This window comes from Lathyrus oleraceus, chromosome 4 (assembly GCF_024323335.1).
Source record: "Lathyrus oleraceus cultivar Zhongwan6 chromosome 4, CAAS_Psat_ZW6_1.0, whole genome shotgun sequence".
Taxonomy (NCBI): domain Eukaryota; kingdom Viridiplantae; phylum Streptophyta; class Magnoliopsida; order Fabales; family Fabaceae; genus Lathyrus; species Lathyrus oleraceus.
In genome coordinates, this window is record NC_066582.1 from 136,029,522 (window position 1) to 136,101,610 (window position 72,089).

General features: G+C 36.4%; 3 protein-coding genes across 3 annotated transcripts; 2 read left to right on the forward strand and 1 right to left on the reverse strand.

Annotated features, from left to right (window-relative positions):
- The first annotated feature begins 11,801 nt into the window (after positions 1 to 11,801).
- Positions 11,802 to 15,700, forward strand: LOC127074083 (lysophospholipid acyltransferase 1). Its single transcript, XM_051015364.1, has 8 exons — positions 11,802 to 12,428; positions 12,520 to 12,575; positions 12,663 to 12,883; positions 13,733 to 14,144; positions 14,325 to 14,410; positions 14,921 to 14,984; positions 15,063 to 15,172; positions 15,317 to 15,700. Exons 1-8 carry the CDS (start codon positions 12,121 to 12,123, stop codon positions 15,455 to 15,457), a joined length of 1,398 nt encoding a protein of 465 aa, XP_050871321.1. The 5' UTR covers positions 11,802 to 12,120; the 3' UTR covers positions 15,458 to 15,700.
- A 778-nt stretch (positions 15,701 to 16,478) lies between these two features.
- Positions 16,479 to 18,338, forward strand: LOC127074084 (BAG family molecular chaperone regulator 2). The gene is made up of 4 exons (XM_051015365.1): positions 16,479 to 17,257; positions 17,346 to 17,602; positions 17,687 to 17,833; positions 17,923 to 18,338. Exons 1-4 carry the CDS (start codon positions 17,047 to 17,049, stop codon positions 18,076 to 18,078), a joined length of 771 nt encoding a protein of 256 aa, XP_050871322.1. The 5' UTR covers positions 16,479 to 17,046; the 3' UTR covers positions 18,079 to 18,338.
- A 5,238-nt stretch (positions 18,339 to 23,576) lies between these two features.
- LOC127074085 (ethylene-responsive transcription factor ERF026) lies at positions 23,577 to 24,431 on the reverse strand. The gene has a single exon (XM_051015366.1). It carries the CDS (start codon positions 24,291 to 24,293, stop codon positions 23,793 to 23,795), a length of 501 nt encoding a protein of 166 aa, XP_050871323.1. The 5' UTR covers positions 24,294 to 24,431; the 3' UTR covers positions 23,577 to 23,792.
- Positions 24,432 to 72,089: the final 47,658 nt, after the last annotated feature.

Below are 72,089 nucleotides of genomic sequence, written 5' to 3' on the forward strand. Positions count from 1 at the left end.
TAATGATTTTGAGTATGAAAGAGATTTCAGAATTCAAACACGGCAAATCATTATGCAGATGAAAAGATTGATTTTATTCTCTTTTTTAGGGTTTTATGGTGATCACCAATTTCATGCGAAAAGCAAAAAATGAAAAATAATTTGGAAAACAAACATTTAACATGCGATTATTGAATGAATATCATTGTATTAACAAATTATGCCAACAATGTCTTCACTTCTCCTTTTGGAATGGGAGAAGGGTTTTTAAACAGGAATGAACATATTACGTCGACTTATGGATAACTGTTGGAACATCAACAACGGCCCAATTGTTCCAGATCCCGCCAAGTATGACAAAGTTGCAGAGGTCTTCCTCTTCATCTTCTTCGATGATGCCAGCAACTTCTTGATCTCCATTGGTGTGGATGAAACCTCCACTATGAAACAACCCAAGATCATTAGAAGCACCAGAAGAATACCCTATACTAGCCCGAGATTTATTATCTTCCATCTTTATCATTTTCCCTAAACCATTAGTTGCGCCATGCTCGATGGCCAACTTCGCGTCATTGTAGGAGACAAATGAAGAAAGTTCTTTCATAGAAGGCTCAGCAATAGATAAGGCTTGGAATGGAGTTCCAACCTCATCCTTAGCATTGATGTAGGAAAATAAAGATAAATGGCTGACCAAGAGAGCCTTCTCTCCCCCTATCACCACCAACTTCTTGTTCTTGACGAACTTCAACTTTTGGTGCAGGGTGGATGTCACGGTGTCTACCTCGTGAATCCATGGTCTACCAAGTAAACAGTTGTATGACGGATGTATGTCCATAACTTGGAAAGTGATCTGGAAATCACTAGGTTCAATCTTGATCGGGAGGTCTAATTCACCGATCACAGTCTTGTGCGATCCATCAAAATCTTTTACTACCACTTCACTCTGCCTCATGGGAGGCCCCTGATATGAAAATTTGGCAAGAGTGGACTTTGGCAATACATTAAGTGATGATCCTATGTCCACCAGCACATTGGACAGGGCATCATCTTTACAGTTCATAGAGATATGTAAGGCCAAATTGTGGTCTTTTCCCTCCTCGGGAAGATCATCATCGCAGAAGCTCAAATTTTTGCAGGCAGTTATATTTGCAATAATGCTATCAAACTGTTCAATTTTGACATCGTGATCCACATATGCCACGTACAGCACTCTTTGCAACGCTTCACGGTGTGGCTCTGAATTCATCAACAAAGATAAGACAGATATCTTTGATGGAGTTTGAAGCAACTGCTCCATAATATTGTACTCGCTCCTCTTGATGAGCCTCAGCATCTCATCACCATCCTCTCTTAATATGCCAGACTGGCCAACTAGGATAGGAGCTTTATCAACTTTGACAATAATAGGGTCAACACCCTTCACAGCAGGAATGGAATGATTTGAAGAAGAAGTCCCCACGGGACCGGCAGAACTAACAATATCTCTCTTCATGACGTTTTCATGGGATTTCGGCTGAGCCGAGAAAACACGACCACTACGGGTCACTCCACTAACATCAGATATGCTTACAACATAGGTTGAGGGCAACGACACCTCCTTCCCATCTTCGAGCATAACAACATTGTAGCAGTATGTGACCGTTTTATCTGACGCATACGGGACAGGGTCCGCTGGCTTTATCACAAGAGTTGGCACCACCCTCCTTTTGCTGCCGTCATACTTGATGACGACAGGATCATGAATATTGAACACATGAGTGATAACATCAACTTCATCCTCATTACGATTTTGAAGTATCTCAATCATCCCTTGGTCTAACATCTCTTGGATGTCCCTTCTTATCTTGCGTCATCCTCTTTCATTGACAGTGCACTCATGGCACCTATCGTGATCGTGCTCATAGTGACTGTGCTCGCACAACAGACTATGCATTTCCACCAGGGACTGCCTTATATCATTCACATAAAGGACCTTATACTTGCCAGGGGCAACCATGAACCATGTTGACAACTTCCTTCCCATGCTCGAGCAATGGGTTCTTCTTAACATTAGGGCCTACATCCTCAAAGAATAATATCCCACTCCTCACAAGGTCTTGCACCTTCGTCTTCAACGGAAAGCAATTCTCCACATCATGTTCGGGCGCGTCGGAATGATACACACAATGAAGTTCAGGCTTGTACCACCATTGAGGATTGGCTGGCACAGCAGGAGGATCACGTGGAGTTATCAACTTCCTATCAATCAAGGAAGGATACAGTTCAGCATAAGTCATAGGAATCGGGTCGAAAGTCACCCTCTTCCTCTCATAATTGCTGGTGTTATTGTTATTATTGTTTCCACGAGGCTGGTAAGCCTGTTGTTGTTGACGAGATTGTTGTTGTGGTTGTTGAGTTTCTCTAAAAGCATGTGCTATATGAGCCACCTGGTGTTGGTTGACGACTGGTCGAACTTCCTTCCTCCTCACAGAGGGCCTTCTTTTACTATGAGAAGAAACAGCATGAGTCTCCCCTTCCTTCTTTCTGGCAAATCCTCCATACTTCTTTGCCGAAGAAATATCATCATGGGACAGACGTCCTTCACGGACTCCCTCTTCTAGCCTCATCCCCATATTTACCATTTCGGTAAAGTCCGAGGGAGCACTAGCAATCATACGCTCAGAATAGAAAGATCTCAAAGTCTTCAGAAAGATCTTTGTCATCTCCTTCTCCTCCAATGGTGGCACTATCTAAGCTGCCAATTCCCTCCACCTCTGGGCCTACTCCTTGAAGGTTTCCTTATCTTTTTGGGACATCGCCCTCAACTGATCTCTGTCTGGACACATGTCCATGTTGTACTTGTACTGTTTCACAAAAGCCTCTTCTAGATCATTGAAAGTGCGGATGCTTGCACTATCTATCCCCATATACCAATGGAGCGCAACACCTGTCAGGCTATTCTATAAATAGTGAATCAGTAGTTGATCATTATCTGTCTGGGTCGACATCTTGCGGGCATACATCACAAGATGACTGGGTGGACACGAGTTTCCCTTATACTTCTCAAAGTCAGGCACTTTGAATTTGACTGGGATTTTCATATTGGGCAATAAGCACAGTTCAACAGCACTATTCCCAAACAGATCTTTGCCTCTCAGTGTTTTCAGTTCCTTGCACAGTTCAAGGAATTAGTCCTTCATCTCATCCATCTTCTCATAAACGTCTGGGCCTTCAGATGCCTCAGAGTGATAGATGGTGTCTTCTACACGCGGCAAAGTATGCATAACGGGAGGTGGCACAAACATGACCGGGCTAGATGCCGGCATAGAAGAAAAAGTGGGAGTGAAACCCTCTGGCATAAAATTAGGTGGCATTCCCCAAGGGAATCCAGCAGGCAGATTCGAAGTGAAGTGGGCGGTGGCAGCAGGCACTGTAGAGGTAACCACTTCAGAAATGACAGTCCTCGCGGGAGGAGTTACGGGAGTTGGAGAAGCTTGGCTCTGAGCAGCAAGAACTAACTCCATCATGGAAGTCAGTCGAGCAATCTCCTCTTTCAAATCTCGGTTCTCTTGCTCAAGGTGTTCCATGATCTTTGAATGATTGGCTCGAGTGTTGTACCGATGAGTCAGCTTGTCTTCAAAATAAAGGAAGAGCAAAGAGTTAGACCACTGTATCAAGAGCTCGGAACCAAAACCTGCTTATGCATATGATGCATGCAATGCTCGTGCATATGATTTGTTTTTTATCGGAGGAACTTTATAAAGATCCATTTGTAAATGTTTTGAAAATATTGAACTTTTTAAAACATATGTGGAATACTCATAGAAATATAATATTTGGAAACTTTTTACACCAAAGAAGTAGTATAGTTTCGATAACCAAATACAATACAAGAGAAAAGGAGAATAAACATCTTATGGAGCCCTAGAAGCAGTCGTCTAAAGCCTTCGAGATCAGAAGATACGTCGCACGAAGCCTCTTCACCTCTCTCTCATAATCTGCTTCCATGTCGGCCTTCTCCTTGGCGAGCTGATCATATCTCTTCTTCCAAAACCTAGATGAGTGAGGTAGGAGAGAAGTAACCACATCATAGGGTTCATCAATAGCCTGATGCTCTAGAAACTCGATCATTGCATCCTTATCCTTGAGCTGCTGAAGAAGCTCCTCACGCTCACGAACCCAAGCACGCGAACAATCTTCGTCTCTCAACTCCTCTACTCCTTGATTAGGGAGGGTTGAAGGCCCAAACATAACCATAGGGGTAGATCTTGGATACTCATACGGCATGCGGTACTCGAGGGCTCTCTTTCTTACCTAAGAGGTGTAAGGCTCCAAAGCAACACAATTCCTTGGACCAAGCTCGTTCCTCCCTTTCCTATGAACCTTGCGCCAGGCACGAACCATCCTATCCTTCAGGTTTTAGGGATCTTTACCCTCTTAAAAGAATAAGCCTTCCAATGAAATGTTGTTAGGTTTATCCTTTAAGGGGAACCTAAGCTGATGGCGAGCCAAAGTAGGGTTATAGTTAATTCCACCACATGTACCAAGAAGAGGTACATTGGAGAACTCACCACAAGAATCAATAATCTTAATGCCATCATAAACACGATTATACCAAAAGATATCATCATTAGTGAGAGACATAACTCTCGTGGACCACCGTAGACATCCCTTGTTCTCCTTGAAGGCAAGCGTCTGAGGCAAGTGCAAAATAAACCACTTGTACAATAGAGGCAGACAACATATAATGGAACCACCGCCCTTTGCATTCCTCATATGCAAAGAGAAATAAGTGTCACCCAATAGAGTCGGAATGAGATTGAGAGAAGAGAAAATCCTAATAGCGTTCACATCCACGAAGTTGTCGATGTTGGGAAATAACACTAGCCCATAGATGAGGAGTACAAATATGACTTCAAAAGCTTCCTTACTCATGGCCTTCCCAAACAAAGTAGCTTTGGCAATCAGAAAATCAGACGGGAGACCTTGAATTCCACCATTGGTAGTCATATTGGCAACAATGGCAGATACCTCCACGTGAAGCATATCAGCAATCTCTTGAGAAGACGGAATCCTCTCCAAACCACTGAATGGCAATCGGTCAAGAATAGGTATACCCACATGATAAGCGTACTCCTCCAATGTAGGCAAAAGCTGGAAATCCGGAAAAGTGAAGCACCGATATAGAGGATCGTGGAACTGCACCAACACACTCATCAGACCCTCATCCATCTTGGTAGAGAGAATAACTAGAAGCTTCCCATGGCGAGCTTTAAACTCCAAGGGCTCTAATACATAAGATGTCATACGCCTTAACTCTATCAAGTCGGGTTGTCTGAAACTGTACTTCTTCGTATTCCTTCTTTGCTTATCCATGTCTGAAAATTTGCAAATAGACCTTTTAAGTTCCTTGTAAAATCTTATTGTCGATGACATGAATGCGGATGAATGCATGGATGCATGGATGCAACAAACACACTCAAGGATCAAGCAAGTTACATCATACAAAGGTCACGGGATGGCTCAAGTCATCGTCAATATCAATCATCCATTTTGGTGGATTATGGTTTACACCTTACCAACACCCAAGTTCCATTGATTTTGAGGATATACGAGAATGGATCGACCGCGAATCACAGGTTTGTTGTGAGTCACGAGCATGGAGTCTTGGTTAAGAACCACCCAACAGGAGTGTACTAAGGTTAAACCTGACAATCATGTTCTAAAAGGTTCCCATAGTCATCATCCCATCTTTTGGATATTATCGGATAAAACGACTACTCGTCTTCCAAAACTATTCTCAAGAGAGACTCTTATGAGTGTAGTATCGCGTAACAATCACATCAAGTATTACACTTGAACGACCTTCGCACTACGTCCTAAAATAGGCCAAGATGGGCTAGGTATCTAAGGTCCTTGGTTTCTAGGGTTCGTATTGGAAAGAGTAATTCCTAACCACGACTACTCGTGTGACATTAGTGATCCCAATAAGACCTCCACCAAGTGAATGGACTTTCAAGTTAACTTGTTAAGGACTAACTCCATACAAGTCAACGAGACTATGCCATTCTCCTATCATAAGTGCACTCGAGTTCAGGTATAGAACTCATCTCACAAGAAACCACCAAGCATACAAGCAATTGATATATCAAGCAATTCATACATTACAAACAATACATTCATCCCAAATTTGCACAAAAAATATGTCACAAATAAATATAAACATACAACACATACAAGCAAAAAGTAGGCTAAACCCACTGGAGATCTTCCCCAGCAGAGTCGCCACTTTTCTGTAGCGGGGTTTTCGTTACCTTTAGGTTTATGGACTAAACCAAAAGTCAACATACAATCTGAGTCGCCACCACACTTTTGTTTGTCCAAAGGAAAGGCTAAAAAGCGAACAAAAGCCAAGTAAGAAGTTTTTCAAATCAAAAACTAATAAAAATGTCAGAGATCTAGGTAAAGGGGGTTGGTTATGAAATGGGAAGGTTTTATGCACCCAAAATATCCTTAGTACTCTAAGGGAACCCTTTTTGCAAATATATGTTGTAGGTTGGTATTTGTGAAAAGATTTGAGCAGAAGATTGGAGGGATGAGAAGAGAATAGATTATATTTATAAATTTTGTTGTTTGAATGGATGAACCCATTGCCTGCGTACCATCACAAAGGAGGATTAAAACCTCGTAGTTCGCCTTTTGTTATCAAAGGGAGAAAACTCAACCTAAACCAACAATCCACCATGTAAGGAAGGCTTCAACATGCTAGTGAGGGGTTAACCCTATAATAAGCATGGAAGGCTTATAATCCAACACTAAGGATGAGGTGAGATTTACATTAACCACTATGATAACTCAAACCTATGACTAATGTTTTTGAAAAGGTTTTAACAAGTGGCCATTGGAACCACAAAAACAACTTGAAATGGGTTATATTTACAAGTTAAATTTATTTACAAAATGAGGTCAAAGTTGGATTAAAGTTTATTTACAATGAGTATTTATGAAAATGGTTTTGAAAAGTCAAAGGCTTAAGGCCTAGGTTTCTAATTTGAAACAAAGTCAAAGTTTTGAAAATGATTTTTGGCTTGGTTAGATGGGGGAGAAGAGAGAAGGGCTATTCCTAAAGCATACAAAGATAAAAGGGGAGAGATAACCCTTGGAGTTCCTTTTTCTTGGAGTCGTAGAAATGACTCGAGATGCTCTTTTCCTTTGGTTTCAGCATACAAAACAAACAATCAATAATTTGAATTCAAGCTCCTAGGATCTCCATTTGGCATGGCTCTTAACTTGGCTACTCATGACAATGGTCCTCTTTTCACAATCTTAAGATGAGGTTCCTATCACACAAAAGCACACATCAAAAAGCTCACAACATAATAAAGGGAATGGACAAAGAATAAGTTTGAGGAGAAGTCCTTTAAGGTCAACTTTGAATTTTATCATTCTAAAGGCATGAGGCCTAGTTGCTCTTCAACATATTTTGCATTCTAAAGGCATGAGGCCTAGTTTCTCTTGAACTCCTTTAAGCATGGGTAAATCCTAATTCTAAGTCCTTTCTCCTTTTGCATTTTGGTTCACATCAAAACAAACACAAAACAACACAAAATAACAATATATTTATATACAATAATGGGCTCAAATGAGCAAAAGCAAAAATGACATAAACATAAAATATGTGCTCAAGTGAGCAAAGATGAAAATCAAGATGAATAATGAGCAAGAAATAAATGACATTAAAAGTAAATGACAATAATTTAAAAGCTCAAATTAAAATTCGTAGTTAGTAGAGTTATGTTAGCTTGTCATAAGACAATGTAGCGCTATGTTAAGCAGTCATAAGTGGACTAATATAGTAGCCACACCTATCTGAGTCCGGTAAATAAGAATATAGGCAAAGAACACAAGTTAGAGGTCATGACTAGTAAGCCAAACTCCATAAACTTGACATGCCAAACAAAAGGGGAAGAGCCTTGTATTGACTTTTGTTTATTTGCTTGACCAATAAGTAACCTATCTTTGACACAAAATAACTCACTTGATCATGGATCAAGTTGAATTTGGTTTGGGATCAAAGAAGATTAAACTTCTATTTGTCAAGACCAACCTCAAGACTTTAACTCATTGACCATTGAGGGAAAGAAAGGGATGAAGATGAAAGGGAGGGGGTAAGAAGACAACAACCAATCCCAATTGATCAAGGGATAACTCATCCTTGATCAAATTCATTCATCTTTCTAGGCGATGATCCTTAAGGATTCTCAAACCACAAGATCCAATGAATTTGATCAAAGTTGAACCAAATCAACTTTAATCAACACCAAACAGAAGAGGAATGAATATAACAAGTCAAGAAGTCAACAATATTTTTTTGGTATTTTTTGAATTAAAAGAAAATACAAATAAAAAATAAACAAACAAAATTGAACCTCAAATTCAATTCAAAGTAACTTCAAAAATTTCAATTAAATTTTCATAGGTTCAACATAGTTAAACAAACTTTGACTAATTTTCTCACAAATTTTTAAAGTCAGAAAATAATTAAAATCAATTAAAAACAACCAAAAATAGCATAATATGAATTAAAATCTTAAATAATCTCAAAAGAAACAAGAAATTATTGAGACTATTTTACATTGACTTATCATGATCCATAGATGCTATGAAAATATTTTTGTATTTTTTAAAAGTCAAAAAGCATTTTAAAATTAATTAAAATCATTAAAAACCAAATAATTCATAAAAAAATATCAAATGAAGTCACAAAAATAATTAAAAATCATAATATGAAACTAGATTTTTCAAGAAAAATTTCAAAGTTGGTCTCATATTTTTCTGACTTCATATGAATTTTTAATGAATTATTGAAAATATAATGAATTAAAAGAAAATAAAAATAAAATGAAATAAACGAAAAATGCTGAGCCATCAGATCCAATTCATTAATTGACGTGGCACACTGCATAATTTGGATCTGATGATGCACGGTGGGCTCAAGTCAACAGCGAAACACAATGCATTAAAACAAGTAATTAAAACGGACGCATGAGATTAGATCGCGAGGGAGAGATCCAAGGGCCATAAGCATGCACACGTGGTGGTGGCGGTGGAAACCACCGTCTTCTTCGGCCAACCAACAGATTTCGGCCAGAATTGCAGGAAAATAAATCTCAACGAAAATGAAAAACAAGGACATGGAAATGAAGCTCATGTGATGTAGATCACCACTGTACCATTGGATCCCTCATTCTTCCTATATTGAGAGAAAGATGAAGGAGAAAATCATGGTGTCCTCACGGATTGTTCATGAAATGGCAAATTGAATTCACTAAAAGCTTGCCTTAAGTATGAGAACTTCAGAGGACCACAAAAACACAAGAAAACTACATTGAATTATGAGTTTCAGATTCAAACTGTTTGAGTTTATACCTTCAAATTGGTGAGCCTAACTCCTATTTAAATACCAATCGTCTCAGGAGGAAGATGACTTCCAATATTTCTTTTAACAAGAGGACCTTTTTAAACAGACCTTCATTATTTAATGGTGATAGGTTTGAATTGTGAAAAGTTAAATTTAAGATATTCATTCAAAATTTTAATTTAGAATCGTGAGAAACTATAATCAATGGTTTGTTTATCCTACTCATTGTGTTAATGGTGAAGTAATAGATAAACCTTTTTTTTTGGACAGTAGAAGACAAGAGGAAGTTAGAAATTGATTTTAAAGATAAAAATTTTTAGTCACGTGTTTAAATGAAAATCAATTTCTCTATGTCTTTAATTATAATTTTTCCAAAAAAATGTGGGACACTCTTAAAATGATGTATGAAGTATCAAATAAGAGAGAATGAACACACGAGACAAATAAGATGAATGTAAATGTTTTTTTCAAAAATATTTTTCAACCTTTAAAAATCTTGGAAGTCATGTTAAAACTTTTTTCGCTAATAATTATCTAAGAACAAATAAGGAATCACAAACTTGATCTAATCCATGAATCGAGAGATGAGAATGTTTACGATTTTTAGGAAAAATCCAAGGAAGAAATCATTTAGAAATTAAATGAGTTGATTCAACTATTAAAAGATGAAGGGGGTAAGCTTAAACCTATAAGAATCTCTAGCAAAATCAGCAAAGAACTCTTTTGAATAATAATAAGAAAGATTAACTTTATTAATTTTCTTTGAAAGAAAAATCTCGGTGATTAAACAATCATCGGAAGATTCAACACCTAGTATAGAAACTTCATCAAGAAGAGAATATGAAGAAGAACAAATTTTATCCAGTAGAATCTTCTAAAGAATAAATGATACAAAAGTCTCACGAGCAGTATATCCCAAGATTCAACATCGAGGAAAAACCTCGAAGAATCTTCTTCCAGCGAAGGATTTGAACAAGTTTGCTTAAAATCTCTCACGAAGAAGATAACTGTGAGGTAACAACTCTTTCATACACGTAATTCTTTAAATTAAATACTAAGTTAATCGAGGAACATGATAAAATTTTAAAGTGCAACGTAGATCTTAAAGACTACTAACATTGAGTTTTTAGAAAATAATAATGAAACATTAAGATATATGAAATGACTAATCTTAAAAATCAAGAAAGTAAACGTGAGACTCGTGTCTCGGTGAAAAAGAAAGTGAAAGACCTTAAAGAAATCATAAGTAAATTAATTGAGGGAAAAGAAAATCTAGACTTATCCTCGTTTTTCATCTTCTCACTCTTTCATTATGGTATAAATCAAGATTGCTAGTTGTAATTTAAAGTTAATATCTAAGAACAATATATATGACTTAAAAATTCTTAAATCTTTTTGACGTCTCTTTCCATCCTTCTAAGGCCCTTAGAATTTCAAAGGTGCTTTGAAAGTCTCTTTGAAACTCATGGATCAAAGCCAATTATGATGGGATTTTCTTGCACCACAATTCAACTACTTGTGGGGCAATTTTTAGGAACAATATTTCTCTAGTGTGGTAAGATTTATTAAGATTGCTATGCAATATAATTAGACTAGGATTTGGATTAAATCTTACTCCAATGTTTATTTAATTATGAGTTATATTTTCATGTTTTATTAAGTTTCACATTTTACTCCCTCCAAATCTTCAACTATTTACTTGTAAAAATTAGGAGTGATTTCTAGAGAATATGTTAGCTTTGTTTATTTATTTATTCTTAAATTTTTGTTTTGCTTTTTGAGTGGTTTTGGCTTAGTTCCTCATTTATTTTGTGTAGTTGAACCTTGAGGCTAAAAAATACAAATATTTTTATAAATAAAATAATAATTTTGTGTTGATATGTAAAACAATAATAATTTAAATTTATTATTATTTTTATATAAAGAAAATGCCAAAGATAAAAAGAAATATCCTAATTAAGTTAGCACACTTGTTCATAACCACCTAAAACACCACTTTAAAGTAAAATTTAATTTAAAAGTTGTTTCCAAAATAAGTCTAATTCTACCATTTAAATATAATACAATATATATAGTCATTATTAGTTTATTTAAATTATATAATAGAAGACTATTCAAATATTATTTTTTAGTCAAATAAACATCAAACACATAATAAAATAAAAATTTATCACATATGTATCTCATCTTAATTTTATCCTATTAACTATTTATTTGATTTGTCTTGATCTTATCATGATTATCAAATCAAAAGGAATTTAAATGCTTTAGTGGATAAGAATGTTCAGTTAGACTTAACTATGATTTGAATTTCAATACCAAAAAAAAAAAACTATGGTTTGAATTTCATTCAACTTTTTGATAAAAAATTTAAAATTTAATTTGTTTCGCATTCAAACCTTTTAACATAAAAAAAATTTAAAGAATTTTTTTTAAAGTTTTTAGAAAAAAAGAACAGAAAAACCAAGTTTGACGGAGTTTCCGAAGAACACAAAGGATGTGATCATGTGATTGGAGTATCAGTCTGTTAAGGGAGTTGCCCATATGATAGAGAAATATAAACAAACCCAAAGGTTGAAAGAAGGTGTGTGGTTACAGATAAGGGTATTTACGTCATTTCATAAGCAACCATCCTTGAATCTTGAACATTTAAGAGGCTTTGAAACACGTAGGTATAACTCAAAATCTCAAACCACACCACACAACACAACACAACGATTCATTCCAATTCCAATCTCAACATGGCCATGGAGCTTCAACTAGATTCCATGGCCGATTCCATTGGTGTTTCCGTCGCCGTTCTCCGTTTTCTCCTCTGCTTCGTCGCCACCATTCCCTTTAGCTTCTTCTGGCGCTTCGTTCCCGGTCGTTTACCAAAACACTTCTACTCCGCCGCCGTTGGTGTTTTTCTATCTTATCTCTCTTTTGGATTCTCTTCCAATCTCCATTTTCTTGTCCCTATGTTTCTCGGTTACGCTTCCATGGTTGTTTATCGTCCTCGATGTGGTATCATCACTTTCTTTTTCGGATTCGGTTACCTCATTGGCTGGTAAACACAATTGGTGCCTTTCTCTTTCAATCTCATATTATCAATTCAATTGTTATGTTATTTTTGTGACGGTTCTATTTTTTTTTTGTAGCCATGTGTATTACATGAGTGGTGATGCATGGAAGGAAGGTGGCATCGATGCCACTGGTAAGCACTGATTGTTTAATTCTGTTTTTTAATTTGTTTTTGTTGGTTGATTATTGATTAGGGTGTGTTTTGTTGAATTGGTGTTAGGGGCTTTAATGGTTTTGACACTGAAGGTTATTTCATGTTCCATTAATTATAATGATGGAATGTTGAAAGAAGAAGGTTTGCGTGATGCTCAGAAGAAAAACCGTTTGATCGAATTGCCTTCTGTTGTTGAGTATATTGGTTTCTGTCTATGTTGTGGAAGTCACTTTGCTGGTCCTGTTTTTGAAATGAAGGATTATCTTGATTGGACTGAAGGAAAAGGGGTATGTATGTTAATGTTAATCTAGTTTGTTTATTGATTTCGCGTTGCAATGGTGTAGCCGTGTGTTTAGAGACTGTTTTAAGCTGTTTTAAGGTGAAAATGAGAAGCTAGTAATATACTAGCTGCAGGTAAAATGCACTTTTAGTGTGTTTCAAACTTGGAAACAAACATATACTCAGAATTAATCTCCAGTTCAATTTTCGACATGGGTTTGTATAAGGGTTATTGATTGCTGATAGCGGAAAACATGTCTTGTTTAAAGTTTTCTATGCAATGGTGCTATAGTGTTATAGCTGCTTTTGACAATATTTTGTACTGAAAAACGTATCTAGTAACAATAGAGATTTGTTTAGATTCCTATGTGTTGTCACACCATTTTTTCTCTATAGCTGCTATTTAACAATACTGATAGAGAAGTTGGTGGATAGAGTTATTCTTTGATCTTGGAGATGATATCTTGTAAGACTTCCCTTGGTGTGTTGCCTGGCTGACGGGCCCTTATGCATGAACCATTGACTGTTTTGAGAAATTGATTTCCCAAAATTGGGTTTGCGCTTTTGTTGTGGGGTATTTGGTGTTTTTTTTTCCTGTTTCTTTTGCTCCCCGTTGTTTTTCTTTTGGTGGCAATGTTTTTTCAGTTGTTTTTATCCATCTTCTAGTTTCTGGTTGTTCTCTTGTCTATATTTGGCTTTTGTTGCTCTTTGTTTTTTCTCGTTTTTTCTTTACCTTTTAGACTTGTTGAGCACTTCTTCATTCCCATGTATTCTTATCTATTATATTATATATATTTTTCCATTCAGAAAGAAAACACAATTTTTTTATTATTTTTATTTTTTGCTGTTATTTTTAGATTTGGAAATTTGAAGCAAAAGGACCAAAACCACCATCACCTTATGGGGCGACAATTCGAGCTCTGCTTCAAGCTGGTTTTTGCATGGGATTGTACCTAAACCTTGTGCCTTACTTTCCTCTGTCTAAGTTTACCGATCCTTCATATCATGAATGGGGTTTCTGGAAAAAGTTGGGTTACCAGTATATGTCTGGCCAAACAGCACGCTGGAAATATTATTTCATTTGGTCGATTTCAGAAGCTTCTATTATCATTTCCGGCCTTGGTTTCAGTGGCTGGACTGATTCCTCTCCACCAAAGCCGCGCTGGGACAGAGCTAAAAATGTTGATATTTTAGGTGTTGAGCTTGCAAAGAGTGCAGTTGTAATTCCAGCTGTGTGGAATATTCAAGTCAGCACCTGGCTTCGCCATTGTGAGTTTCGATTCTTTCCTTGCAAGGGTTTATTTAGCTAACAAATATCTTTCAACTTTATATTTTGAAGTTTATACCTGTTCGGTTCCTTAGCTATTTGCATGTCTAGGATCTGTTGAATCTAATTAAAATAATCTTCCGTCTTAAGTAACAATGATGCTATTGTTTATGTTATGGCAGATGTTTATGAAAGGCTTATCCAGAGTGGGAAGAAGCCGGGTTTTCTTCAATTACTTGCCACACAGACCGTTAGTGCTATTTGGCACGTAAGTAAAATTTATATGCATTTTAAGTTGGTCCCTTCTTTCTATTGCTATTGTCTTTGGTTTATGCATTGTTATTGCTTTAAGCTTACTTGCTATCTTTGCAAAAATGCTTATGTAGTTTCTTAAGAATAACTAAATGAGACAAATTCAATCATCACTCTTGTGATAAGAGTTAAGACTAAAATGTACATATCTGTTAACTTCTTCCACTGCATGTTTTTCAACAAAAAATGTTATCAAAATTTAGTAAGCTGATGAAGAAAGTTTGCCATGAAACAGTTTTCCGTGCTGCTATTTTGTACAGTTAAATTGAATCCATGCTTTACACCGATGTTAAATAGACGCTATAGTGTTGCAGAATTCAGACCACTATTTTTCCGTGATATGCTACTTAGTATATAATGTTGACAAATAGCCACTATAGTGACACTAGCATTATTGCATAACGGGATTTTAACAATCTGCGATTTTCTGCTATCCGCAATTAACATTTTGACGTTATTATTTCAGGGGCTGTATCCTGGATACATTATATTCTTTGTTCAGTCAGCATTGATGATTGCCGGTTCCAGAGGTATAAATATTTACTTATGCTTATTTGCAGTTCTTTCTTCAGTTAATTAACTTGCGTTGCGGTTTTCTTTTCGAACAGTCATTTATAGATGGCAGCAAGCCGCGCCTCCAACAATTAAGAATGTCTTGGTGTTCAGTAATTTTGCTTTCACGATTTTGGTTCTAAGTTATTCATGCGTTGGTTTCATGGTTTGTTCCCTCTCTCTTTCTCTCTCTCTACCTGCCAAACACAAACACAGTAATATTCATATGTTCAATTTGAATGCTCATATTTACAAGAATTCAGAGATTTGTTTACAAGTTTTCTATCTGTTTTGTTCTGTGTTTGAATAGGTATTAAGTCTGCATGAAACTCTTGCCTCATACGGAAGTGTGTATTTTATCGGAACCGTTCTTCCGGTTGTTATCATCCTTCTCAGTAAAGTAATCAAACCTGGAAAGCCCGCCAGATCGAAACCTCGAAAAGAAGAGTGAGGTAAACAGCACACTTATTCTCTTCGGCGTTTTTGAAATCAAATTAGGATTGTGGGAGAGATGCTGGATCTTCAGTTTCCACGGGTTCAGCTCTGGTTTTCAATGTATTGTTACAGCTCCATTAGTCTTGAAAATGCTTGACCGTTTTATATTTTTGACATTAGCATTAAATTGTATTTTTGTTGTTAGAAACATCGTGTTGAAAGGTTGATAAAAGTAATTATGAAAGAAATGTTGCGAACATGGTGAATCTCTGTGATCTCTGATCTGTTATCTCTATTCAAATTCATAACAATTATTGCAAACAAGTTTAGTTTTCAAATTCCAGCCATAGGCAAAGACTCATTATTCATAATTTCATATAACTTCAAACAAAATTTATTATTCTTAAGATGTTGATGATGCCAAAAACTGAACCGAAACAGTGCTGGACATATTTTTATGATTCTAATAAAACTAAACTCTGAAGTTCCAATATAAAATTAACCGACAAAACAGTGTACTCCTATGTACTGTCTCTTCCAAGTTCCAAAGCCTCTCTTTGATTTTACATTTAACTTTGTTTGTACCTATTGGTAAGTTTCAAAATATACAAAACTGGTCGAATCATAACAGGCTTGGAAATGCAATCTCACTACTAATAAACACCTCTTTTCACTTTTGTTGTTGTCTTGTTTATCATTTGACAAGACACTAATTGAAGATTCTTGTTGCATAGTAAAAATACTTGGAACCCAAAAGAGACATTGCCCTTGCAACAAGACAAGCAAGGAATATAATCTTTCTTTTCTTGGTGTGGACCTGCTACTTTCTCAGATTAATCCTTGGAGTCGGATAACACACAAAAATCTTTTAAGTCGATAAGACTTCAATAAAACAACAAAACTTATGACACATGAATTTGACAACTACATGCTAGTTCTAGGTTTTGATGCAGTTTTTTTTTTTTTTTTTTTGCTGAAACTTATCTCTTAGCCACACTTTTATTTGTCTTCTTTCCCTATATGTTACTTATGTCATAAAAACTGTTTAACTTAATCTCTTTAATATTTTCATTGATATTTTTGCAGTTCTAGAACACATACTAAAAATAACAGAAAAACAAAATAGCACAATTAAGAGTACTTTCTCTTGACATTAACTTCTTCATCCTCTTAATAATTTTGAAAACAATAGGACACAATAAATTTGACAGAGACTTTCTAGCAATCCAAGTGAAAACAAAACCTCCCTCATATGATTTTACTACCTTTTTCTTTCTTCTCTTCATCTTCTGACTCTTACCTTTTTTCTTTCTTCTCTTCATCTTCTGACTCTTGTACACCGTCCCTTCCTATTCTCCCTTTTCTCTTTTTCATATTCTATTAGTATACTTCTATTTTTCACCCTTATGTTTTTTCATTTTCACCGACAGCTGGTTTTCGCCAACTTCTAAATTATACTAATTTTACTCCTTTGCTCTTTCCATTAAACTTTCTCAAGAAAGAATAAGCTTGTTCTTTCTTCTTCCCTGGTTTTCCTCCTTTTGAAGGAACCAATCACGTCTCCGAAACAAAACTTGTAATGCAATCAAGGTTACAACAAGGTAAATGATGATCAACATGTTTTCAAGAGACAAAAAAAGTGATATGAGTGGTCATAGCAATCCAAATGTAGCTGAATGGGAATTAAGACCGGGAGGAATGTTGGTACAGAAGCGAAATTCGGATGCGAATAAAAGCTCTTCATCTATCATCAATGTCAAAGTGAAATATGGTTCTTCCTCTCACCAAATTCATATCAGTTCTCATGCAAGTTTTGGTACTTCATTTTTAATTGATTAGTATATATAACTTGATTGATTGTTATTATTGTTATTGGATTATTATGGTTTTTTTATGTGGTGCAGGGCAATTGAAGAAAACGTTGACAGAATATACAGGATTGCATGTTGAGGATCAGAAGTTGATTTTCAAGAAAAAAGTGATAGATTCAAAGTCATATCTTGATGTTGAAAGAGTCAAAGATGGATCAAAGTTGGTTTTAATTGAGGACATTGAGAGTAGAGAAAGAAGAGTATTAGAGAAATTAAAAATTGCAAACAAGGAAAAAACTTCAAAATCCTTAATTAAAATTAACTTGGAGGTTGAAAATTTAGCCAAAAAGGTAAATTTTTTATTTGTTACATTTATTTATTTTATTGCATCATTGTAAAAATGATGACTTTAGTAATTCAATGAAATTGGGTAGGTTTCAGATTTGGAGGAAATTGCTTCTATAGGTGGAGTTATAGAAGAGATGGATGTAGAGACTTTAACAGAAAATTTGATGAGAATATTAATTACATTGGATGAAATTTATGGTGAAGGTGAGCTGAAATTGCAGAGAAAAGAACAGGTAACTACTACTCTTAATTTTCATAACTGCAATTTTTATTAATTTATTGATATTATTTATGTTATGAAAAAAATAAAATTAATGTGAAGGTTAAGAGAGTTCAGAAGCACATTGAGACTCTTGATATGCTAAAGATTGCAAAGACAAAGGAAGGTGACAATGTGGATTGTGGCAAGAAACAGAAACAACCTTTGAAACATTGTGATTCAGTTGTAGTAACAACAAAATGGGAAACATTTGATTAAGAATGGATTAAACCGTGTTCTATATGTGTAAGTGGTTTTGTTTTCTGTCGGTGTGATTTTTTTGCTTTGAGAATTTGGGTTTTGAGTAGGGACCATGCAATAATCAATTTAGATGTGTATGGCAGAGGGTAGTATTAATTTTGAGATAAATGATATGTGATGTTAGTTTCGACTATTTCTTGTCTTTTTCATTTGAATCCGAGCATGATATCCGATGTAACAATATTTGTCGTATGAGTTAGGTATTACGAATTTGAATACTTTCTTTCTATTTGAGTTGAGTCGAGTCGAGTCGGGTCAAATATTGAATTTTTTTTTTGAGTCGGGTTAAATATTGAATATATTTTTTGAGTCGAAATTTGAATCTTGATTCAAATAAATTTGAAGTTTGGGTGTTTTTTTTGCTAGACACAAACTCGTTTGTCACCTGTTTGCTCACTTTAACTAGTTCTGTTGTTTTCTCCCCACTTCTGCCAAAAGCCAAACTGATGAAAATGAGATATACTGATAGTGATATTCACTATTTAATGTTAGGATATATTATTGTTAGACAGTTGTGTCCTTTGGGATGTTAAATGTTTTCGAAATTAAGTACTTTATTTTTTTAATATTTTAAAAATAGTATCATTTGAGATGCTGACTCAATGAAACCTCTTCTAATAGAACTAGCTTTATTCACATGCATAAAGAATCAAATTTTGAATTTCTTACTTGAAAAATCTTCTTTCACTTGAGCTGCCAACTCATGTAGGTGGTCCAATAGATTGTGATTGGACTAGAATAACTTTGGTTGAGTTTCTCAGAGTCCGACCGACTAATTTTGTATTCAGTCAATAACACGAAACAAACTTGGATGCAAAAGGATAGGGTCAAGTGGCATGTAGTCTATCAATAACACGAAACAAACTTGGATGCAGAAGGGCGGGTCAACTGGCAAGCACGTGATTTGACCCTATCTAATACTCCTCAGTGTGACTCTTGGAAGAACGTGACGAGCCATGTGTTATAGGAGTAATTGAAGTCATCTCAAGTCTCATAGGTAAACTACACTCCTTATCATATAGGATGACTCACTCCATTCACCTTACTTACCAGGTCAAAACTAGGAGGCGAATGACCAAATTTGTAGGCACTATAACCAATCTTGTCAGTAACCTCTGGGCCAAGTAACCAAGACTATAAATACCCTAGTTAGACAGTTGGGTAATGCATTATCTTTTAAATATTTGAGCGAAGCCATCTTGCACATCTCATCCCAAGCAGGATGCCCCTTATTGTATTCATTTCAAATATCGTTGGTGTCTACCATATGGTCCAATAAAACTAACTCTGACCACACTCTCATTTGAAACACTCGTTTCCCTAATCACTGTTCCACAATGGTGCGATATGGCGACCAAGGAGCCATAGCGGAGATACATACTACTATGGAAGATTTATGTCACAACAACGAAGTGCTGCAAGAAAATATTTTGCATTTCTAGTAATAACGACACGAGGAAGACCCACCATAAGGTGTGGAGATCTTAGATCCCTAGCCTCTCTTTTATGAAAGATGGGTATCATGCACACCAGAGAACTTTAAGTTGTCATCGCTGGTAACCTTTGATGGGAAAAGCAACCCACTAAAGCACATAATTGTTATTAACACTCAGATGGCGATAATATGTGCCACTGACTCCCTAAATTGTATGATCCTGTTTAGTACGTTCAAGGAGGCAACATTAAGGTGGTATATAAACCTACCTAGGTTTTCGATAAACAACTACCAATACCTCTTGAGGAAGTTGGTTCATCAATTCTCAGCGAGAAAATATCGAAGGGTCTCAACAACAAGGAGAAAATATGAGAAAATTTATCAAGGAAATCTATTAATAATGATGAGGTAGGTCTCTTCCTTTAAGATGTGACCAGCCTAGAAGACCTCAGCCTAAAAAGAATAAAGATTCAAAAGAAAAAAGAGATGATAATATAGTTCACCACACACTTAACACCATCGTCAAAGGATTCTCCGAGGGAGGAGAATCCAGCTCCTTTTGAAGAAGATACCTCTTCCAAGTGATGCATATGGTGGATTCACCTCGAAAACTAAAACCAACCTCGATCTCGAAAACACCTTCTCCCAGAAAGATGTAGTAGGAGTTATGTCCCATGAAGATGACCCTAGGGTCATTAACATACATACGTCATATTGGGACGTAAACTGTGTCCTGGTAAACCCTAGAAGCTCGACCAATATTTGGCATTTGGACGCTTTCGAGAGGCTGCAATTGGATCCAAACGATATGCAAACATTTAGAGAATTCCTACTTGGCCTCTTGGGTAAGCAGGTCCAAGTCAAGGGTTGCATCTCCCTCAACAATGTGTTTGGGATGCGGAAAATATCCAAGATGATCAACGTGAGACCTATGTACATGTTCAAAATGTTAGAAACTTCCATATTAATGCATTTTAAAGAAATTTTATGCCCCAAGACAATCCTTCGGTTATCATAAAATGAAAATTTTCCTAATTTGAAATTAGTTGTCTCGATGCATCTTTTCAATACAACATTCAAAAATTTCAAACAAGAATAAAAAGTATTACCGAAAACAAAAAAAGTCATCCATAAATATCCCTAGTGAGTTTTAAATCATATTAGCAACATGTAAAACATGCATCTTAGAATTAATAAAATCTTTAAGATCTAACTTACTATTTTCAATCTTGTCATGTTCTTTGATTAACTTAACATTTAATTTAAACAATTTCTTGTCTAAAAGACTTGTTACCTCAAAACCTTCTTCTTCATAAGCTCTTAAGAAAATATGTTCATCTTCATTGGATGAAGAATCTTCAAAGATTCTTTCAGAGGTTGATTCTTCAAGACTTATTCTCGACATTGAGTCTCTAAGGAGATTGCTTATTGATGACTTCTTGGCAAGTGTACCGATAATGTCGAAGTAATAAAAAGATCGAATCCACAAGGACTTTCTCCAAGCAAGACAAAATGTATGTAATGTGTAAAAAACTAGTAAAAAAGGAGATTTTCTAGTTTCAGTGCGAAAAGTAAATAAACGAGTAAATAATATCACGAAAGCGGTCAGGTTGTGTTATAGAATCCCATATTCCTCTATTTTTGATGTTTGATGCCTTGTATGAATGGTCTTATCACTATAATGCCATGAAGAATTAACAAAACTGTTATAATCGTTCCCTCACGAAATAACTCACTAACCGTTACTTGAAGATTTTTATCCCTATTCCGCCAGCGTAAACAGGGTTGGACGATGTATAGAACATTAATTCTCTATGACACTACTCATGGTCTCCTATTCCTATTCAACCAACGTAAGTACAAAAATTACCCTAGGAATAACACATAGATTAATGATCAGTATTCCCTATGTGCCCAAAATCAGATTGAAAGAGTATCTCACATAAAAAGCATTAAAAGCTATGGTACAACGACAGAATAAATGCAACAAAGAGTTATGGAACAAATCCCTGAGTCTCACAATAGCATCAATGCATGTCTTTGTCGAGTTCTGATTTCCCTATGGTTTTAGTTCTTTATCCCTAAAGTAGATCGCAAATAATTTTATATACTTTTTTTATCCACATTTGTCATGATTTTTATTAATCAAAGGATTTCTCAACATTAATAATTTTTTTTCTATTCCTAAGATGATTATCCAAATAAATAAACATGTATTATTAAAACAAATGAAAAGGTACTTTAATTAAACTGCACATTGCTTTACATAAATAGTTTTAGTTCACGGAGTAGAAAAAATACATCAAAATAAGATCTCACGCTTCACGGAGTGACACTTCTAGTTCTTGCGGTCTTCAACTAGCAAGAGACGAATTATGTCATGCTTAAATGAGTGATATTATTCTGAAATGATCGTGCGAGAGGTGCGTCAGAATTAGGTTCAACATTCTTTCCTTCTTGGTGCAATATTTTTATTTAATTGTTTTCAATGTATGAACCCCTTTTCAATTCGCAACGCTAATCCTTTTATATCCTTCTTCATTATAGAGTTGTTCCACACTTTGGATCTTCGGCTTGACGATCTTCGGCATTCACAAAACACATGAAAACAACCAAAGAGAGCACCTAATGTCCTATATACTAGTTAAACTAAAGTCAAACAAACATTAATTAAATAAAATTAATAATGTTTAAGTGTACCATAAAGTTCAAGTTTAAGGAACTTAAATATCTCACAAATAATGAGTTATCACTTAACTACTCCAAAGATCCTTAATGTAATTTATGGGCTATAATGCTTTTACAATAGTTAAGTATCAATATAAGGAGTTGAAATATTAACCTAAGAAATGCAAAAAATTGAAAAAAGTAAAAAAAGAATAGAGTAAAATAATTTCATTTCTTGATTGAATGTTGCAAATAATTTATATAGCATGGTATTTGTAGAGTCAGATTTATATAATGGTTCTAGAATCATGTACTCTAGAAAATGTTGCATTATTAAGTTATTTATATAAATATTATGGAATGTTCCCTCTTTTTAGGATAGGTGGATCCCCATATTTTTCTTGTTTCCTTCCTCATTTCGGCGTCTCTCATTGATTTTATCTTTGTGTTTGTAGCTCTTTTAACTCGTGATTCTAAAATCTTTGGCCTCTTCGATTAATTGAGTTATTAACGCTGATTATACCTATAAAAACTTAATTATTCGATCTTATTGTATTTTGACTAAGTCTAGAGTCGTGAAAACCACAATAGACCCCAATAGATTTGAGAAATATTCAATTAAATCAACTTCAACGATGACCTTTATGAATCTTGTCAATTTAAGTATCCTAATGATAATATCCTTCCATATCATTGATTTGTGACCCTCATGCCTCATTAGCTTATCTTATAAAAACATATGCAACATATATTTTTACCTTTTCCTTCTAATCATATTTTTTGAATAATTTTTTATAGTTTTTTTTAAAGAAAATATGACCTCTTCCCAAAATGTAAGTTATTAGTTTCTAATAAACATCACAGGTATTTCTCATGAAATATTATATTTTCTGTCAATATATGCAAATGTAATTTTAGTTTTTAAATAAAAATAAACCTTTCAAAATTCTTCCAATTTAAATCTTTCTAACATTTTCATTCAGTTCTTTTTTCAAAATCCTCATCACCTTTCCTCCTCAAACTCCCAAACAAAACTGCAGTGAAAGAACTAACTAGTACATTATTATGATGTTGTAATATGTTTATGGGTAGTTAATCTTTGAACATGTTGAGATTGGGACGGGTGTGATTATTTTTAATAACTTTACTTTGCCTTTGCAAATAAAAAAGTATATATTACTATCATTCAACTTCCACGCAAAGCAACCAAACATGCCTTTTCTAACTTTTGCATCGCCATTGGTTTTGTCCTTGTGTTGATGGTTTCAACTTTTTTTCTCAAGCTTCTACTTTTTGTCATCCACTTTTGTGACGGCTATTATTACTCTTTGAAAATCATTAATCATCCTATATATAGTAAGAAAAGAAAAACTCATGACTCATATCTATAATAAAAACGTGAAACAAAATTCTGATACAAATGCAACCAAGCCTAAACGAATTGATCCCGAAAGCATCGAAACACACACACACTCTGTAGCTTGTCACGACCACTGCCATGCATGCTATCGCCAGATACATTTTCCTATTCCATATGTATATTATATATAGAGAGGGAGAGTGTGGTAGATCAAAAATGGTTCCACAAACTTTGTCCCATAGTGTAATATTGATCATGTGAGTAATCAGAGGGTGGTGGGTTTATTCTGGGAGGTGAAAGCATCATTCCCTCCGCCATTGCTACCATCAAACTTGGCATGGAGAATATAGCTTCTTCATCAAGAAACTGATCCGTTTGATACGAAGGATTAACTTCAAAACCAGCACCATTGCTGAATTCAGTGTTCATGAGTTCGGCTGCAGCAGTGGCAGCATTGCGTATGTCATCGGAAGAATTGGACGCCGGCACTGGATACATGCTAGACCTGTCAGGAAAGTTTAGCACTGCGTCCCGACCTTTGAGAGCCAAAGCCGCAACGTCATACGCTGCGGCTGCCATCTCAGGGGTGGGGAATGTGCCCAGCCATATGCGGTTGGTTTTGCGAGGCTCGCGGATTTCAGTCACCCATTTTCCTCCACGGCTTCGAATTCCGTGGTAAGTTGGATGTCTTTTGGAAGAAGAAGGAGACATGGTTGTTTGAAATAATGAAACTTGTAGAGAAAAGGGTCAAGTGTATTAATTAATATAAGAATGATGGAAATGATTGAATGATTTAAGAAGAGGAGAATGGTTTGAATAAAGATAGTGAAGATAGTAGGAGTAGATATATGCATGAGGTTGAGTAGTAGAATGCGCGCAATAAAGGAGAAACCGTGGCAAGTTCGTGGAGCAACTGAGTGGTGCTTTTTTGTTTGTACAGCAAAATGGTGGCGATCGGTTGGGTATAATTGCAAATGGGAACTGTTTCGGGTATGATATATTTTCAACGACCAACAGACAACTCATTCAAAGAAAACGTACAATTTCTGTGATGGTTAACGTATTTGATTCATGTAGATGATAGCCACAGCTAGTAACTCTTTGATATCACTTTCATCATTAATAATTAGTTTAATATATATATTTTTAAAATTTAATTACATGAGGCAATTTTGATCTTTGTCAATTATATATATATATATATATAACTAAAGATCTAAACACCTTCACTAAAATTCACTAAAAGAGAAACTCAAATTAGTTTGATAATTTAGCCGAGTGAAATTCATGGCAAAAAATGAGTGTTTTTAAGTATCAATTATTTCGCAAATTATTTATCCAATAAAAATATTTTTTTCTTTTGTAAATATATCACCTCATAACTCATCTCGCAATATTGTTTTCAAAATTCAAAATTTAAACGTTATCACCAATCATTTCAATGCAGTTTTTGACAAAGTAATGTCAGAATGATTGCAAAGTAAAAAACACTCAGCAACAACACATAGGTTGTAGAATGAAAAACACTCGGCAATAACATGAGTTGCGACATGCTATGCATGCAACAATATTCAAACTGATTGCGAACTGAATAACATTCAGGAACGTCACATGCACAAATAGTCAAGCACACGAAACAGTCATAAAGGAGACAATTTATTTATTATGCTTTATTTCTCAGTTTTCTCTCACCAAACATTTTAGTAAGCTCTCTAAATACACAATATTTTTCCTTTCATCCTTCTTCTTCTTTGTTAATATTTACAAAAGTTTCATGTAACATTTTTATAGAAGCTCACGAAGTTAAGGTACTCACTTCATTTATATATATATATATATATATATATATATATATATATATATATATATATATATATATATATATATATATATATATATATTATTAATATTATTTTTTCATTTTTTAATAAAATAGAATAGAAAAGTTATATTTAAAACAAAATAAAATTAGTATATATGTTTTTTTTATCGTTTTTTAATTAATTTTTTATAGTAAAAAAATATAATTCTTTTTTTGTTTTTTAATTTATTTTTTACATTAATTAACATAGAATAAAAAATTAAAATAAAATTATTCATTATTTTATTATATTCTTACATAAAGTATATTAGTTTTTTATATTTTTATAATAAATAGTATGAAACAAAATAAAAAGATAATTTATTTTTTCTTTTTTAATAAAAAAGAATAAAAAATTATTATTATTTACTTTTTTTAGTAAATAGAATAAAAGTTTAGTTAATTTTAAATTTATAATAATTAATATCTAAAATTAAATTATTTTGTTGTACATATATATATATATATATATATATATATATATATATATATATATATATATATATATATATATATATATATTATATATATATATATATATATATATATTATATATTTATGGATATAACTTAATTGATTTATTAATTAATATTAGTGTTAGTTATTTTCATTATTTGTTAGTTAGTGTTTTATTAATGTTTGCAACACATATTAATATTTGTAAAAATATATATATGTATGTTAGTGTTCAAATAATCATGAGTAGTTCATATAAATCATGCAAACAAAAATTGTAATATTCTGTATAATATTAACATATAAATTTATATTATATTATATTCTTATAAATTTATTATACTATATATAAATTTAATTATATTATATATAAATTCTATTATATAAATTGTAATATTCTTTATAATATAAATATAAAATAGTTTTTCTAAATACATAAAGAATGTTGGCAAATGAAATATACTCCGCAAAGTTGCCAACTCAAATACACTCAGCAAAGTGCATGAGTTGCGAGGTGTATTACACTCAAGTAAATGTTGCATTGTACATTGTTGCTATGTCATCTGTTCTATATTGCACACTGAGTTTTGAACCATTTTTTAAAAAGTGAGTTGCAAAGTGATATTCACTCAGAAACTTGCAAGATGATTTTCATTCAGCAAAAAAGTTGCGACTAACGTTTTAGCGAAGTGATTGGAACTCGTTGAAAATGGACGTTGCGAGGTGTTATTTACGTTTGCAAAGTAATTAACACCTAACAAATTTACATTTTTTTTCGTAGTGCTTGTTTAATTTGCCCAAATTTATTTTTTCAACTATTTATATTACACAAAAGTCATATATATATATATATATATATATATATATATATATATATATATATATATATTTGAATAAGTGTTTTTACTCTGATTGAAAAAAGGAACTTTACCATGGTTTGGTGAGCGAGTTAACGAAAGGTATTATGGAAAGTGTGTCATTTTTTTTTTCTCGGTTGAACTTTCAACTTAGGAAAAAAGTGATATTGATCATGGGTTTTTTCTCCATCAATAGCATATTTTGTATTTTCAAAATTGAAAAGCACACAACTTTTCATCTTGATTGCTTTAAATACCTAAGGTGAAAGGTCATTATTTACCTCTTGCGAGTTCCAACCGAAAGGAAACCTCTTGTTATTTTGAAATATAAATTTTTTATAATTTTTTTAATCGGTATTTTTTTAAACAAAACCTATGCACAAATTTTGTAAAACACAATCAAAATACTTTATATATGTACCAAAATACATTGTTTACACAAACCCAAAATGACTCACATACATTTTTTACTTACAAATTCATAAAAAACATAAATTCATAGAACAATTAAAATGGGTAAAAAATTGAATATTAAATAATAGAAAACACAAATTCATATATACTTACAAATTAATAAACGGTCTTAGGTAACAATCCATTTTCTCTTGAATTAACTTATTTTGTATGTATGTTTGAATATCATTTGATGCATGTTGAGCATATTGAATATTGAAGGGGTCCAACAAACCACACTTTTGTAAATTTCTTTCTCGGAAAATTTATTGCATGTACCTAAATGTTAATACAAAATTCAAATTTTGATTTGAGTCTTGATTTTAAAAGTATTTGAGAACAATGAATCTAAATTGAAATCACGATAAAAGATGTACTTACGTGCATCATAATTATAGTATGATTATGGCAACCCAATTAGTATCTCGCACGAGATCTATAATACAACTCTTTTGAGTTATATAAAATTGTGTCTTGATAGTGTCTCCCATATCCTCTACCACGTATGTTAATCTTTACAATGGATCTGGTTGAGGTATTGGGGTCTCGATCATCTGTTGGATCAGAACAACTACCTTTCGTGCTTGTACCATCCAAAACAACTTTCTCAGATATGTTTAATAGATTTAAATTTGGGTGGACAAGTATATCCATCAATTTAAATTTTTGTAGCATAAAAATAGAAGCAATACAATACATATTTTTAAGAAAACAAACAACAACATCACACACCATATAGTTTTAATCTAATAGACGAAAAAGGAAGCTTAAAAACCAAACTTATACTTACCTCAATACCGAGTCAAACTCTCACGCACATCCCGGTTCAAACTTTCCTGCTTAATCACCCACTCCTTTTCTAATCTTTACTATATCCTCTCATGCATCGTCTCCTCAAACTTCTCCTTTAGCTTCTCCTCCATCTTCTCCTCAAGCCTTTTATAAACTAGCTCCGCAATCTTTTTTTGGCGCATTTTTTCACTCTTTGAAGAGGATCCAAAAAATAGCCTCAGGTCGAAATCTCGTCCAATACCACAGACACGCCCACCATGCTCCTTTTTTCCAATCACTTCTACCAATATGTCATGGTGTTGTTGTGGAAGAAAGACACCAACATTGGCTTTTTCAACTAGCGGATCCTACAACGCAAATAAAAATTTATTACCAAAGTGAAGTAACTACAATTAATTATGAAAATGAATCTACTTACAATCTTCTTAGAAAGTGCGTGTGTAGCCTCTGATATGAACCCACCTCCTGGTCTTTGATGTGCTCTCTTCCATTTCTCATGGTGTGATGGTGGAGATGGTCTACGATCAAGACTTAGTGACAGATTCCAAAACTCTTGTTCTCACTATAATCATTATCTCCTCTAGTTTATGATATCCTCCAGGAGACAATCTATGTAAGTAGACATTTTTTCCCTATTTTCCTTTCCTCTTTGACTCTGAGCCTGTAATTCATAAGTGCTACGAGATTCGACAAACATATCCTAAGTCTTCTGATTAATAAAACTATACATCTCGAGTGGAGGATTTAAGTTACACTTTGGCTTTTTAATATAATCTGCTACAAAAATATTAATTGAAAAAGTAACTTCGCTCAACATAATTTATAAGCAATAAACAATCCACAACAACAAAAACTAATATTTTTAAGTTACGAGCATAGATAAAGTGAGTTATGTACTAAAAATATGATAAAGAAGATAAAACAATAATGGATGAAGCTTCGTTTGAGTTTTTTTTGTCTTTCCTTTGCTTCAAGCTTTATTGGTTCTTCAATGGCATTAATGGAATTCGAAGGGAGAAATTTTACATGTGTTGAAAGAGTAAATGTTTGAATAGATACTGTATTGGAAGAGATGATGTTCAAACATGTACGTGTGCTGGAAAAGATGATGCTTCAAAAACGATGATGTAATCTAAGTTTATATGTTAGGGCGTTTAGATGGAGTAGATGAAGATCAAAATCGCCTAGGGTATGTTTATTTAAGAAACCGTTCAATTTTGCAGAAGAATGAAGATAAAATGAGAGTTCAAAAGTAAATAAAAGTTAGAGTCAAAAGAGATTTTCTCTAGGTTTGAAAATCCAATCTAGGGAATAGATAAATTTAAAATAAAATAAAAAGAGAAAACGCCATTCAAAATAGATAGCTGGTATTTCTTCTCAGTTGGAAGTCCCAAGCGATGAAATAGATCAATTATAAAAAAAATAAGAATGGCTCCAATTGAAAAGGAGGTGTATCCTATATAAAGGAGGTGCCTCTCCTCCTCATTTCACACCAAAATTCTAAAGCTCTCTCTCTCTCTCTCTCTCTCTCATCCATATTTTCTTTTTTCATCTAAGTTGCGTTAGTTCTTTTTAGTGAAAATCTACTTGTAAGGAAGAACTTATATTGGCGCCTTGTTGTTATCATTAGAGGGTGTGATATAATTGGGAAATTGGGTTTGGTTCTGGAGATTAAGAAGTCTTAAAATCTATGTTTGGTTCTAGAACTCTGCCGGAAAAAGTTTTGTTTGTTTATTGAGATTAGCTTGGAAAATATTTAATCGGTTCGTTAGCTAAGCCTTGGTAAAATCATTCTTTTTGGTTTGGGATAAGCCATTGTAAAATCTCTAAATTCAATTGTATTGAAGGTTCGTGGGAATAACTTGTAAAAGCTCAAGTTCATGGTCAAAATCTCAAGAATATCTCTTGGGAAATACGAAGTATCGATCTTAAGGATTGCTTGACGATATAGAGTTTGTGTTTTAATTTAGTTAAACAAAAGATTTGGGGGTTTTGAATTGCTGTCTTTGGGAAAGATAAGTAAATTAACAAACAACAGCGAGAAAACCTTTAAACATTCAAATCAACTCTTATGTTCATAGTAAACTATAGATGAAGTTAAACATTAATTTATCAAAAACAATTCAGTTTCTATAGGGTATCCCTAGTCCTAGGTGATATCTACTACATAATACTTATAATTGAGTATTAACGTTGATAGTTCAGCCTAACAATTAACCGTAAATCAAATTCAATTTTTCTGAAAGAGAAAGCATTAAGTACAAATTAAAAGTAAATCAAATAAAATAGAAATTGTCGTTATTACACGGTTCAAGTAGAAATCATCAACAAATCCAAATTTGGGACACCTATAGCATTTAAGAGTTTAGCTACTCATAATAAAAAAGAAAAACATCATATCAAGTGTAGAAATTATAGGTAATGAGATGAAAATAGGTCTTCAATCACTTATGGTTCATGAAAATCTTGGTTCATCATGAAAATATGAATTCTCCAACCTTTAAAACGTGTTTCTGCAGTCAAAAATCGTCCAACCTAAAAATTTCACTTTCTAGCTTTAAATACTCATAACTATTTTTTTTTTTTAGATTTTTGGCACCCATACTTGTATGGGGGCGTATGTGGGGTTTCTCATACGCATATGGGGCATACCATATGTGTATGGGGGCAAGCCATACGCGCATGGGCATAAATACACCTTTTTTAGATTTGATATGCATATGGGACATCTGATACGCATAGGAAAATTTCGAATTAGCCTTTGGTGTCTTGATCAAAGTTGTATCCCTTGATGTTATATTTCATTTTTCGCCGGACCCACATCATTCCTAATTACGATGCTCTAGATATGATTAAAATATCATAGGTCTCCAACCTACAAAACACGTTAACCTTCTCAAAAAGATAAAAAAATACCAGGCATAATTAAAACATAAACAAATCTGAATTTAAATAACTGACATATAAACCAGTCAAACTATATAGAAAATGAAAATAACTTGCATACTTTCACCTGTTAAAATGATAATAACTATAATAGAAATGGTGACTGATCATAACTCCAAACTTAGTTTGTTGCTTATCCTCAAGCAACTTTAAGACTATTTACTCATGCCAACTCAAATAAGTTAAAATTGTTTGAAAATACTATGCCTCTAGGATCTTTTGTGGTTCTCTTTTACCGTGACCTTAAGCTTTGCCTATTTACCGTGGTTGATTGATCTTCCACATTTTCACTTGATTATATTGCTTCACTTATCACCTCATTGCACACTCTCACCTAATTTCTTAGTTGTTTATATGTTTTCACTCAAAATTCACAACATGAAACACTATACCATATGCTTGAATAAATTCTAACTAGATGGCAAGATGCACGATACACACACTTTGTTGATTTCCATCTCACTTCTTTTCCTTTATTTTTTTTCTTCATTTTTTTCACATTTGTACTCATATTCATTTGATTCGCTCAATTGCTAATTAATACCCCCAAAGTTATTGGTTGTTATTCCAACAACAACCCCAAACATAAGTTTGACACATCTTTGAGACGTAATGCTTCTACTCCAAGTAAGGTAGGAAAATGATTAGGATAAGGTTTACACATAGGGTAAAGGAAAATTGGCTCAGCAGGGTTATACAAAGGATAAAAACAATTAAAAAGGAATGGATGAGAGGCTCGGGACTAAAACAAGCAATGTGCTTTAGTGTGTGTCATGATGAAAATGCCATCAGAAAAGAACGTACACAAGTTCTAAATAATAGATACATACTAGAATGATCTCTCATGATGAACCAATGTGTTCGATTTTATCTGTCCTCACCATGTTGGGTAGAGATGACAACCTACACAATACCTCTTGTTGGACGGGGCTTCTCAACCAGTTACAGTAAACCTGCTCAACCTTCGGTACAAATCAATTAAACCAATCAAATCATTTAGAAGTATATAAAAATAGTTTGGCGGGTTAGCATGCATAAATGACACACACACATTCAGTCTGGGTAGTTTTTCACACAACCACTAAAGCTATAATTATCATATTACTAGATGAAAGTAAACAATCAGAAAATAAACCAAATGAATGCAAAATAAAACTAAAAAATTAATTTAAAATTAAAGACTATAAAATAAAAAAAATTATGAATACCTCTCTTGGGTTGCCTCCTAAGTAGTGCTCATTTACCATCATTAGCTTGACGCATCATTCCCCCTGTTATGAAGGAGACTTCAACTTCCACTCCTTGTTGCTTTTCATTTTCGAAACAAAGAAACCATCTTTCATAGAGATAACACCTACTTTGTGCCACAAGTCATTGCCTACTACCATAGCCTTACCTCGACGTCGCTTTCTCTTCTTTCTCTTGGCTTTTGGAATGGATCTAGGAGTTTTATTCACTCGGGGTCACTAATGGAGGTGATGCCATTTGAGATGTCCTCCTTGATACTTTTTCTGGTGGTGGTCTTTGACTTGGACTTTTCACACATGTTTTGATCATGCCTACTTGATAGTGATTTCCTTTTTCTCCTTCTTGCTTCCTGTTTTGAAGCACATTCGAAATTATTTCATCATCGTAAGCTTTTAAAGTGAGTACACTTTTTCCACATCGATATTGCATCGACTTGTAAGCAAGAATGGTCGACCAAGAATGATAGGCGTCTCTTCATCCTCAGGCATGTTCGTGATCACAAAATCAATAGGAAACACAAATTTGTCTATTTTTTACTAGAACATCTTCTAATATCCCATAAGGTCTTTTCACTAAGTGGTCTACAAACTGAAGTGTCATTATGGTGTCTTGAACCGTACCAATGCCTAGCTTTTTGTAAATGGATAAAGGCATAAGACTCACACTAGCTCCCAAATCAACAAGTTCCTTCTTGAATTTTCTATCTCCAATTGTGCACAGAATGGTGATAGAAGCCCTATATTTATTTTTCACATGAATCTTCAAACCTTGCAATAAGGCACTGCATGTTTCAGTCAAAAGTATATGTTCAGTGTTTGTTGTGCGTTTCTTGGATATTATATCTTTCATGAACTTGGCATATATATGTATCTCAAGATTTTTTTAACATCTCTAAGAACTTCTCAAAATTATTTTCATGTTATCATTCTTATTTTCTCTCTAGGGATATGGGAGTCTGATGACATGTCTTTGCTCTTTTTGTTTTTCCTTCTCAACCACTTTTGGTGTAGCTACTGCTTCAGGGATTTTCTGATGGTCCTTTATTTCTAGATTTAACTCTAAGAGATTGTCTTCTTCAACTGATTTGTCTCAGGGACTCTCAATTGTTTTCCCACATATTGTCATCACAATACTCACATTATTATGTTCTCTTGAATTTGTCACAATTGCACTAGGAAGGGTACCTTGTGCTTGAGAACCAACTATTTATTATGCTATTTGACCCATTTGAACTTTGAGGTTATTAATAGAAGTTGTAGTGTTACCTTGGTTGTTTCTTATTTCTTCCTGGAATTAGGAATTTCGAGCAACCATCTCTTCAATAATTATTTCCCAATCTGCCTTCTTTGGAGCTTGTTGCTGATACTGTTGTGGAAACTGATTATGGTAGTTTTACTGAGGTTGGTACTGTTCTTGATTATGATAATGCACCATACCTTGCTTTTGAGCATTCCTTTATTGGTCATTCCAGGAGAAGTTTGGACGATTCTTCCAACTTTGATTATAAGTATTAGAATAGGGGTTGTTCTGTTTTAGATATTCACTTCTTCAGTTTGTTGCACATGTGCCACACAGTACATAGCAAAGTGAGGACCACCACAAATTTCACAACTAACAACTTGGACCTGTTGAACCTTAGCCATATGTTGAGTACTCATATTCATTGCATTAAGTTTTCTTTCCACTTCAACAATAACTTTATCTTCAACTTTTATACTCTGAGTAACTAGTTTCAAATTGATCACCCCTTCTGAATTGCTTGTACACCTATAATACAACTCTAAGTTCTCATTAGCAACATTGACTTCTATTATCTTCTTGATTCCAGTGGCTGTTGTAAAGTTGGATGAGCCACCAATAGTTGTATCAATCAGTTGTTTAGTTTTCAATCTGATCCCATTAACATACATTTTCATATGTTCAGTTTGATCTAGGTTGTGAGTAGGAAAAACAACAAGTAACCTCTTGAATCTCTTATATGAATCACCCAGTGATTCACCCTCTTTTGGTTTAAAATTGAGGATGTCGTATCTTTTTCTAAGAAAAACTAAAGCAGGAAAATACTCATTCAGAAAAGTTGTTTCCATTTCTTCCCAAGTAGTGATACTTTCAACTGGAAGTGAGTAAAACCATTATTTGGTATCTTTAACTAAAGTAAACGGAAACATTCTTAAATTTTTGCTTTCTTCAGTGTGCCCCTATATCTTCAAATTAATACTCATAGTCAGAAACCTTTGCAGATGTTTATTTGCATCTTCATTAATTTTTTCTATGAAAGGTCTCTTCTCGAGTTAAAGAATAGTAGTTGGATGCAACTGAAAATTTGGAACATTCAACGGTTGGTTCACTATGGTTAAACAACCACCTGGGGCGTTTTCTCTTCCATAATCCTCAAGAAGTATTTCTTCTTGATTTTCAGCCATAAACGGTGTTTCTACTTTCCATATGATTTTATATCTGAATTGGTCAGAGTTGACTTCCTCTTGAACTTCCAGCCTTGCTTGTCTGGCTTGTCTGAGTCGAACATCTAATGTTATTTATGGTTCTATGTCAAAAGGAAAATCAGCCAAGGATTCTCCTCACATACAAATATCAGACAATTATTAGCATTAACCGAATTAAAATAGTAAAAAAACTAAAATAAAATTTTAGTTGTAGAACAACAATATTTTAACAAAAATAAAACTTAAACTCTATAATCTTTGGCAGTCCCCGACAACGGTGCGGAAAACTTGATCAGTAAATTAGAAAGTGTACTAATATGCCAATATAGTAATTATGGGAAATCCCAAGTATCGATCTCAAGGATTGCTTAACGATACAAAGTTCGTGTTTTAATTTAGTTAAACAAAAACTTAGAGGTTTTGAATTATTGTTTATCATAAAGAAAATTAAATTAACAAATAACAGTAAATATAACAGTTGAACTGATGAAACCAATAAGAGTAGACATGCTAGGGAAGGTGTATGATATGATTTGTTAACAATTCTAATCTGACCTTGAAACAACTTATTTTAAAATATTGATTTCTGATTCTTAAGGGTGTTTACTCCTAAGTCCTTAGTGAGAAAATATTTAAACATTCAAATCAACTCATATGTCCAAAGTGAGTTACATATTAATTTAAACATTAATTCATCAAGAACAATTCGGTTTCTCTAAGGTATCCCTAGTCCTAGGTGATATCTACTACATAATACTTCCAATTGAGTCTTAGCATTGACAATCATGCCTAACAATTTACCGTAAATCAAACTCAATTTTTCTGAAAGGGAAAGCATTAAGCATAAATTAAAAGTAAATCATATAAAATATAAATTATCGTTATTACAAGGTTCACGTAGAAATCATCAACAAATCCAAATCAGGGACACCCCCTAGCATTAGGGGGTTTGGCTACTCATAATAAAAAAGAAAAACATCATAACAAGTGTCAAAATTACGGGTAATGAGATGAAAATATGTCTTCAATCACTTAGGGTTCATGAAAATCTTGATTCACCACAAAAATATGAGTTCTCCAATCGTTAAAACATGTTTCTACAGTAAAAATCATTCAACCCCTAAAAAACACTTTTTGGCCTTAAATACTCAAAATTGGGCTTTTTTATTTTTGTGATTCTGGGCACCCATACGTGTATAGGGGTATGTGATGTGTCTCATATGTGTATGGGGGGCGTATGAGGGCAGGCCATACTCGTATGGGCAGAAATACACCATTTTTCATATTTGATATGCTAATGGAACAGTTGATACACATATGGGAATTTTGAATTAGCCTTTGGTGTCTTCACAAAAGTTATAGCCTTTGATGTTATCTTTCGTTTTCCGCCATTCCCAGGCCTTTATGAATTACAACACTCTAGATATGATCTAAATACCACAAACCTATCATGATGTGTAACATGCTGAAAAATAGACTTTGTGAATCCTTTTGAAAATTTATTGTGTTCCTTTTCAGACCATTTCTTTGACTACCTCCAAACTACAAAACACATTAACCTTCCCAAAAATATAAAAACATATAATGAATAATTAATACACAGACAAATACGAAATTAAAGAAACTGACATATAAACCACTCAAACTATATAGAAAATGCAAATAACTCGCATGCTTTTACTTGTTAAAATGAGAATAACTATAATAAATCACTGGTCTTATCTCTCTAAACCCTTATCTCTTAGCTTTATAATTTACTTTACTGATTTTATCTTCGACTGTTCATTTTACTCTAATCTTAAAGAATACTAACACAATTCATTTTTCAAGTAATAAAACTTTAAATTTAATCAAAAAATTTGAATACCACAATTAACCACCCTCTTGTGCTTGAAGTCACTTGTCCAACATAAATGAAAATTAACTTTCTTATATTATTTATTTTCATCTCTTAGATGGATCTTATTGGTCTTCCTCTTTTAGGTATGAATATTATTTGGTTCCAAGCAAATGAATAGGAAACTAACAAGCTTGATAGAATCCTAATGTCATATGTCTAGTGTGAGACATAAGGTATAATGATTGTGGGAGCTTCCTAGAGTTACCTATAATCATTGTCCTATTATTCATTATTTTTCTAACCAATTGTGGGGTCCTAGACCTTTTAGATTCAATAACCATTGTTTGGCCCAAAAAAATCTCATGAAGTGGCTCACTCTAGCTAGACCAATTCTAATATGGTTGGTTGAAGAATTTTATTCATAAAGAGAAAATTAAGTGTATAAAAGGTGTGTTGAAAGTTTAGAATGAGAAAGTATTTCGTAATCAAATCCATCATATTAATACCTTAAGAGAAGAAATTAATAAATTGTTTTTAAAGTGGACCAATGTGTCATCCAACAACATGACTTACTAGAGAGGTTGAGAACCATAGCATATCTCTAGTCATTTTTGAGAATTAGAGAGTCTCATTTTTTTAAATGGTCTAAGTCTAAATGGTTAAAGGAAAGGGATGCTAATATGAGTTTCTTCCATGTTTGTGTTAAGATAATGAATAGGAGAAATTATATCATGGATTTTCAAGTTAGGGATTCTTTGTTAGAGGACTTTCCATCTCTTTCTCTGACGGACAACTAGGTTCTCAAATCCCAATTTTTAATCATCGAGATTGATTGGAAAGTCACTCAGCGGGAGGAAAATACGATCCCTAACCTTGTTGTTTTTAACTTCTCAGTCTTTAATTTTTTTTTGCATTTCCTTTGGAGGGAGGGATCTCATTTCCATGTTTGAGAAATCCAATTGTATGTCTTTTCTTTCCTGTAGTTTATCATCTTACTTTGTCACTCTTATCTCAAAGGCTGAGTTTCCTACTAGTTTTAAAGACTTACATCCTATTTATTTGGTCAGATATCTCTCTAAGTTGGTGGAGAAGGTGTTGGATTCTAGATTAGCCAAAGTTATGGATAAACTCATCTCGCCTAATCAATTAATATTCCTAAAAGGATTTTTTTTGGTTGATGATGTAGTGGTTTTGAATGATTCGGTTGAAATTTATAAGAAAACTAATAAGGATTATGTTATTTTAAGGTAAAGTTTGAAAAGGCTTATGACTCTATTAGTTGGAGCTTTTTAGATTATATGTTTGCTAGGTTTTATTTTTCCGACAAGTGGCGCACTTCGATACATGCATTTTTATTTTTTAGGAACTCGGTTGCTTGGTTAATAGGTATGTGACCGAGGAGATAAGTATCCAAAGGGGCTTGAAGCAAGGAGATTTGTTAGATGCCTTTATTTTTCTCTTGGCAATGGCAGAGCTTAGAAGTCTTCTCAAGTGGGCTGTGTGGATCTATGTGCTTGCATATATGAAGACTGTAGTAACATATTGATTTGGTTTTGATGTTGATAACACTCTTAAGAGAAGTTTTCACCGGTCTTGTTGTTCAAGGGTATGTTGCTTTAAGTGATGGTGCTTAAATATTAATCAAGTGATAATGCTTGATAGGTTGACCAAGTGATGGTGCTTGACAAGTTATTGATCAAGTGATGGTGCTCAATATGTTGATCAAGTGTTGGTGTTTGATATGTTGATCAAGTAATGGTGCTTGACATGTTGTTCAAGTTATGGTTCTTGATATGTGGATCAAGTGATGGTTCTTGATATGTTTACCAAGTGACGGTCCTTAAAGATCAATACATGTTTATCAAGATAAAATATGGAGATCATCTGATGCACTAATCAAGTGTATATGAATGATTATCAAGTTGTGTTGATAAAATTACCGTGGTCGAAATTGTTATTCTTGGAGATTTATTTAAATGTGTTTATCTGTAAACACAACACCTTTTGTCAAGTGGCATTTAGGGAATTTAACGAAGATCTCTAATCAAGCAATATGTTTGATGATGGAGATTGTTATGAAGAGTTTTATCAAGCCTCATCAAAATAAGATTCAAGGTTCAAGATAAATGATAAAGTAAAAGATAATACGACAATGAACTAGAAGCTTCTGAGCTATGAAAGAAAGGAAATGTGAATTCTGGTATATCTATATCGAGTGATCTATTTCAATAAAGGTCCAAGACAAAATCTAAATTTTACTAAGGAAAATAACACTCACACACACAGACACAGTCACACACACACACACACACATACACACACACACACACAGACAATAATCCTCTTTTGATTTTATAAAGTCACCTAAATATGTTTTAAAATCCTAACAAATTGATTAAGGAGCTATGTGATCAATTAGAAGCAAGTTTTACAAAGTATAATCGATTAGGCCTTTAGAGTAGTCGATTATTTCACTTTATAATACCTAAATTCAATTAGAAAATCCCCTTAAATGATTGGAAATGGATTGTAATCAAAATGGGTTCTATAATCGATTAAGCTCTTAACATGATTGATTATGATGCTTAATTAGCCCATGGTTTGTTTCCTAATTTACACCATGTTTTGTCCTATAAATAAAAGGGTTCCTCACTCTCACTCTCGATTATTTTTCTACAAATCTCTCTTTTCTCACTCTAGTTTTTCCTTAGTGCTTTGAGAGTGAATATGTGCTTCATGAGGATCATTGTTACTGGTGTTGGGGGAAATTTTTCCTTGGTTGGGAAGTTAGCCATTAAAAAACTCCAATCCTTGTAAAAGGACGTTTGTGGGCATATATTTTTAAAAGCTCTCAAGATAGTGGAAGCTCTAAAGAAGGAGTTCTTAGAGAGATAAGTAGGTTACTTCATTAATATGTGACCTCTATAATTCTGGTGTTTTCTTTTATGCCTTAACTGTTTAATTTCTAGTCTTTTATTTTCTTTACATTTCCGTTTAATTATTTTCGTTGCTTTTATTCTATTTGTTTTATAAAAGCTTTTAATTTGTTTATTATTTCTTAGACAATTCAACCTTGTATTGTGTATGAAGTCTCATGTCCAACAGGCTATGTATCTATATCTTTTTTTCTGGTTTTAGGACAAGTTCTTCAGATATAGTCATCTCCTACCTTCAGTATCCTAATGATACTTTAATCATAGTCGAGACATCGATTGAGATTATTTGGAATATTAAAGTTATACTTAGGGGTTTGAGCTTGCCTCTAGTATCCTTGTCCCCTCTTCTAAAAGTATCCTTATTGTTATTAATGTGGACCCTCGCTTTTGGACTTTGCTAGTGACTTCTTGAATTTTTATCTCCAATCCTCCCGTTCAAGTACCTTGGCCTTTGGAACCTCTTATTATTATCTTTTCTATTTGCTTTCTCTCTTGAAAACATAGGTATGTTATCCTAGGGATACAATGTATCTTCTCAATTCTGTTTTTGAATGAAATTCCTATTTTCTTCATGTCTTTTTTTCAAAAAGACTATTAAGGTGTGGAAAATAATTGTTAGGCTTCAATGCAGTTTCCTATGGGGTAAGGTTAGTGGTAATGATAAAATCCATTGGGTTAGATGAGCGGATGCATGTAAACCCGTAAAGAGTGGTGGTCTTGGAGTTCGTGACCTCTAATTAGTTAACATATCTTTTTTAGGTAAACATTGATGATGGTTCACTTATGAGGCCACTGACCTTTAGAGGGATAAATTAACTGTTAGATATGGCATTAAATTTTCCTCTTCTTACCTAGAAGATATGGTGTCTAGGCTTCAGTTGATTTCTTCTTGGTTGGTATGGTGTCTAGACTTCTGATTGATTTGTGAAAGGCTTTAGACGAAAGGTGGAATATGGTATGCTGACTTCTTTTTTGAATGATGTATGGGTGGGTGTCACTCCAATTAGAGTTACTTTTTATATACTTTATCCTATATCTAATAAAAATGGAAAGGTGGGTGAGATTGGTAGTTGGAAAGATAGGAATGTGGTCTATAATTTTTAGTGGAGGATACTGCTTTTTGACTATGATAAATACTCAATTGATGACCTTTTTCTAGAAATTCAGAGAATTATTCTTTCTTTTTAGTTTGGTAGTTGGTGTTGGTTTCATGGGGAGGGTGATCTCTTCTCTGTTACGTCGGCATATTGTAAATTGTTTAGTATAATTCAGCTACTAGTATCACCTCTAATATTTCTGATAATACTCTGACTTCTATTTGGTTCACTTGCCCCCCCCCCCCCCTCAAAAGTGGTTTTGTTCTCTTAGGAACTTTTCCAAGATAAAATTCTAATTAGAGAGAACCTGCTCAAGAGACAGGTCATGATTGACCATGATGGCACTTTTTATTGGTTGTATGTTAGGTTTATTGGGTAGGTCTCTCACTAGTTTGTCACTTGTAGTGTGTTCACAAACTTGTGGTATAAGTTTTTGGTGGCTATAAAGGATATTTGTCTTCTCAAGAAATATTATTTTTCTTTTTGGAGGTTTTCTTCCTCGGGGGGAAGGGGGGGGGGGGGGGGGGGGGATTGACTAGGATTAGAGTTGAGCTTATACGATTCAATATTCAATGTTGTGAACTATCTAGAAATCCCAGAATGGCTTCATTTTTATAGATTCTTCGATAGATGAGAAGCACATATGAAATATAAAAGCATATCTCTTGCTTGGAAATGATATCTTGGTACGTCAGTGACTTATTTGTGTTATATTTCTAGCTAGTTTATGAACCATATTCTTTATTTGAGGCAATAGTAGTTCGAGAGTGTGATCTAATTTTCTTGAGGGTTGTGGTCATAAGCTAGCACAAGAAGTGAATGAAAAGTTCACATAAGAAAACCGAGCAAAAGAAAGATAGAAAAATCAGAGAGATAGGGACCAAAAACTCGAAAAGTCACTCAGTGGGAGGGAAATACGACCCTCATTTTTACTCATCGAGATTGATCAGAAAGTCACTCAGCGGGAGGGAAATACGATCCCCAACCTTGTTGTTTTTAACTTCTCAGTCTTTAAATTTTTTTGCATCTCCTTTGGGGGGAGGGATCTCATTTCCATGTTTGAGAAATTCCATTGTTTGTCTTTTCTTTCTTGTAGTTTATCATCTTACTTTGACACTCTTATCTCAAAGGTTGAGTTTCCTACTAGTTTTAAAGACTTCCATCCTATTTATTTAGTCAGATATCTCTATAAATTGGTGGAGAAGGTGTTGGATTCTAGATTAGCCAAAGTTATGGATAAACTCATCTCTCCTAATCAATTAATGTTCCTAAAGTGATTTTTTTTGTTGATGGTGTAGTAGTTTCGAATGATTTGGTTGAAATTTATAAGAAAACTAATAAGGATTGTACCATTTTAAGGTAAAGTTTGAAAAGGATTATGACTCTGTTAGTTGGAGCTTTTTAGATTATATGTTTGCTAGGTTTTTTTCTTCTGACAAGTGGCGCACTTCGATGCGTGCATTTGTATTTTTTGGGAACTCAACTATCTTGTTTAATAGGTATGTGACCGAGGAGATAAGTATCCAAAGGGGCTTGAAGCAAGGAGATTTTTTAGCTGCCTTTATTTTTCTTTTGGTAGTGGAAGATCTTAGCGGTCTTCTCAACTGGATCGTGTGGATCTATGTTCTTGCATATATGAAGATTGTAGTAACATGTTGATTTGGTTTTGATGTTGATAACATTATTAAGAGAAGTTTTCACCGGTCTTGTTGTTCAAGGGTATGTTGTTTTAACTGATGGTGCTTGAAGATTAATCAAGTGATGGTGCTTGATTGGTTGATCAAGTGATGGTGCTTGACAAGTTATTGATCAAGTGATGGTGCTTAATATGTTGATCAAGTGTTGGTGTTTCATATGTTGATCAAGTAATAATGCTTGATATGTTGTTAAAGTTATGGTTCTTGATATGCGGATCAAGTAATGGTTCTTGATATGTTTACCAAGTGATGGTCCTTAAAGATCATGAAGTGTTTTTCAAGATAAAACCTGGAGATCATCTGATGCAGCAATCAATTGGATGTGATTGGTTATCAAGTTATGTTGATAAAGTTGTGGTGGTACAAATTGTTATTCTTGGAGATCTGTTTAAATGTGTTTATCTGTAAAGACAACACCTTATGTCAAGTGACATTTAGGGAAGTTAGCGAAGATCTCTAATCAAGAAATTTGTTTTATGTTGGATATTGTTATGAAGAGTTATATCAAACCTCCTCAAAATAAGATTCAAGGTTCAAGATAAATGCTAGAGTCAAAGATAATACGACAATGAACCAGAAGCTTATGGGCTATGAAAGAGAGGAAATGTGAATGCTTGTATATCTGTATCGAGTGATCAGTTTCAATAAAGGTATAAGACGAAATCTCAATTTTACTAAGGAAAATAACACACACACACACACATAATAATTCTTTTTTAATTTTAGAAAGTCACCTAAATATGTTTTAAAAGCCTAGCAAATTGATTAAGGAACTGTGTGATCAATTAGAAGCAAGTTTTGCAAAGTATAATCGATTAGGCCTTTAGAGTAGTCGATTATTTCACTTTGTAATGCCTAAATTCGATTAGAAAATACCCTTAAATGATTGGAAATAGATTGGAATCAAAAGGGGTGCCATAATCGATTAAGCACTTAACGCAATTGGTTATGAGGCTTAGTTAGCCCATGGTTTGTTTTCTAATTGTCATACTCCAAAACTTACCCTCCCTTTTTTCTTTTTCATAAAGCTCATTTGCATACCTCAAATCATATCATGCATGACCATTACATTTGGTCATGGAATTACAAGCATGACCACATGGTGCATGATATCTTAACACTAGGGTTTCACTTTGTTTTACTTGTCCACTAACCCTAATTCCAAGGAGAGATGGTACTTGTTTATTCTTGTTACTCAAGCAGGTAATCATGCTTCAAAGCAAGGAAAAATGAAGGTCTTTGATCAAGGGAAATGCAAGTTTGTTCATGGTGATTCAAAGATGGTTCATGTGTTGATTTCCATACCACAACCCTCAATATTCAAGCCATGTTCCATATCACTCAAGCCCTTATTAATATTTCATCAAGGGATTCTCATTCCATCATCATGGCTTAAAATGCAAGGAAACATAAAGTTTGCATAAAGGGGAACAAGGTGGTTTGACCTAATTTCTAAGCATGTCATGCCTTTGGTCCAAACCCCATAACTCCTTCAATATTCATCCAAATGCCAAGCTTCTTTGATCTTAAGGTGCCTTTTGGGATCCTCTACAACTTTGTTTCAAGGGTCAAACATCAATTCGTACATTAATGACCTTATTTATACAAAGGACCAAGTTTCCAAAATGGGCCAAAACCTTGCCATGACCCATACTTCCCCCTTTCCCATTTTCAGCTCAAGCACTCTTTTGATCCCATTCTTTTTGAATTGTGTTAAGCTTATGTCAAATATAATTTTCCCAAGTTTGGATCAAAATGTACGAGGGAATCAAAAGTTATGGCATCATGAACATATGACCTCAAATTGACCAAACATGCTGCAAACTGCTTGACTAATTGCCCAACCCAAAAACACAGGTCACAACCTCAACTTCACAAGCCTACAACTTTCACCTCGAGGATCATTTTGGATTGATTCTTTTTGCATCTTATTCTACTCCATGAAGTTATCATCTGGCTCAAAGAAAATTGGAAAACACACGAGTGGATTGGATTTGGCCTAAACTTGAACGTGGTGACCTAAACTCTGTTTTGGCCCATAACCTATAATGTTGAATCATGCACAAATCAACTTAGGACCACTTCTCACGCGTGCAAACCAATTACCCATGACCAAACGCATTTGAGGACAACTTGAAACGACTTGATAAGCTCCAAAATCACGAGTTTGACCCCAAAATTTCACATAATCGGGATTTGAAAATTTTCAAATCAATTCACACGAATGCAAGCCTATTTCACATGTACTTGGATCCCAACACTCCCTATAAATAGAGGAAGATTTTGTCTTCATAAGCAAGCTTTGAAAGAAAAGAAAACTCTGCAACCATTGAAGCCCGATACCTCAAATAACCACTCAAGCTCTTTCTCGATTCAAGCTCTTTCCCTTCCATTTCTTTGCCTAGAATCCTTCATCGGCACCCTCTGAAGGTGTTTGAAGCATTGCCTTGGCATGCATCCTTATGCAACCTAGCTTCCAGATCCACCATTGGTGACTTCTGAAGCTTCATTCAAACAGGTAGATACAAGTTACAACCTTGAGCAAACAAGTTACCACACTTTTTTCCTTGTTCCACTGATCAAAAATCCTCTATTACTGGTCATCTAGTTTCAGTATCCACCATTTAATTTTACTTTGAAGACCTAGGGTTCTTCGAGTTTTTGAGCAAATTCTCTCTGCTTAGAGAAAATTAATTGCTCTGATGCAGGGAGACATTAACGATGAGATGTTTTGCAACTGAATCCATGCTTGATTCATGTTAAAAACAGGAGTTCATGATGTAGCAAGATTGGAAATCCGGAGGTTGAAGATGAAGATGTGCGCGTGTTTTAGAGCTAAATTCAAATATCTCATCCAATCAAAACGCGCCACCTAGCTAGCCGTTGGATTCAAATGTTTTATTTTCTCTTTTTATTTCCTTTTCTTCTAAAATTAATTTTAAATAGTTCCTTTGTTATTTTTTATCCAATTTTTTTCCATATTTCCATAAAAATATTTTCTACCACATTTTTTGCATTTTTTTAAAATCATTTTTCTATTTATTTCATATTTTATTTTATTTTCCATTTAATTTTCTTTTGGCATTTTTATTTTAATCATTTTTAAACATTTTTATCATAACTTTTAAGGTCAATTCACTCTTAATTTTGTTGACCCTCCACATTTTTCCCGGACTTTTGTTTGATGCTTTGACCCCTCTTTGACACTTTCCCTTTGATTTTCTTTATTTAATCAACATTTAATCATTATTAATTGATTTTTCTTTTAATGATCATTTGATGTTTTGAATTGAGTCTGATTGGTTGGTTGATGCTTTCTTGCTCATCTCAAATCATTGATAGATGGACTTTAGGTTGATCAACCTTCTTTGATTCAAAACCGTTGATAGATGATTGTGAATCATCTTCGATACTTTGTATCAATAATAGGTTAACCTTCAATGTGCCATATTTTGAGTCTTTGATTTGTAGATAGAATGATACATATGTGATTGACTTGATTCCCTCTTTCACTCTCTAATTTCATGTCTTTCTTTTGTTTTAACCACTGTTTGACATGTTGTAGGAGATTAACTTTGTGTTAATTCTCTAACATGTCTGACACATACATTGTTATTGACTAGCCTCAGATAGGTATGGCTTCTACATAAGCCTACTTACGGTTGCTGAAGATAGCGTTAAATTGTCCCGGCATAATTAACTAACCATTAACTCCTAACACTAATTCTTGCTCTTTACTTTATTGCCATTTATTTCTTGATTATTAATTCAAGTCATTTAAGTTTATGTAATTTACTTAACGCTCTTTAATTTTATGTCCCATTAATCATCACATCATTCCATACTCTATTCATCTTGCGATTCATTTGTTGCTCTTATCTTGTTTGATTTGCTTGCTTGTTAAACCTTAATGAATCAAAACATGAAAAAGTGACTTGGACCTAATCTTAATCTTATGCTTGATCTGGAGTGTTGAATACCTATATGGACTTTAGACTTTGACTTAGGATTTAGGCCCTTTGCTTGACTTGGAGTGACATTGGATCTTGAGACCTTGTGGACACTTTGACTTGCCTATGTTCTTGTTGGACCTTTGAGCTTGTGCATTGCTTCATCTACTTTATGAATCTTGCATTCATCTCCTTAGGCTTAGCACACTCTTACACACACATGACTTTCTCTTAGGATACCTAACAATGAGACATATGACAATACACTTTTCAAACACATGGATTTCTCTTAGGCTACCTAACAATGAGACCCTAGGCTAGTTTTTGTATGATCATGCATCTTTGTTTGTTCATTAATTCTATCCTCTGATTTGACCTGATGAAATTCACATTTGATCTACTAAATCCATTTTCCAGTTACACTTCCCTTTGTCTCTGTTAAGTGACCATAAGTCCTTTGGTCACTTGATGGGACTTGCCTCTGTCACTTTGGAGATTCAATCTCCCAATAAGTTCAAGATCCTCAGTGGACTACAAATTTTCTCAACAGTCAATCATCTGACTCATCCCCATAAGCACATTCGGGAAACCTGTTTCAACAACTTGTTAGTCATTTACTAGGCTTGCATTCCATGAGCCTTAAGTAGTAGAAAATGATGAGAGGGGATTGTCCTTTTCTAGAGTACCTATATGCATAAGATGTAAACCCTAGCTTCTTAGAGTATTCGTTTCTATTCATAGACTTTAGTGCAATTCTAGTCAAATCACTGTCAAGTCTGCACTTACGCTTCGTGGCACCTCCTTTTAGATCCTTTTGGTTTAAACACCATTGCAATTTCCTTTTCTATTGTGATACACCTTCATGGTCATTCCCCTTTCCTTGGTTTTGACACCACTGAGATACACCTTATGGTCCTTATCTTTTTCTTGGTTATGACACCATAATTTTGAGATACACCTCATGGTCATTCTCACTTTCTTGGATTTGACACCACTCTCCTTACCATATCAGTCCTCGTGCCTTGGTAAGACCCTTGTCATGTTAGAACGAGTGCTTTGACATATTCCTATTTTCTTCATTACCATATCAGTCCTTATGCCTTGGTAAGACCCTTGTCATATGAGTCTACGACTTTGACAAGTTTCCTCTCTATTGGTTTAAACACCATTACAATTTCCTTTTAGGGTTGAGAACTTCATGGTTATTCCCTGGGTTGACCCCTTCATGTATATTCCCCTTTCCTAGTTTAAACACCTATCATTACCATGTTAGACCCAGTGCGTTGGTAAGACCCATGTCATGTGAGTCTCAGGATTTGACAAGTTCCAGTTTTTCTTCCTTACCATGTTAGACCGAATGCTTCATAAGACCCTTGTCTTGTGAGTCTCCGAATTTGACAAGTTTCCCCTTTCTGTTGCTTTAAACACCATTGCAATTTCCTTTCCATTTCAGGTACACACCTTTATAGTTAACCCCCTTCCTTCCCTTTTGGGTTAAACACCACCCTCACTCATATCTTTTTCTTAGTTTTTTTCCTCTGAACTACGGAGATCTGACTTCCTTATTGCACTATGAGGATATGTAGGCACGAGGACGCGAATCCTTGGCGAGCACCCTTCTTAATCCTTCTTTCCTCCCCCCTTTTAGTCTTTGATCTCTGAACTATGAGGCTCTTACTTTCTCATTGCACCATGAGAATACATAGGTATGAGGGTCACAATCCTCCTCAAGCACTTCTTTTCCTATCCCCTTTTCTTTTCCGCAGGTACATAAAAATTATAACACCCATCCAATCAAGAACATTAAAAATGGTTCTCATGGAGTACCATGGATGTGAGGGATGTTAATACCTTCCCCTTGCATAATGGATTCCCTTACCCATTTCTCTGTTTCTTTTCCCTTGGGTTTTATCGATATTTTTCCTTCCCTCTTTTGGGATAAATAAAGTTCGGTGGCGACTATGTTGTACCTTTGAGCGTGTGATGCATTCGGTGTGCATATTTCAGCTAGCTTCAATTGACGACTCTGTTGGGGACAATCCTAGTTGCTAGAAGGAGTCAAACCTAGTTTTGTTTGTTCCTTGTTTGCTTGGGTGTTTACTTTTGTGTATGCATGCTTTTAGATTTTATGTTTGTTGATTGCATTTATCTTTATTGCTTTAGATTTTTGTTTTTTGCTAACCGTGCTTTGGATATTATTGTTGTACTATTTGTGGGTTGGGGCTGATGTTCCATGAGAGAAGCTTTATACCCGAGCTCTAGCATAAACACAGGATAGTATCGTGACTATAATCGTGAGGACCTACTTAAAGTTAGTCCTCGTTTATGTTTGACATGAGATGTCACACCTAGAGTTGATCCTTTTGAGAGCATCATTATCCGACGAGTCATTTGTTTCAAGCAATGGTTTCTCAATGGGGATCTATGAATCTAAGGCCCTTTTTTTAGGTATCCTTTGAAGAACAATGCATGCATGTGAGGGGGATATTGGGTTCTTTTGCAGGAAACCAATACCCTACATACCTTTGTTCTTATACAATGCCGGACTTCTGAACCTATGCAGAGTAGTATTTACCGTTTATCAAGAACATGTGGAACTTGTGAATCCATGATGCTTGCATTATCATTACATCATATTTTGATTTTTAGCATGTGCATTTTCAGGAGACCATCAGTTTGTCACTTGAGATAGTTCATTCAGTTATAGAGAAATCTGACCGAAGGAATACATATCAGTACAAACTCAGAGAATCTAAGTTTGATGAGCTTAAAAAGCTTGGTTCTCTATTGATTGGTGAGTAAAAGTATCTCTTTAAGAGGGCTTATGGTAATCTGTTAGGTGTCCTGGTGACCAAGGTAGATCCAGGGTTTATCTTTACTTTTTCCCAGTTCTATGATCCCACACTGCATTGTTTCACATTTTAGGATTTTCTCTTAGCTCATACTCTAAAGGAGTTTGCTCATATTGTCCATATCCCAATTGTAGATCAGGTTCCTTACATGGTTTCTGTAAGATTTCCAGAGGTTGCTTTGGTGGCTCAAGCTCTCCATCTCGAGAAGAATCTGGTTGAATCTAATCTTCGTACAAAGGGAAACGCCACTGGTTTTACTTCGAAGTTCCTTTTTGAGAAGGCCACTTTGTTTGCTAATAATGGAAGTTGGGACGCCTTCTCTGCTATTTTTGCTCTCCTTATTTATGGATTGGTGCTCTTTCCAAACGTTGAGGGGTTCGTTGGCAAAATCGATGTTACTATTTTCATCTCCAAAAATCTGGTGCATACTCTCTTAGCTGATGTTTTCTTTTTATTTCATTGGAGAAACAAGAAAAGAGGGGGGCGGCTAATTATTGCATTCCTCTGCTTTACAAGTAGATTTTGACTCACTTGACAAAAAGGGGACCTTTTGCAGACAACGTTGGAGCTTTAAAGTGGTCTTAGAAATTGATGTCCTTGGATGTTGAGGATATTGTTTTGTATTATCGTGACTATGATGGGGTGGAGTTTATTTATAGTTTTGGGGATTTCCCGAATGTTCCTCTTGTTAGTGCCAGAGGGGGAGTCATCAATTATAACCATGTTCTTTCACTTTTTCAGTTGGGTTATCAGTTGAAGGAGGAGCCTGAAGCCAAGCTATTATAAGAGTTTCTTATAGATGAAAGGGTTAAGGATACATATATGATGAAAATAATACATCACGCTTGGGGAAAAGTTCCCGACATAGGAAAGAATGAGTTAGGAAAAAAAACTGCATCACCATAAAGTCATATACATAGTGGGTAAGAGCTAGAGCTTAGAGTATCAGACTCCCGTATCCATGGGAACCTTCCATGAGTTTTAAGGCACCCAAGCCTTTTGTTGCTGTTACTCCTGAAGAGAATAGTCTTAAGGAGAATATTAAGAGAATGTCGATCTCCGACCTAATCTTGGTAGGCTTACGAGAGAGAAGGAAGACTGTGGAGGAAGCCCAAGAAGAGCAGTTCAAAGGGAGAAAAGTAGGTGACGCTTTAAAGGGGACTATTGACAACGTATTCATTAAGAAGAAATAGCTCACTGATGCCCAATATCAAGCCTGCAAAAGGGAAATCAACTGCTAAGACTAGCTTAAGAAGTTTCGCGAACAATTTGAGGTTGCAAGAAGGAGCTAAAGGAAGAAAATAGTCATGCTAAGAAGTTAGAGGTTTCTTTATCCCAACACAAGATGGAAATTGACCAGCGGTTTGAAGAGATTCGAGAGTTGAAGGGTCAAACACACTAAAGTTGTGGAGAGAATGATCAACTTCAACAAGAGGCCATACATTGGGAAAGGAACAGTCGTCATCTGCAGGTTCTTTTAGATCAAAAAGAGGTTGTGTTGAAGAAACTGTTGTAAGAATCTAGACATGTCCCATAGCTCGCTTTGTGTAGTGATATCTATTACTTTGTATTTAGATTTAAGGCCAACTTCATACAGCTCATTAAGCAGACTCCTAAGTTATACTATTTGTTATTTGAATGAAAAAGATTCACGGTTCTATTTGTTTTATTTCCCGCAATTGAATGACTATTTTAAAACTGATGGTTTCATGGAAAAATAAAATCTTTAAGTACATATCATTCATTCATACATACATACATTTTATCCAGAAAACCAAAATACAAATTTCTTATATCCGTGTTTATCCTCTTCAGAAAGACGACGACTCACCGGTACTTCACCAGATCCAACAAAAAGAGAATCATGTCTGATTTTGAACAAAAGAATGTTGCAATAAGGGAGGCTCTAGATCTTCTGCAAGGACAGATGGGTACCATTCTAGAACATTTACAGACTCAAAGAGACAACGCTGATGTTGTCAATCAAGTTGATGCTACTATAGTGACTTCTGTTGCTAACACAACTCTAGTTATGATGGATCCTACTAACCCAATTGATCCACCTTCTGCTATTATCCAACCTTTGTCTCACGCTGGTCCCAATAGGTTCGCTACTGCCTACTCATGGGGCATGCCACACAATTATAATCCTCAGTTTGCTACTGGGAATCCATTCATGTCGTACTAGTATTTTGTTGTTGCTCTTACCAATGTGAATTCTGTTGCTTTCCCGTGGGGGATGCATAATCCATATTCTTCTTAAGGGTTTGAAATAGAAGAGACACCTGCTATTGACAGTGCTTAAGAGTAGGAACCTGAGTATATGGATCCTCATTTCAGCTTCCATATCTCCGCTCCACCTGTTCAACCAAACATGTATGATTTTGTTGCTATGGTCCCATAATTTCCAAATAATGTTGCACTCCAATATGCCTATTTTGGGGCACCTCTTTCTCCGAATGTGCAACCTGGGGGACAAATTTCTCAGGAGGAAACTCTAGTTGCCCATAGTTTGAATTCGGCTATTATGTATCCAATGCTTCCTCAGTTTATGCCACCAATACCTGCTCAAAACATTGTTCAACCTCACCCTAGGGTTACTACTAAAAGGATACTTGGGATCAATCCACCTAGGCCGTTTGAATATCAACTATTGGAGGAGTGAACCTGTGCCATTGAAGGGTTTTCTGCTCTCGGTTTGAATGCAAGAGGACTATGTTTGGCACCCAATGTTGTGCATACTCAAAAGTTTAAGGTACCCAATCTACCCAAGTACAAGGGCTTAAGTTGTCTTCGTAGTCACATTACCATGCACTGTAGAAAGATGGCCTCTTACATTGATAATGACGAGTTATTAATCCATTTCTTCCAAGACAACCTATCTAGGGCATCTTTGGATTGGTATATGAATCTAGATCCAGGGAAAATAAGGTCCTGGAATCATTTGTATGATACCTTTTTGAACCAATACAAGTACCATATAGACATGGCTCCTACTTGATTACAACTTTAGAACCAAGCTTAGCGGTCTAATGAAACTTTTAAAGAATATACGCAGAGATGGCGTGAAATGGCTTCAAGGGTTAGGCCGAATTTGATGGATACTGAGTTAATAGACATTTTCATAGGGACACTCCAAAGTTCATACTACGAAAAGATGGTTGGGAGTTCATCTTCCAACTTTGTTGATCTAGTAGTAACAGGAAAGAGGATTGAAAGTGGTATGAAAACAGGAAAAATTGTTGGTGGTGGTTTCCAACAGTCTGTAAATAGAAGACCTTCTAGTGGGTATACCAAGAAGAAAGAAGGATAAACGAATTCAATAACAGAAAGTGTTCCATAGTATCAACTTCGCATGGTTCCTCCACCATACTATCCATATCCATATGTGGTGGCATCTCAGTTTCAACAACCATTTCAGTATCAATGACAATATGAACAACCTCCGCAGGCACAACAATAACAACCTCAAGGAAAAGCTCCTCAAAGCAGAATACAAAAAACAGAGGCCCAAATCAGAACCGTTGTGGGAATTCGGGGCTTAATAAAAAATAGAATCATAACTGAAACCAGAGGCGTCCTTAATACACCCAGATTCCCATACCATATTCTGAGTTGTTCCCTTATCTTATGCATGTACGAGCAATTGCTCATAAGAAAATCCCACTAGCACTGTATCCATTTGGCCCGCATCATAACCCAAATGTATCTTGTGCATTCCACGCATGATATATTAGGCATATAATCGAGGATTGTTTTGTGTTTAAAAATAAAGTACATGGCCTCATTGATCAGAACATTATGTCCTTCATAAAGACAATTTGAATGTGAAGGAGAATCCTTTGCCTAATCATGGCAATCAAATATTAAATTCTATTATTAAAGAATATGATATAAATATGGTTCGTTCAGTAAATGATGTGAAGACCCCGTGGTCGAGTATTTCTTTGAGTATGCAGAAGCACAATATGCTGGCCAATGGGCATGTTAATTGTGAGGTATGCAAGACCGAGGCTGAAATATGTGAAGAACTTAAGAACCATGTCCAAGATTTGATGAATAAGGGTGTCTTGTAGTTTTCCAGAGATAGAGTATTGGGGGAAGTTTTAGTTATCGAGCCAATTGAAATCGTTTATCGCAAGAAACAAATAGAAGCTCCGATAAAGAAAGGTTAGCCCATTGTATTTCATGTTCCTTCACCTTTTTCTTATCAGAATTCTAAGGTTGTACCTTGGAAGTATAATGCAACTGTGTCAGTTGGTGGTGAAGAGGTTCAGGTTCCTAGTACAGAGATTGTCAATATATATGGTCCGAGAGGGATAACCAGCAGCGGTCGTGTGTTTGCACCAAAATATACTCAAAAAGTGGTTTCTACAATAGTTCATTCGCCTTATGCATGTGCATCTATTTGCGTTCCTACCACTCTGGTTGGGGCACCTGATTCTTCTACAAAAAAAAATGCTTCTGGTAATTTAGCAGAAGCAACAAATTTAAAGGGGAATGAGGTAATTAGTGAAAAAGAGCAAGCTGGGAAGATCATTTCTGCAGAAGAGGGGCATGAATTCTTAAATTTTATTAAAAGAATTGATTTCAAGATTTTCGACCAGCTGGGCCAAACTCCATCAAGGATATCAATCTTATCCTTATTACTTAGCTCAGAATCTCATAAAAAGGCTCTTTTGAAGGCGTTCAACACGACTCATATAATGCAGGATATCACGGTAGACCATTTCGATGATATGGTGGCAAATATTACAACAGACAGGTACTTCAGTTTCAACGTGGCCGAGTTGACAACTGAAGGACACAATCACAACAAAGCTCTGCACATTTCTATGACTTGTGCAGACATTTTAATCTTTAGGGTCCTAGTAGACATTGGATCTTCACTTAATGTCTTTCCTAAAAGCACATTAAGTCAATAGAAGTACGAGGGACCGGAGATGAGAGAAAGTTCTTTGATTGTCCGTGCTTTTGATGGATCTCGGAGGGAGGTCATTGGGGAAGTTGATTTGCCAATTTATGTGGGTCCCCACCAGTTTACCATCACCTTCGAAGTCATGGATATCCACCCTGCCTATAATTTCCTATTAGGGAGACCATAGATCCATGCAGTTGGCGCCGTCACTTCCATTTTACACCAAAAACTGAAGTTCTTGTTTGAAGACAAGTTTGTTATCGTTTGCGACGAAGAGGATTCTATAATCAGTGAACTGTCTTCTTCCATATATGTTAAAACTGAGGAGGGAATAACTGAGGTTCCATTCCAAGGTTTAGATTTTGAAGAAGTTAGCTCTGCCTCTTCCAATCAGAGCTAATCAACAACCTTAGTGTTGTCATCGGCCAAGAGTGCTAAGCGGACTTTGGAGAATGGTCGTCTTCCATGATGGGGACAAATTGTGAAAGTCTCTAAGATGCATGATTGCTTCGGACTCGGTTATCGTCCTACTTCCCATCACCCAATTGCAAGGATATGTAAGAAGTTCAATCCAGTCAAATTTAGTAGTGCAGGCTACCAATTGGATTCTTCTGTAGTAGTAGTAGATGGAGCAAGCTCTAGCTTGCATATAGTCTCCAGTCTCATTCGCAAGTGCCCTTCGGGATTTAAGCTTAATAATTGGACTTCTACTGTGGTTTTCTCAAAAGAAATGTAATGCATTTTATATTTTCTTGTCCCTTGCCTTCGCCCGAGGCATATGGATAACTTGTAAGGGCCTCATATGTTTTTAAAGTATTACTCAATCAATGAAAGTCAATTTTTACACTCAAAATCATTATCCATTTTCTTTCTATTATTTCACTTTTCACTAAAAAAATAAATGGAAAAAGTTTCTTTTCTTTTCTTTTTTACATCTTTTTCAAAAAAATCAATTCTAAAAATAAGCTCATAACATGCAGAGCAATTAATTCTACTGAGAGCAACATTGCTGAAGTCCGCTGTAAATTTGGATTTCCAATTAATCAAGATGAAGACAATGATGAGGAATATTGTGAAGTACCGCCTGAGCTTTCCAGAATTCTTGAGCATGAGGAAAAAGAGATCCAGTCGCACCAAGAACAGTTGGAAGTGATCAATCTAGGCTCCGAAGAAATCAGACGAGAGGTCAAGATTGGGGCATCCCTTGTCGAGCATGTACACCGTGAGCTAGCAGAGTTACTTCGTGAGTATGTTGACATATTCATATGGTCTTATCAAGATATGCCTAGTTTGGATACCAAAATTGTTGAACATAGCCTACCATTCAAGCCCGAATTCCCTCTAGTAAAGTAGAAACTTTGCAGAACTAGACCTGACATGGCATTGAAGATCCAAGAAGAGTTTAAGGAGGAGTTTGATGTTGGTTTCCTAGCTATCATGGAGTATCCTTAATGGGTTTCCAATATTGTTCTGGTTCCGAAGAAGGATGGGAAGGTTCAGATGTGTGTAGACTACCGTGATCTTAATAAAGACATCCCAAAAGATGACTTTCCTTTGCCGTATATTGATGTTTTTGTAAACAATACAGCTCAACACTCAGTCTTTTCTTTCATGGACGGTTTCTCAGGGTATAATGAAATCAAGATGGCTCCAGCTGACATAGAGAAAACAACTTTCATCACACCCTGGGGAACTTACTTCTATAAAGTCATGCCTTTTGGTTTGAAAAACACAGGTGCAACATATCAACATGCTATGATGAATCTTTTCCACGACATGATCCACAAGGAGATTGAAGTGTATGTAGATGATATGATTTCTAAGTCCAAGACTAAGGGTGATCAGTTGGACCATCTAAGGAAGCTATTTTCCAGACTCCAAAAATTCCAATTAAGATTGAATCCTTCTAAATGCACTTTCGGAGTCTGTTCCGACAAGTTGTTGGGGTTCATAGTGAGTCAGAAAGATATTGAGGTTGATATAGACAAAGTCAGGGCTATTTAAGATATGCCAACTCCTAAAACTTAGAAATAAGTCTGAGGTTTCCTTGGACGACTTAATTACATATCCCGGTTCATCTCGCATTTAACAGTTACCTTTGAACCAATATTTAAATTGTTAAGAAAAATCAAGCGGTTGTGTGGAATGATAATTATCAAGAGGTGTTTAACAAGATAAAAAAGTATTTGCAAGAACCACCAATATTGAAACCACTGGTTCCAGGTAAGCCTTTAATCATGCATCTCATTGTGCTAGATGAATCGATGGGCTGTGTTATGGGTCAACATGATGACATAGGTCGTAAAGAACATGCAATCTATTGCTTGAGAAATAATTTTACTGATTGTGAGACCAGATACTCACTATTGGAGAAGACTTGTTATGCTCTAGCTTGGGAAGCTCGACGCCTGAGAAAATACATGATCTGCCACACTACTTTGTTGATATCCAAAATGGATCCAAGAAAATATATTTTTGAGAAGCCCGTTGTTAGTGGAAGGATTTCCTTATGGAAAATGCTGCTAACCGAGTATGGCATTCAGTACATGAGTCAAAAAGCCATCAAGGGGAGTGTCTTGTCTGACTACCTTGCCCATTAGCCTGTGGAGGGTTACCAGCCTATTAAGTTTGACTTTCCTAATGAAAACATCATGTTCATCAGAGACTGCAATATCCCCTTCCCAGACGAAGGACCCGAACTACGAGCGCGGTGGACACTCGTGTTCGATGGTGCCTTTCATGCTAAAGGCCACAAAATAGGTGCAATTATTACATCTATGACTGGTTTTCATATTCCATTCACCACCATACTTTGCTTTGATTGCACAAATAATATGGTGGAATATGAAGCGTGTATCTACGATATTAAAGTAGCCATCGACTTAAGAATCAAGGTTCTTGAAGTGTTTGGAGACTCTGCTTTGGTAATCAGTAAAGTTTGAGGAGATTGGGAAACTCGAGATAAGAAGTTAGTTTCGTACAGAGAGCACAACGTAAAAAGGATTCCCTATTTTGATGAAATCACTTTTCATGACATTCCAAGGGAAGAGAATCAGTTGGTCGATGCTCTTTCTACTCTTTCATCCATGTTTAAAGTTAAGTGGAGAAATGAAGCACCATCTATCTACATTGACCACTTAGATGAACCGGCACACTGTCTAGCAATGGAGGCTGAATCTGACGATAAGCCTTGGTTTTATGACATTAAGAGATATCTAGAAAGACATGAATATCCCGAGAAGGCATCCATCATAAGTAAGAAAGTTTTGAGAAGATTTGCCTCTAAGTTTTTCTTGAACGAGGATGATTTATACAAAAGGAATTATGATTTTGTGCTGCTCAGATGCGTGGATAGATACGAAGTGAGCAAGCATTCTTGAAGGATGCAAGGGTGTACATGTTAAGGGGCCCACTATGGCTAAAAAGATTCTTCGAGCTGGATACTATTAGACAATGATAGAGGTGGATTGTTACAACTTCATCAAGAGGTGTCACAAGTGCCAAATTTTTGGTGACAAAATCCATGTCCCTCTAACACCGTTGAATGTCTTGACTTCTCCTTAGCCTTTCTCAGTGTGGGGTATTGACATGATTGGAATGATCGAGTCGAAAGCTTATAACAATCATCGTTTCATTCTTGTTGCGATTGACTACTTTATGAAATGGGTGGAAGTTACTTCCTATACAAACATCACGATACAAGTGGTTACAAGATTCATCAAGAAAGAGATAATATGTCGCTATGATGTTTCGAGCAAGATTATTATTGACAACACCAGTAACCTCAACAATAAGATGATGAGTGAGTTATGTCAAGAGTTTAAGATCGAGCATCACAACTCCTCACCATACCGGCCCAGGGTGAATGGTACCATGGAAGTAGCTAACAAAAATATCAAGAGAATCGTCCAGAAAATGGTCAATACCTAGAAGGATTGGAACGAGATGCTTCCATTTTCCCTACATGGCTACAGAACTTCGGTACGTACTTCTACTAGGGAAACTTCTTATTTTATAGTATATGGAATGAAGGTTGTTCTGCCCATTAAAGTTGAAATCCCCTCTCTGAGGGTTATCATAGAAACAAACCTCGATGAAGCTAAACGGGTGACGTCTAGATATTATCAGTTGAATCTTATTGAAGAGAAGTGCTTGAAGGTTGTTTGACATGTTCAGTTGTACCAACGATGCCTCAAGAGAGCTTTTGATAAGAAGATTCTTCCTCGCTCATTCCAAGTCGACAAGCTTGTACTCAAAATACTTTCTCCTACACACTTGGATCCATAGGACAAGTGGACTCCTAATCATAAAGGACCCTTTATTGTCAAAAAGGCCTTTTCGATAGGGGATCTTATTCTCACCACAATGGAAGGGGATGACTTGCTGACGGTAAACTCAGATATAGTCAAAAAAGTATTATGCGTAGAATACAAAGCCCGCTAGGTTGGTACTCATCAAAACCAATCTAGGAGAAATGGCTATCCCGATGGAACCAAAAAAATAAATGGCCATGCAAAAGTTAGGAATTAAACAAAAAATAATAGCCCGCTAACTTGAAAACCTGAAAGGACGACTTAGGCCAAATGGCATCCCGGTGGACAAAAGAATCAAAAGAGTTCACGCAAAAGTTATGGATAAATGCATTTGATTATATCTTGAAATTATCTTTTGAGTATATTATCACCCTTATCTTGACCTCATCTTGCCTTCAGGCGACACTAGATCGGTTCAATCACCGTCAACAAAAGTAAAGTATTGAAGCTCAGCGCTAAAGCGGATGACAACCAATGTTGTGATTAGTGGAAAGTCAAACAAATTTCCCTTTTCCATTTAATTTGTTTTTAAATTTTTGGCAATTTCCTCTTCAAGGATTTTTTCATCCTTGTACACACTCTACATGTACGAAATTTTCCACTATTAATAAAATGCAGTCGTTATTTAGAAAACTCTCATCTTTTTATTTTCCACATTTTCTTTGCAAAATAACTGTCAATCTTGATTGCATAATGCCATAAAACTTTGAGAATAATAAAATTCTAAATCTAAAGGAAAAACTATATACATTAATTTGATTGTTGAAAATGCCCTAGTGGATTATCAGTAGTCTACAGTGAGCGTTTGTCGTACTTGTATCTCAACTACTGCTCAGACAGGTTGTAGCGGGGTATTCATTACCTTATGATTTGTTGACTAAATCAAAAGTAAATCATACAATTCGAGTCGCCACCACACTTCTATTTATCCAAAGGAAAGGTTAGAAAGCGAACAAAAACCGAGAAGTTTTATCAAATCAAAAACTAATAAAAATGTCAGAGATCTGGGTAAGGGGGTTGGTTATGCAATGGGATGGTTTTAAGCACCCAAAACATCCTTAGTACTCTAAGGGAGCTCTTTTTGCAAATGTTGTATGGTAGGTTGGTATTTGTGAAAATATTTGTGCAAACATGATTGGGGAGATGAGAAAAGAATATACAAATTATTTACAATTTTGTTGTTTGAATGAATGAACCCATTGCCTACGTATCATCACAAAGGTAGAATCAAAACCTCGTAGTTCGGGGTAAAAATCTCAAAATAAGTTGGTGAATTGATTTGGACAAAAGCCTTAAGGTATTTTGTTATCAAAGGGAGAAAACTCAACCTAAACCAATAATCCACCATGTGAAGAGAGCTTCAACATACTAGTGAGGGATCTACCCTATAATAAGTATGGAAGACTTATAGTCCAATCACTAAGGATGAGGTGAGGTTTACATCAACCGCTATGATAACTCAAACCTATGGCTAATGTTTATAAAAGAGTTTTAACAAAGGTGGCCATTGGAACCACAAAAACACACTTGAGCGAGTTGTATTTACAAGTTAGAAGTATTCACAAAATGAAGTCAAAGTTGACTTAAGGTTCAATTCAAAATAAGTATTAATGAAAAGAGTTTGAAAAATCAAAGGCATATGGCCTAGGTTTCTAATTTGAAAACAATGTCAATGTTTGCACAAAATGAGTTTGGCTTAGGTAGAGTGGAGAGAAGAAGATAAGGGCTAGTTCTAAACATGCAAAGATGAGATAAGAGAATAAAATCCTTGGAGTTCCTTTCTTGAGATCATAAAGATGATCCAAGATGCTCCTTTCCTTTGGACTTAGAAAGCATTAAGCAATCAAAACTCAAGCAATCAAGAAAATATTCAATCAAGCTCCTAGGATCTCCATTTGGACTTGTCTCTCTTTTAACTTGGATGCTCATGACAATGGTCCTTCTAACTAGCTGAAGTTTGGAATCCCTATCACACAAGAACAAACAATCAAAAAGTTCACAATGCAATAAGAGGAATGGACAAAGAGAGAGTTTAGATTAGGGGTCCTTTCAAGTCAACTTCAAGATTAAAGCATTCTAAAGGCATGAGGCCTAGTTGCTCTTCAATAATTTTAGCATTCTAAAGGCATGAGGCCTAGTTGCTCTTGAAACTCCATTAAGCATAGGTGAGGTCCTAATTCTAAATCCTTTCTCCTTTTTGCATTGGGTTCACACAAACAAAAACAAAACAAGCACAAGGCAAAATATATTCACAATAATGTGCTCAAGCGAGCAAAAGGCAAATGACATAAACATAAACATGAGTTCAAATGAGCAAAGGGAAAAAGGCAATATGAATAAATGAGCAAGAAATTAAATTGCATTAAAGTAAATCGTAAGAATTAAATGCTTGAATTAAAAGTTAGTAATTAGTAGTTAGTGTTAGTGTGCCATAAGGCCTTCTGTTTCAATGATGAAAGACTCAAATGGAAACACCTTCAACATAACAGTTGTATATATTTTCGAGACAATCAATTTGGACTTAAATTTTACATCATTTGGATTTTGTATGAGAAAGTTATGTGCACTTGAAGTTGGACTTTTTCAAGATTCAATGGCTTTGGTCCAAAGTGACCTATAATGTTTTGTATTATCACATGTGTTTATTTTAGGATTATGAAATTGTGTCCAACATAACATTTGAAGTAGACATATCAAACTTTCCAATTCAATTGGTCTCTCCTAAAAATCATAAAAAATGAAGGAGTTAGGTCCTTGGGAAGTTGACCCAAAATTAGGGTTTCAGTCAAAATGACCTATAATGTTTTGAAATGAATGATGACTTTAAAAGTTTCAAATGAATTTTTGATGAACATGAAAGTTGTTCATATGGTTCTTAAGAACATGTTTTCTCTTGGGTTCATCTTCATTTGACAAACACATCAAACGTTAGGTCTCAGTGGATTTCAAAATAGTCAGATGATTTGACTGGTCAACTTCTCAAGTCCAAACTTCAAATCTTGATGAATGAATGATTGAGTATACTAAAATAGGATCATATATTCATAAAATGATGAATTAAAGAACTTCCCTTGATTGTATTTGATCATAGGTTGAGGTTGCTTCATAAGCAAGGCACAGTCCATGCACAGTTGAATTAAGGTTTCCTTGGGAAACAATCCTCAAGACCTTTGGTTTATCTTGATCAAAATGACAAATTGAGATGCTTGGGAGGCATATATGATGATTGAGAGCTTTTGGAACCATTGTCATGCTTGCTTTCATCTTCATCTGGCCATTTCTTTGAGCATAAGGGCCTCCTAAGAGCCTTGGATCACATGACTGCTTAAGCTTCAAAACAAAAGATGTTAGTGACACATTTTTGTGCTTTTGGTTAGTAGAAAAAGTGAGAAAAGCAATAATATACAATTCAAGCATGCTTGGTGGTCTCAAACCAACTCACACAAGTCCCAACCCATAGGGTAAGGGAGTCAAGATGCTATGATCCTTGAGGCAAATGCAAAGAGCAATGATATGATGCCATGAGGGATCTTAGGGTCAAAATTAGGGTCTTACACAGGTCATGCACTATTTTCCCCCAAGCGGAGTCAGATGGTAGTCCTCAGCCATTAGAATTTTCCCCAGCAGCAGTGGTAATTTGAAATTTCTTCCTTGGAGTTCTCCAATATGGATACCGAAGAGTCGAAGTCTATCTTTCATACAACCAACTTTACCTTTTTGTCCAATATCATATTGCATATGCATCGCAAATAAACAATCATGCATTGTATCATATAATCATGCATATCAAGCATTCATTATGCAAATGATCTATCTCCCCAACGGAATATTTCAGTCTATCCCTGACAGATCAAACTAACCAGTTTATTTATTCTCCCTTTCTCGGGAATTTTTTTGGTTACTTCTGTATTTACTCCTCTTCCACCTGAATACCCAAAAAGCTAACACAATTCTCACCTTTAGGTTAAATATGATTAAATAGGGATAACTGTCATACCCTAAAATTTATCCTCCCTTTTTTCTTTTACATAAAGCTCATTTGCATGCCTCAAATTATATCATGCATGACCATTACATTTGGTCATAGGAAAGTTGAGTTGAAGTCGTTCCAAAAACTTGCCATTTTTTGAAAACTTGAAACCATAGGTAATTTTTCCTTTTGGAAACTTTTGGTATGATCTCAAATCCTTCAATGTGAGTATTTGAAATGTCAAATGAGACTTGTTTGAACATGAATGGAGTATTTCTAATCACTTCCCACCTCCAAATCCACAATTGACTTTGCAGTTGACTGGCTAGGGCTTCAGTTGACTGATGAATGCCTTGATGAGATTCAAGCCTCTACCACTTGAGATTTTGATTCAAAATGATGTCACAACTCAAATGAACTCTTGATTAATGATCATGGTGCCCAAATTCTTCAAGAATGGCCACCATCTATTGCTCAATGACTTGCTTGACTGATTGACTGATCCTCCTAACCAGTTTGACCTAATTTGTCTGAGGAACTTGCACTTGGGCAAATGGCCATGCAATGTTATGCAATGAGTTATGTTAATGACCTAATATGAAATGAATGTACAAAAGGCAGGGTGCAAATTTGAGGTGCTACAGCTGCCCCTATTCAATCAACTGGGAACCCGAACGGATGAGAGCAACGACTGTCAGACTTTCAGGGTAAACAGGGATTGAATACCAAGAACCGTAGAAATTTGCACACTGTTGGGAATTTTTTTTGTTTTCTTCTTTCTTTTCAGGGTAAAGCACATCCAGACATCGACACACGATGAATGGGAACAGAAATCATCTCAACTAGATGCCAACGGACAACTAGGAAACACTCAACGTTTACCAAAACCAACGGAGAGGTAACTCAACTCTACTGGGGATAACCAGGAAAGGATACAACCATACGTCAGCGGACGTAATGGGGAAAAACTCAACGTTTACCAAGACCAACGGAGAGGTAACCAATCATTAATGAATGACTGGAAGGATAGTGATATAACCATACGTCAGCGGACGAAATGGGAAAGACTCAACGTTTACCAAGACCAACGGAGAGGTAACCAGACATCATAGGATGAATGGGAAGACTCGACCAGACGTCATAGGACGAAAGGGAGACTCAACGTTTATCGACACCAACGGAGAGGTAACCAATCATTAATGAATGACTGGAAAGATAGTGATACAACCATACGTCAGCAGACGTAATGGGAAAAACTCAACGTTTACCAAAACCAACGGAGAGGTAACCAATCATTAATGAATGACTGGAAGGATAGTGATACAACCATACGTCAGCGGACGTAATGGGAAAAACTCAACGTTTACCAAGACCAACGGAGAGGTGGCCAGACATCATCGGATGAATGGGAAGACTCGACCAGACGTCATAGGACGAAAGGGAGAAGCTCGACGTTTATCGACACCAACGGAGAAGGAGGAAACTCAACCAGACGTCATAGGACGAAAGGGAGACTCAACGTTTATCGACACCAACGGAGAAGGAGGAAACTCAACCAGACGTCATAGGACGAAAGGGAGACTCAACGTTTATCGACACCAACGGAGAAGGAGAAAACTCAGCCAGACGTCATAGGACGAAAGGGAGACTCAACGTTTATCGACACCAACGGAGAAGGAGAAAACTCAGCCAGACGTCATAGGACGAAAGGGAGACTCAACGTTTATCGACACCAACGGAGAAGGAGAAAACTCATCCAGACGTCATAGGACGAAAGGGAGACTCAACGTTTATCGACACCAACGGAGAAGGAGAAAACTCAACCAGACGTCATAGGACGAAAGGGAGACCACAACCGGACACCAAATAGGACGTCTACTGGGGATTCTGGCTGGGAAATCAACCAGACATTAATGAATGACTGGGAATAGGGTATACAATCAGACGTCATCGGACGAATGAGAAAAACACAACGTTTATCGAAACCAACGGAGAGGTAAATCCGCATGGGGAAGGGTACAGCTAGACATCATAGGATGAATAGGAAAAACTCGACGTTTATCGACACCAACGGAGAGGAGAAAACTCTGAGGGGAATCATATGGTATTACCAAATGATCTGTGAGGGATAAGCAACTATACGTCATCGGACGCATAGGAAAAACTCGACGTTTATCGACACCAACGGAGAGGAGTAATCTTCTGGGGACGACCCTGTGGGGAAAAATATCAACTATACGCCAACAGACGCATAGGAAAAACTCGACGTTTATCGACACCAACGGAGAGGAGGAAACTCTTCTGGGGAGAGAAGGACGCAACCAAATCATCAACGGATGATAGGGAAAAACTCGACGTTTATCGACACCAACGGAGAGGAGGAATCTTCACTAGGGAAGAAGGACGACGTTACGAACATCGAAAGATGATGTTTACCGACACCAAAGAAGACCAGATACTTACGCATGACTGGGAAAGCACCGAAAGATGGTGTTTACCGACACCAAAGAAACAACACACGCGGGTGCTGACATGATACTGACATCTACATATGTCAGGTCAAGGCTAAACACTTGCAGGAGATCTCACTGGGGAACAAGGTCACGACAGCGAGCCAACAGGAAGGAACACCAAGGATACCGGGTTGTAGGTATGAAACGGGTGACCGACCAAAGCGTGAATTGGTTTGTGTTCCAAAACACTCAACATCCTGAAGAGGGCTAGAAAAGCAGTCTTGTTAGAGGATGGACATTCGATTCCACAAGGAATGCGAATCTTACTCGACTGGGGAGGACGACTTCGACCCAAGAGTGCATGAGACATATTATCTATAGCCATCAAAACGTAGATAATAGACTCGCATGGAAGATTATCCACAACCGGGTTGCAGGTTGTTAGATGGATAAACGACCGACATCATCCTGAAGAGAGCGAAAGCAAACTTGTTAAAGGATGGACATTCGATTCCACGAGGCATACGAATCTTACTCTACTGGAGATAACAATCAAAAGACTGACCAGAGAGTGCATGAGACATATTATCTATATCCGTCGAAACGTAGATAACATACTCGCATGGAAGATTATCCATAGTCGGGTTGTAGGCTGTTAAATGGATAAACGACCGAAAAGAAAGGCATCGGGTACCAGGAACAGGTATGCAAAGATGACCAATCAAAAGAGGATAAAGTTGCTGACTCGGAGCAAATACCCAAAAGAAAGGGGGAGACCCACTGGGGACAATACTGCTTGATCAAGGCGAGTATCCAGAGGGGAAAAGAATATCAATACCGCAAACCGGATACTGATAACTGCAAAGAGGGGATTACATCTACCGGTTAGTAGGCAGAAAACCACGGAAAAGTAACCAGTCATCGATAAGATGAGCACACAGGGTTAACTCCACCAAGGGGATGAAAGTGGGATTTTACAACTACCGATTTGTAGGTAGAAAACCACAAAGATAGGACTTACAACTACCGGGTTGTAGGTAGAAGCCAACCGACAGAATAAACCACAAAGGTTACCTCTGCTAGGGGATGAAAGTGGGATTTTACAACTACCGGTTGGGTAGAAAACCACAAAGATAGGACTTACAACTACCGGTTTGTAGGTAGAAGCCCACAAATTCCGCTGAGGATAAGATGAATGAGTACCAGTTAGTGAGCCACTATTCATTCATGCCCCAGGGCAACACAAGAGACAGTCAACAAGAAGCCAATTTAGGATCGATCCAAAAAGGCAAACTGAATCAAGACTCATCCTAATGAGGAAAGAACTCAATAGGGAAAACCCATCCCATTAGGGAGGGAACGGAAACAACCGTCATCCACGAGGATCTAACTCAGTGGGGAGCTCAGAAGGAATGGTAGACACTTTCTGCTTAAGGGGTAAACTCTACATGGAGAGATCGGACACACCCATATCTGCTAGGGGAATGCTGGGTAGAACCAGGTTTTTCTTTCACCAACGGATGAGGAAATAAACCTCTCTGGGGGTACCAATCCCGAGTGCCGTCAGGAGCAACTGTAGCGAAAGCGTTGTACAGACGTCGAACAAGAAGCTGCCTCTGCCGGGGAGACGGTCTGATCGGGTTAACACATGAATGCATATGTTCGAATTTTTCTGTGGCGTAATGCTCCATTATGAATGGAAATGCTACGCGATTTGAGGATGCAATGATCACTACATGCAAAATGCAAAGTGAATGAAAACCCCGCTAGGGAGCCCACTGATCAAATACTCCACTCTGTGGGGAAACTCTGCTGAGGAAATCTGCTTGATGAAAACTCTGTAGGGAGAGCACTGACTTCTCACTCATGCTGGAGAACAGAGATACCAAGAATCAGCCAGATCTCTGGTGAAAATAGATAGGCATCGATGAAGTTCCTCATGTCAACCACTCTGCTGAGGACCTACCTGAGAAAATGACGGAATACTGAGACGTCAATTCTCCAAATACCGGATCTTAACAGAAACACACCCGTGCCAAGCTGAGGAGAAGACTGCTCTGCTGGAGAGACGAAAGTTGAAGTCTTCAATACACCTTCTGCTTGAGAACTGCCCCATGAAAATGTTCCACCAGCAACCTTGCTGAGGATGCCCCACGATAGGGTTCACACAGCCCTCTACTGGAGATGCCCCACAATAGGGCTGACAGGGACTTGGAGGAAGAATATTGCACTGTCGGGGACATGAAGATGAACAACTTCAACCAACACTGCACTGAGCAACCTCGCTGAGGAGAGACCATGAAAAGGTTCTACAGGACAAAGATACAGTTATGCTCGAGATACGAACGACTGTCTTACCCGTCGGTAATCATACCACCCTTGGGAGAGCACTGCGGGTCTCCTAGGTATCCTTTCATCATTGTGAATGTTCACTTTGTTTAAGAACAATTTTGTGAAAATTTTTGTTTATTTTGAAAACAATGATACTTTATCAATTAAAACATGCAAAACATTTGTTGAGTTGAAACAAATAAGAGTGCAAATAATGGGGTAAAAGCTCAAATCGATGTGATGGAATGGTAGTCTGCAAAGGGCGAGACTCCATAGATCTGTACAAGTTTGAAATCGGTGATATATATTGGAGAGGGCTACATTGAACATAATGACCTTTCCTCTACCATTTTGAATCTCGATGTATTCGGAGCTTCGGTCGACGACGCATAGAGAATTCCTGGCGGATGACAGATATAGGACACGGTCTTATCAAGATGCAGTTACTTGCCAAATCCCTAATTTTTGCCTAGATTGCCCCAGTGTGAGGTGCTCAATCTAGCGAGATGCACATTCTTTTTTCAATGTCTCTAACTTTTGCCTGGATCGCCCTTTCGGGTTTTCAATCCACCGAGACGCTCCTTTTTGCCTAAGTTACCCTTTGGGGTGTTCAACTTAGCGAGTTGTTTTGCTTTTTTTTTGTTTAGGCTAAGTATTTCTTGACTGCATCTGGATTCACAGGACGAGTGAACTTCTTCATCCATTGCTGTAAGTGTCAAAGCACCGCCTGAAAAGGCTCTCTTGAAAACATATGGACGTTCATAGCTTGGAGTCCACTTGCCTCTGGAATCGGGCACGAAAGACAAGACTTTCTTGAGCACAAGGTCATTTTCTCAGAACTCGAGACTCGACCTTCTAGTCGAATGCTTTCGTCACTCTCTGCTGATATAACTGACCATGACACCTGGCAGTTAATCTCTTCTTTTCGATCGAATTCAGCATCAGTCAACTTGGGACTTTGAGGGTGCTATTTTTCCTTTGTTTTTTCTTTTGATTTTGCTTTTGATTTCTTTTGATTTCTTTTGCACCCTTTCTTTCTTTCTTTGTTTTTTTTTTTTGATTGATTTTTTTTTGATGCCCCAGTTGGCTGTTCTGCTGATTCTCGAGATGCAGCTGAGTGATCTTCTTTTCTTGCTCAAGAAGTCGGGAAATCTCGTCAGGAATCCCTTCAACATCATCTTCTTCTACTTCGAATACAGGGAATTCAAAATTGGGAGATGACGTCCGATCATTATGTTTAATGGGTTTGAGAAACAACCTGCATAATGATTTCGATATGAAAAACTTTTTGGAAAACAAACAAGACAATCGTTATGCAGATGAAAAGATTGCTTTTATTCTTGTTTTTAGGGTTTTTTGTGATCACCAATTTCATGCAAAAAGCGAAAAGGGAAAACAATTGGAAAAACAAATGTTTAACATGCATTTACTTGAATGAAAATATCATTGCACAAAATGTTGCCAACAATGTCATCACTTCTCCTTTTGGCATGGGAGAAGGATTTTTAAACAAAGTGATTATTACTCTGACTTGTGAACAACTGTAGGAACGCCCACAGTGACCCAATTGTGATAGATCCCACCAGGGATAACAACTGTCAGAATCTCTTGCATTAGTAGCTTCTGCTTTTGATCAACCCTCTTTGTTGAAGACCTCAGGAGAAAAGCCAACGCCAGCCCGCGACTTGTTATCTTCAAGCTTGATTAACACGGGGACCCAAGTCTTCAAAGTTCAGAATACCTGACTGCACGAGGTCTTGAACCTTCATTTTCAACTGAAAGAAACTATCCACATCATGACCAGGAGCACCCGAATGATACACACAATGCTGCTCAGGCCTATACCACCACCGAGGGTTGACGGGTATAGCCGGCGGGTCTCTGGGAGTAATCAAGTTCCGCTCTATCAACGAGGGATACATCTCTGCGTAAGACATAGGGATCGGATCAAAAATGACCCTCTTCCTCTCATTACTTGTACCGGCTTGATTATCATAGGGAGGCTGGTAAGCCTGCTGTTGCGGACGATGTTGCTGATGTTGATACCGCTGAGTTGGCCTTCCCTGTTGCTGTTGGGTTGCTGGAATAGTCACAGCGGCAGCTTGACGATATTGTCCTCTGTTCGCACTCCCTCGCCGGTGCACAGCATTTGCTTCACTCTCTCCCCTTTTGGGTGCCCCAGAGAATGGCTTCTTAGAATTCAACGAACTTGAAGAGCCACGATGGCGAACCGGAGTACGGGTTGCTCTGACATTAACAGTCTTTGTAGCAAGAGGCTGTCCATTGACTATGATACCCCTCAAATCATCATCCACGTCGTAGTTGTTGACGGGAATAGTGACAGCAGCAATTTGATCATTAACGGGGACCCCCTCTGGTGAAGCACGACTGGGTGGCAGAATCATGGCTTCCTGTCTCTGGGCTAAGGCTCGCAGCTCCTCTTGCCCCTGAACGACCCCTTGCATCATGGTCATGAACTGGGCCATGTTTGCCCTCATCTCAGCCAACTCAGTCTGAACCTGATCTATACTCCTCTGATGATTCGATCTGGTTGCGGTGCGGACGATGATCAACAATCCTGTCTCAGACAGGAGCCAGAGTGAGAAGTCCGAACTAGAACACCTGTTATGCAACATGTTATGATTATGATGCTAATGCATATGATGCACATGATAATGAGCATTTCTCAGGCATTCAAAGAGCCTGATTCATCTCAAGAAACGACAACCTGCAACAACACAAAGCAACGGGGAGATACAGAAACATCATACAACAGAGCACTGAGTACTGAAAATCTCATCTATAAATGGGCAACTGGATCATACAAGAAAGATCCGAATATCCAACAAAGTACAACAAAGAATCCCACCCAACAGGCCTGGGGGTGATTCATAACATGAACATCAGGAAATACAAGTTAAGACAAGTTACTTCCAGAAATGAGCGTCTTCAAGTAGTGACGCTGGTCTATCAACAGTTCACACTCTAAACATTCTGGCAAGGGAATGATCTTCTCCTTCAACTGTCTTCTAAGCTCGACAACCTCTGACCCAAGTCAGTCTTCTGATGCAAGTCTCTGGTCGACTTCCTTCTTCAACTGGATATCTTTGTCTCTGAGTTGCTTCTCCAAGTCTCTGATCTTCTTCAGATAACTGGCTTCGGGTCTCTGCAACCTCAAACACTCTCTGTGCTCCGCATCTAGCAAATTCTCCATCTCTGAATAAGATCTCTTCTCGCTCCTCACCCCACCAACACCTGCACTCTGGGCATCTCTGAGCTGATGAGACAGATTCAGCCTATCAGCTTTGGCTTAATACAATTCCATCTGGGCATCTTGCTCTTTCTCCTTCAGGCGACGATTCTCCATCAGAGCTTGCTTATACTGTTCAGCAGGCACAATATCAACTAGAATCAAGGGTGGTTGCACTTGCAACGGATTCATCCTATCATAGGGCAACTGCAAGGTTTCCACTCTCTTCTTCACCCAATCGGTGTAATCAGGCATAGCAATGGCAAACTTCTTCCCTAAGATGGATCCATCTCTGACACCAATGGACTTCCAAGCTCTCCCCATCTGCTCCAATCTAACAGGGTCAGTACGCTTCCCAAAATACACACTCTCAGCTATCTCAGCTTCAAGTGGTCTTCTACTCATCACGAACCCTGACTGGCGAAGAGAAAGAACTGGGTTGTAATTGATGCAACCCTTGGTCCCCACAAGTGGCACGTTCCGGAATTCTCCGCAACTCATAATAACGTCCTGCACATCCATCCAGTATGAATGCCATCCGATGTCATATGAAGTGAGAGACATCACCCTCTGGGTCCACCTATAAGTATTCTGAGCATCGACAAATGGCCCACTGACTGGCAGGAGAGACATGAAGCATCTGAGCAACAGTGGGAGACAACACCTGATGGCTCCACCCTTACCATGCCTACTGTGGATAGCATAGTAAGTGTCAGCTAACAGGGTAGGGACCGGATTCCCTCCAATGAAAATGCAGACTGCAGCATAGTCAACAAAGTTTGGCATACTCGGAAACAGAACGATCCCATAGATCATGACAGCGAGCTGGGCATGAAAAACTTCCCAATTCCCCTTCTCTGCTTCTCCTCTAGCAGCTCTCAACAGAAACTTCAAAGGTAGGCCCACAACGTCTCCACTGGTCTTCCAACTATCACTGATCTCTCTAATACTCAGATGCAAAGCCTTAGCAATAACCCTGAAATCGACTTCCTTCGGGACGTCCAAGAACGGAATCTGATGCTGAATCGGGATACCCAACAGAATGGAGTACTCCTCGGGAGTAGGCGCCAACTGATAATCCTGGAAAGTGAAACACCTAAGCTCTGGGTCATAAAACTGAAGGAGAGTCTGTAACGGCACAGGGTCGACTACCATCTTCAACAAAGTCAACAGATCCCCATACTGGTCAACGAACCCCCTCAGATGATCACGGGTCACAAAACTGCTCAACTCAATCAGAGACGTCAGAGACTCACGATGAAAGCTATAGGAACAGGTCTTCCGCTTCGGCTCGGGAACTGTTGCCATCTCTATCAATGAATCAAGCTCTGGAATGTACCTGAGAAATGATATGCATGCAGGGATTAGTCTTTTCTTTTTCTTTTTTTTCTAATTTTTTCATTGCATTTCTCTTGAAAAATAAACATGCTATGATGCACATGATGCAAACACGACTGGCGAGCTGTGCAATCTCCGAACACAGGCTCAAAGCTTCGGCTCGAACTCTGATCACAATCATCTGAAACCCAAAGTCAACTGGTCAACTGTCGTCTGAACCCAATCTGAGAAACTGAGTCACCAACAGGAACACACTGAGTCCAACAACCGGTCACCATCAGTCACCAACAGTCACCATCTGTACCTGTTAAAATGATCATTCCCTCCCCACTCACAGGTGTCATCTAGGCCAGGGTAAGGTCGAAAGAAACGCAGCATAAATAACCTTTCGCAGAATACCATCATATACACACCTGAAGTATGCAACGATGATACCCCACCAGGGTCTGAACTGCTCGTGACGTCGATGTTCCGCTAAGTGGCGCATACCACCCGCTTCCCATGA

What these genes read in the sequence shown, in the direction of transcription:
- LOC127074085 (XM_051015366.1), bottom strand. Translation starts at nt 24,293, where the DNA reads ATGTCTCCTTCTTCTTCCAAAAGACATCCAACTTACCACGGAATTCGA.
- LOC127074083 (XM_051015364.1), top strand. Translation starts at nt 12,121, where the DNA reads ATGGCCATGGAGCTTCAACTAGATTCCATGGCCGATTCCATTGGTGTT. An exon ending in TTCGGTTACCTCATTGGCTG is followed by an intron (nt 12,429 to 12,519) that starts GTAAACACAATT and finishes TTTTTTTTGTAG; the next exon opens with CCATGTGTATTACATGAGTG. An exon ending in ATTCATGCGTTGGTTTCATG is followed by an intron (nt 15,173 to 15,316) that starts GTTTGTTCCCTC and finishes GTGTTTGAATAG; the next exon opens with GTATTAAGTCTGCATGAAAC.
- LOC127074084 (XM_051015365.1), top strand. Translation starts at nt 17,047, where the DNA reads ATGATGATCAACATGTTTTCAAGAGACAAAAAAAGTGATATGAGTGGT. An exon ending in CAGTTCTCATGCAAGTTTTG is followed by an intron (nt 17,258 to 17,345) that starts GTACTTCATTTT and finishes TATGTGGTGCAG; the next exon opens with GGCAATTGAAGAAAACGTTG. An exon ending in AATTGCAGAGAAAAGAACAG is followed by an intron (nt 17,834 to 17,922) that starts GTAACTACTACT and finishes ATTAATGTGAAG; the next exon opens with GTTAAGAGAGTTCAGAAGCA.